Source organism: Lagenorhynchus albirostris, chromosome 4 (genome assembly GCF_949774975.1).
Source record: "Lagenorhynchus albirostris chromosome 4, mLagAlb1.1, whole genome shotgun sequence".
NCBI classification, from domain to species: domain Eukaryota; kingdom Metazoa; phylum Chordata; class Mammalia; order Artiodactyla; family Delphinidae; genus Lagenorhynchus; species Lagenorhynchus albirostris.
Window position 1 is genome coordinate 34,229,177 of NC_083098.1, and position 72,089 is coordinate 34,301,265.

At 34.9% G+C, this 72,089-nt stretch overlaps 1 protein-coding gene across 1 annotated transcript; it reads left to right on the forward strand.

Annotated features, from left to right (window-relative positions):
* The first annotated feature begins 24,570 nt into the window (after positions 1-24,570).
* On the forward strand, positions 24,571-55,917 carry RBM46 (RNA binding motif protein 46). Its single transcript, XM_060147155.1, has 4 exons — positions 24,571-24,721; positions 25,551-26,018; positions 26,530-27,312; positions 55,718-55,917. Exons 1-4 carry the CDS (start codon positions 24,571-24,573, stop codon positions 55,915-55,917), a joined length of 1,602 nt encoding a protein of 533 aa, XP_060003138.1.
* The last annotated feature ends 16,172 nt before the right edge of the window (positions 55,918-72,089 follow it).

Genomic DNA, 72,089 nt, shown 5'->3' on the forward strand with positions numbered 1-72,089 from the left:
GTGATTTCAGGGATGCCTTAGAGATTGTACATATAAGCGGATCAATGCAAATTAGAACAGATATAATAATTGCCTAGAAAGATCTGATGCTTTAATTTAAAATGCAAACTATTTCCTTAATTTCATTTTCTGATATTTCTTTGTTAGTGTATAGAAATGCAACATATTTCTGTGTATTAATCTTGTATCCTGCAACTTTAGCGAATTCATTAATGACCTCTAGTAGTTTTCTGATAGTGTCTGTAGGATTTTCTATGTATACTATCATGTCATCTGCAAACAGTGACAGTTTTACTTCTTCCTTCTCAATTTGGGCACTATTTATTTCTTTTTCTTCTCTGATTGCTGTAGCTAGGACTTCCAAAACTATGTTGAATGAAAGTGGCAAGAGTGGGCATCCTTGTCTTGTTCCTGATCTTAGAGGAAATGCTTTCAACTTTTCACCATTGAGAGTGATGTTAGCTGTGGGTTTGCCATATATGGGCTTTATTTTGCTGAGGTATGTCCCCTCTCTGCCCACTTTCTAGAGAGTTTTTTTTTTTAATCATAAATTGATGTCAAGTTTTATCAGAACTTTTTCTGCATCTATTGAGATAATCATATGATTTTTATTCTTCAATTTGTTAATGTGGTGTATCACATTGATTGATTTGCAGATACTGAAAAATGCTTGCATCTCTTGGTTAAATCCCACTTGATTGTGGTGTGTGATCTTTTTAATGTATTGCTGAATTTGGTTTGTGAGTATTTTGTTGAGGATTTTTTTAATCTATGTTCATCAATGATATTGGGCTGCAATTTTTCTTTATTGTGATATCTGGTTTTGGTATCAGGGTGATGGTGGCCTCATAGAATGAGTTTGGAATGAGTTTGGAGTCTGCAATTTTTTGGAATAGTTACAGAATGTTAGGTGTTAACTTTTCTCTAAATGTTTGGTAGAATTCACCTGTGAAGCCATCTGGTCCTGGACTTTTATTTTGGGGAGTTTTTTTTTTTTTTTTACTGATTCAATTTTGTTACTGGTAATTGGTCTGTTCATATTTTCTATTTCTTCCTGGTTCAGTCTTGGGAAATTGTACCTTTCTAAGAATTTGTTCATTTCTTCTAGGTTGTCCATTTTATTGACATATACTTACTTGTAGTAGTCTCTTATGATCCTTTCTATTTCAGTGGTGTATGTTGTAACTTCCTTTTTCATTTCTGATTTTATTGATTTGGGCCCTCTCCCTGTTTTTTTGATGAGTCTGGCTAAAGGTTTATCAATTTTATTTATCTTTTCAAAGAACCAGCTTCTAGTTTCATTGATCTTTTCTATGATTTTTTTAGTCTCTATTTTATTTCTTCTCTGATCTTTATGATTTCTTTCCTTCTACTAACTTTGGGTTTTGTTTGTTCTTCTTTTTCTAGTCACTTTTGTAAAGCTAGGTTGTTTATTTGAGATTTTTCTTGTTTCCTGATGAGCTTGAATCACTATAAACTTCCCTCTTATAACTGCTTTTGCTGCATCCCATAGGTTTTGGATTGTTGCGTTTTCATTTTCATTTGTCTCTAGGTATTTTTTGATTTCTCATTTGATTTCTTCAGTGATCCATTGGTTGTTTAGTAGCATATTGTTTAGCCTCCATGTGTTGGTGTTTTTTGCAGTTTTTGTCTTTTTGGTTTGTAGCCTTATAGCACTGTGGTTGGAAAAGACACTTGATATGATTTCAATTTTCTTTAACTTACTGAGGCTTGCTTTGTGGCCCAGCATGTGATCTATCCTGCAGAATATTCCATGAGCACCTGAAAAGAATGTGTATTCTGCTGCTTTTGGAAGGAATGCTCTTTAGCTATCAATTAAGTCCATATGGTTTAATGTGGTTTTTTTTGAATTTTATTTTATACAGCAGGTTCTTATTAGTTACCTATTTTATATATATTAGTGTATATATGTCAATTTCAATCTCCCAATTCACCCCACCACCAACCTCCCCCCACCCACTTTCCCCCCTTGGTGTCCATATGTTTGTTCTCTACATCTGTGTCTCTATTCCTGCCTTGCAAACTGATTCATTTATACCACTTGTCTAGGTTCCACATATATGTGTTGATATATGTTATTTGTTTTTCTCTTTCTGACTTATTTCACTCTGTATGATACTCTCAAGGTCCATCCACATATCTACAAATGACCCAATTTTGTTCCCTTTTAAGGCTGAGTAATATTCCATTGTATATATGTGCCACATCTTCTTATCCATTTGTCTGTCAGTGGGCATTTACGTTGCTTCCATGACCTGGTGATTGTAAATAGTGTTGCAATGAACATTGGGGTGCATGTGTCTTTTTGAATTATGGCTTTCTCTGGGTATATGCCCAGTAGTGGGATTGCTGGGTCATGTGGTAATTCTATTTTTAGTTTTTTAAGGAACCTCCATACTGTTCTCCATAGTGGCTTCATCAATTTACATTCCCACTAACAGTGCAAGAGTATTCCCTTTTGTCCACACCCTCACCAGCATTTGTTGTTTGTAGATTTTCTGATGATGCCCATTCTAACTGGTGTGAGGTGATACCTCATTGTAGTTTTGGTTTGCATTTCTCTAATAATTAATGATGTTGAGCAGCTTTTCATATGTTGGTTGGCCATCTGTATGTCTTCTTTGAAGAAATGTCTATACAAGTTTTCTGCCCATATTTTGATTGTTTTTCTTTTAATATTGAGCTGCATGAGCTGTTTATATATTTTGGAGATTAATCCTTTGTCTGTTGATTCGTTTACAAATATTTTCTCCCATTCTGAGGGTTGTCTTTTCATCTTGTTTATATTTCCCTTTGCTGTGCAAAATCTTTGAAGTTTCATTAGGTCCCATTTGTTTATTTTTGTTTTATTTCATTACTCCAGGAGGTGGGTCAAAAAAAATCTTGCTGTGATTTATATCAAAGAGTGCTCTTCCTATGTTTTCCTATAAGAGTTTTATAGTGTCCGGTTTTACATTTAGCTCTTTAATCCATTTTGAGTTTATTTTTGTGTATGGTGTTAGGGAGTGTCCTAATTCCATTCTTTTACATGTAGCTGTCTAGTTTTCCCAGCATCACTTACTGAAGAGACTGTCTTTACTCCATTGTATATCCTTGCCCCCTTTGTCATAGATTAGTTGACCATAGTTGCATGGGTTTATCTCTGGGTTTTCTATCCAGTTCCATTGATCTATATTTCTGGTTTTTGCCAGTACCATATTGTCTTGATTACTGTAGCTTTGTAGTATAGTCTGAAGTCAGGGACTGTGATTCCTTGAGCTCCATTTTTTTCCCTCAAGATTGCTTTGGCTATTTGGGGTCTTTTTTGTTTCCATACAAATTTTAAGATTTTTTGTTCTAGTTCTGTAAAGATGCCATTGGTAATTTGATAGGGATTGCATTGAATCTGTAGATTGCTTTGGGTAATATAGTCATTTTTACAATATTGATTCTTCCAATCTAAGAACATGGTATATCTCTCCACCTGTTGGTATCATCTTTAATTTCTTTCATCAGTGTCTTATAGTTTTCTGCATACAGATCTTTCTCTCCCTAGGTAGGTTTATTCCTAGGTATTTTATTCTTATTGCTGCAGTGGTGAATGGGATTGTTTCCTTAATTTCTCTTTCTGATCTTTCATTGTTAGTGTATAGGAATGCAAGAGATCTCTGTGCATTAATTTTGTATCCTGCAACTTTACCAAATTCATTGATTAGCACTAGTAGTTTTCCAGTGGCATCTTTAGGATTCTCTATGTATAGTATCATGTCATCTGCAAACATGACAGTTTTACTTCTTCTTTTCCAATTTGAATTCTTTTTATTTCTTTCTCTTCTCTAATTGCCGTGGCTAGGACTTCCAAAATTATGTTGAATCACAGTGGCGAGAGTGGACATCCTTGTCTTGTTCCTGATCTTAGAGGAAATGCTTTCAGTGTTTCACCACTGAGAATGATGCTTGCTATGGGTTTGTTGTATATGGTCTTTATAATGTTGAGGTAGGTTCCCTCTATGCCCACTTTCTGGAGATTTTTTTATCATAAATGGGTGTTGAATTTAGTCAAAATCTTTTTCTGCATCTATTGAAATGATTATATGGTTTTTATTCTTCAATTTGTTAATGTGGTGTATCATATTGATTGATTTGCGTATATTGAAGAATCCTTGCATCCCTGGGAAAAATCCTATTTAATCATGGTGTATGATCCTTTTAATGTGCTGTTAGATTCTGTTTGCTAGTATTTTGTTGAGGATTTTTGCATCTATATTCATCAGTGATATTGGTCTGTAATTTTCTTTTTCTGTAGTATCTTTGTCTGGTTTTGGTATCAGGGTGATGTTGGCCTTGTTAATGAGTTTGGGAGTGTCCCTTCCCCTGCAATTTTTTTGGGAGAGTTTGAGAAGGATGGGTGTTAGCTCTGCTCTAAATGTTTGATAGAATTCACCTGTGAAGCCATCTGGTCCTGGACTTTTGTTTGTTGGAAGATTTTTAATCACAGTTTCAATTTCATTACTTGTGATCGGTCTGTTCATATTTTCTATTTCTTCGTGGTTCAGTCTTGGAAGATTTCACCTTTCTAAGAATTTGTCCATTTCCTCCAGGTTGTCCATTTTATTGGCATAGAGTTTTTTGTAGTAGTCTCTTAGGATGCTTTGTATTTCTGCTGTGTCAGTTGTTACTTCTCCTTTTTCATTTCTAATTCTGTTGATTTGTGTCTTCTCCCTTTTATTCTTGATGAGTCTGGCTAATGGTTTATCAATTTTGTTTATCTTCTCAAAGAACCAGCTTTTAGTTTTATTGATCTTTGCTACTGTTTTCTTTGTTTCTATTTCATTTATTTCTGCTCTGATCTCTATGATTTCTTTCCTTCTGCTAACTTTGAGTTTTGTTTGTTCTTCTTTCTCTAGTTCTTTTAGGTGTAAGGTTATATTGTTTATTTGAGATATTTCTTGTTTCTTGAGGTAGGCTTGTATTGCTATAAACTTCCCTCTTAGAACTGCTTTTGCTACATCCCATAGGTTTTGGATCATCATGTTTTCATTGTAATTTGTCTTTAGGTGTTTTTTGATTTCCTCTTTGATTTCTTCAGTGATCTCTTGGTTATTCAGTAACATATTGTTTAGCCTCCATGTGTTCATGTTTTTTATGTCTTCTTCTCTGTAATTTATTTCTGATCTCATAGTGTTGTGGTCAAAAAGGATGCTTGATATGATTTCAGTTTTCTTAAATTTACCAAGGTTTGTTTTGTGACCCAAGATGTGATCTATACCAGAGACTGTTTTGTGTGCACTTGAGAAGAAAGTGTAATCTGCGGTTTTTGGATGGAATGTCCTATAAATATCAATTAAATCTATCTGGTCTATTGTCATTTAAAACTTGTGTTTCCTTACTAATTTTCTGTCTGGATGATCTGTCCATTGATGTAATGAGGTGTTAAAGCCCCTACTATTTTTGTGTTACTGTCAATTTCTCCTTTTATGTCTGTTCAAAGTTGCCTTATATATTGAGGTGCTCCTGTGTTGGGTGCATATATATTTACAACTGTTATATCTTCTTGTATTGATCCCTTGATTATTATGTAGTGTCCTGCTTTGTCTCTTATAACAGTTTTTATTTTAAAGTCTTTTTTGTCTGATATAAGTATTGCCACTCCAGCTTTCTTTTGATTTCCATTTGTTTGGAATGGGAATCCCCTCACTTTCAGTCTGTATGGAAACAATTTGCCATCGTATCAAAAAGAATAAGATACATAGGAATAAACCTACCTGAGGAGGCAAAAGACCTGTAATTCAAAAACTACAAGATGCTAATGAAAGAAATTGAGGATGACACAAACAGATGTAAAGAAATACCATGTTCTTGGATTGGAAGAATCAATATTGTTAAAATGACTATACTATCCAAGGCAATCTACATATTCAGTGCAATCCCTATCCAATTACCAATGGCATTTTTCACAGAACTAGAACAAAAAATTTTTAAATTCATATGGAAACACAAAAAACCCGAATAGCCAAAATAATCTTGGGAAAGAAAAACATTGCTGGCGGTATCACACTCCCTGATTTCAGACTATACTACAATGCTATAGTAATCAAAACAGTATGGGTCTGGCACAAAAGCAGACATGTACATCAATGGAATAGGGTAGAAAGCCCGGAAATAAACTTGCACACTTATGGCAATTAATCTACAATAAAGGAGGTAAGAATATACAATGGAGAAAAGGCAGTCTCTTCAGTAAGTGGTGCTGGGAAAACTGGACAGCTACATGTAAAAGAATGAAATTAGAACACTTTCTAACACCATACACAAAAATAAACTCAAAATGGATTAAAGACCTAAATGGAAGGCCAGACACTATAAAACTGTTAGAAGAAAACATAAACAGAACACTCTTTGACATAAATCACAGCAAGATCTTTTTTGACCCATGTCCTAGAGTAGTGAGAATAAAAACAAAAATAAACAAATGGGACCTAATGAAACTTAAAAGCTTTTGCACAGCAAAGGAAACCGTAAACAGGACAAAAAGACAACCCTCAGAATGGGAGAAAATATTTGCAAATGAAGCAATTGACAAAGGATTAATCTGCAAAATTTACAAGCAGCTCATGAAGCTCAATATTAAAGAAACAAACAACCCAATCAAAAAATGCGCAGAATATCTAAATAGACATTTCTCCAAAGAAGACATACAGATGGCTAATAAACATAGGAAAAGCTGCCCAACATCACTAATTACTAGAGAAATGCAAATCAAACCACAGTGGGGTATTACCTCACCAGTCAGAATGGTCATCATCAAAAAATCCACAAGCAATAAATGCTGGAGAGGGTGTGGAGAAAAGGGAACCTTCTTGCACTGTTGGTGGGAATATAAATTGATATAACCACTATGGAGAACAATATGGAGGTTCCTTAAGAAACTAAAAATAGAAGTACCATGGGACCCAGCAATCCCACTACTGGGCATATAGCCAGAGAAAATCATAATTCAGAAAGACACATGCACTGCAATATTCATTGCAGCACTATTTACAGCAGCCAGCACATGGAAACAACCTAAATGTCCATCAACAGAGGAATGGATAAAGAAGATGTGGTACATATATACAATGGAATATTAGTCAGACATAAAAAGGAACAAAATTGGGTCATTTGTAGAGACATGATCGATCTAGAGACTGTCATACAGAGTGAAGTTACTCTGAAAGAGAAAAACAAATATCATATTTTAACGCATATATGTGGAATCTGAAAAAATTGGTATAGATGATCTTATTTACAAAGCAGAAATAGAGGTCCAGATGCAGAGTACAAAGGTATGGATATCAAGGGTGAAGGAGGGGTAGGATGAATTGGGAGACTGGGATTGACATATATACACTACTGATACTATGTATAAAATAGATTAACTAATGAGAACCTACTGTATAGCACAGGGTACTCTACTCAATGCTCTGTGGTGACCTAAATGGGAAGGAAATGCAAGAAAGAGAGGTACATATATATATAGCTGATTTACTTTGCTGTACTGTAGAAACTAATACAACATTGTAAAGCAACTATACTCTAATAAAAATTAAAAATAAAATAAAATTACCAGAAAGCTAAAAAAATAAAATAAAAAATAAAAAGAAGAAATAATAAAGAAACCCCCCCAAACCCCAAATAAACAAACAAACAAAAAATGCAGACTGCATTGTGGATTATAATGGCATTCTATTTTCCCCTTAGAATTCCATGGGCCCTGTATTCCCTGCATACGAGAAAATGCAAAATGTTCTTGGCACAAAGAAAGAGTCTCCTTCTGCTTCCTCTGATGTGACAAGTGACAGAGTTGGATAGTCAGAGCTATAGTCATCTGGGGAGGGCACCACCTATGGGGTGCAATAAAAGTCATACCTGAGGTACTGCTTTGCTTCAGGAATCCTTCATGGCCAGGTGTACTAATGTCTCTGAGCCAAGCTGGCCTCAGCCAAAGTAATTTTCTTCATTGAATATATTTATCATGGCACTTTTAAAAAGTGCCATCATAAATATATAGAAGTTAAAGTCAAATTTAAAAGTTTCTGTGAGAGCTAGTACATAAGATTGGAAGTCAGAGGTGAGGAGTTGGGGATCCAGTATTGCCTCTGACTGGCTCTGTGACATGGGGCTGGCACTCCAGCCCCCCAGATGACTCTTAAGGTGTCAGTCAGCTCTGGTTCCATTGTACCTTGTTATCCAAGGAAGCATGCAACTACACCAGTGAGATAACACAGGAAAGAGTTCATCATGCTCTCTCCCCAACCAAGTGTTTATGTTTCTAATCTTCACTATCAGAAAATTATTTTTTACATGTGTCAGTTTTCTCATGTTATGAGTTAGGTCAGAGGGGGAAAATATTTTTTTTCTGCATTACCTAACACTATTTCTAATATTGTAGTTGATTAAAAAATTAATTGGATGACTGGATTTTTTTAATTGAAAATGGGAAACCAAGGGCCAGATGATCAGCATAGCTCTACCATTATTGACAGATGATGTTACTGAAAGATGAGTTACTAGCATTCCATATTCTGAGGTTTACTGCAGTTTTTTTCTGTACTAGGAAGGCTACATCAAATTAATTTGGTGATTCTAGCATAATGGTTCTCCATTCTTTTTTTAAATTATTTTAATTTTTAAAATTGAGGTATAATTGATATAACACTATGTTAATTTCAAGTGTACAACATAATGATTCAATATTTGTATATAATGCAAAATGATCACCACAATAAGTCTAGTTAACATCTACCAATATATATAGTTACACCTTTTTCCTTGTGATGAGCACTTTTAAGATCTACTCTTAGCAACTTTCAAATATGCAGTACAGTATTATTGACTATAGTCATCATGCTGTACATTACATATTACATCCACATGACTTATTTATTCTATATCTGGAAGTTTGTACCTTTTGATCTCCTTCACCCATTTGCCCTCTCCTCACTTCCTGCCTCTGAGAACCACTAATCTGTTCTCTGTACGTGCAAGCTTCTTTTTTTCTTTTCTTTTCTTTTTTCTTTTCTTCTTTCTTCCATTTCCCCTTTCTTCCTTCCTTCCTTCCACATAGTTACTAGCATTGCATATTCTGAGGTTTATTGCAGTTTTTAAAAGTGAGATCATACAATATTTGTCTTTCTCTGTGTGACTTATTCACTTAGGATAATGCCTTCAGGTTCCAACCATGTTGTCACAAATGGCAAGATTTTATTCTTTCTTATGGTTGAGTAATATTCCATTATATATATATATATGTATATATATATATATATGCCACATATTCTTTATCCATTCACCCATTGATGAACAATTAGGTTGTTTATGTGTCTCCAGGCCTTAGCTATGGGTTTACTCCCTGTGTAGACCATTAACCTATGTACAAAGATCCCAAAGATTTGCTGCCTTGGAAAGCTAGGTTGCTAATCATGGGAGGTACACTGAATGGATGTAAAGATGGCTTGGTGTAACCTATCACCAAAACTGGAAAAAGCGCTATTCTACTTTATAATCATCTTGGTACTAGCATTCACATCCCAGAGTCATGAAAAATTCAAATTAATCTGTCAGGCAGAAAGCTGTTGCTCTCAGGGTGAGAAAGTAAAGGGCAGTGAATTGAATTAAACATATTTAATGTAAGTATGGAAAAAGCTCCTATACTTCTGAAAGGGTTTTGAGATATCATTTAGATTTGAGAGTCACCAAATTAAAGGAGGTTCTCTAGCTCCCAAGCTATATTCATTAGTTCTATAAACATGCAAGTAGTTGCCATGTTTTTGGTGGATCTGTGCCATCACGGCCAGATATGGATGAAGGAAGCTCCATCACATGGAAAACAAAGCAGACTGCTACACAAGTCTGTTCACTTTTTACTCCTTTTATTAGGACCAAGCTGGATTTTAAACATTTATAAGGACTTCTCATTGCTTTTATTTCCCTTTTGGGGTTTTGTATTTTATAGAAGGTATGTGAAGATAACTTAATCCAAAAAGCTTGCATTTAATATGGGGAAAAACACATTTACATGGTATCCAGATCCTTTATCCAACTATATTTTGCATACTCCTCCAGTTTTTTATCGGTAACTTTTTCTTTCCATGTTCCACAGTATTATTTATCTTTCTGGCATTTACAGAGCTCCCCTTCTATTTTCTCCCTCACCAATAAGTATCTTTCAACTTTTGGCTTCTTTTCAGTCAAAATCACCTCTACATAGCTTATCTTCTTTCTTCCATTCATTTGGATCACATTCCCCATAAACTTGCAAATAAACTTCTAATAAACCCTAATTTGGGATCTATTCCTGAAAAATAATTCAAGTTGGTATAAGTGTTTTAGATTCTCTTTTCTAGGAACCTTGAGAAATAAAGTTAAACGTCATTCCTTCAATTTTACATGTAAAGAATATAGTTTTAATAGCATTTGAGAACTATACCTATTTATAGGCTATGGATAATAAAAGATTTAGAAGGAATATGACCAAAACGACATATAATATAAGCAGCAGAGGGGTCTTCAAATAACACTGTCTTATCTAAAGCAAGTTCTTTGGTCTGACTCTAATGCCTATTGAGAAACTTTTCTTTATTTGGTTTCCTTTACACTTGGAGTAGAAGAAAAAGGAAAAAAGAAAACTGGAAATGTAAAACAATCCTTCAGTCTGCTTCCAAGAACATCTTGTGCAGCTCACAAGATAACATCTCCACCTAGAGTCATTTTAAGGATCCTACAGCAACTCCTTAAAAATTGATTAAACTTTTCAGACTAATATGTCTAACACAATTTTAGTTAGTTTAACCTTAAACATGTGTTATTTAGAATTAATTAATTGGAATTGGGGAGGCATCAGCATGAAAATTAAGAATGTAAGGAGTCTTTCTTCAGAGAAATAAAAAGAGCAGCCACAAATAGTAATAAATATGATAGAACAATTATCCTTGTAGTTCCTGAAGTGGAGAAATGACATGTTTTTTTTTTTTAAAAAAAGCTAAGTAGGTGTATCCCATCAGTCTAGGTTTTCTGGTTGCTGTACTTTGAATGCATGCAGCCTATATAAATGAGATTGGTATTCATTGACTGAAAGGCAGAGAGTTTAGGGAAGAGTATTTGTTGAGCTTTTAGTATGCACTGGGTATTATGCCACTTGTTTCTGAACACACTTTGAGACAGTATAACATAGTGGCTTTGTCTGCAGGTTTCAGAGACAAACTGGGGCTACTTATTTGCTATATGACCTTGAGTAAACTACTTAAGCTCTGTGTGTCCCAGTTTCCTCAACTGAAACGTGGGGCTACAGGGGGCTAGCATGTTTGCCAAAATTACTGGGAAAAATAAATGAACTAATATGTGAAAATCCCTTAAAGTTGTTTCTGGCACATAGTAAGTGCTCACTATTAACATCATCATTTAAACCTCATAAACCCCATTTTAAACTAGGGCTCAGAGAAGTTATTTCTCCAGGGTGTCATAATCACAAAATGGTAACATAGGGATTTGAGCCCAGATCTGTATGACTCCAAAGTTCTTGCTCATTCCTAACTGTTGGAGTATGTTAATATATATATATATATATATATATATATATATATATATATATATACACACGCACACACGACTTGTTAACTAGGGAAATTTAAGACATTCATTAGTGCCTCGAATATATGGAGACAACAAATTGAAATCACAAATTAGTGTAGAAGAAAGCAACACGAGGTTGGGAATTAGGGGGGGCCTGTGTTTACTGTGTTAACTCAGTGGATTATTCTGGGCATCAAGTTCCTCCTTTGTTAAAGGAGAAGCTACATGATCTAGGTTCTTTCCAGTTCTAATACTCCATGAAACTATGGAATTGGTTCCTAAAGTCATCTTTTTCTTTCGTTGTCTGCCACATAAACCCAAGCTCTATTTTTAAAGGAGGCAAATTCAGGGTTATGCGTGCAGAATGTGACACAACCGTATCCATGAAAGCTGCTTTTACACGAGTACAACCTGGTTCTTCAGGTCCGCCACGGCCAAATCACTCTCCCAACTGATTATAGCTGTACAGTCCGACCTATTACTACTAAGTCTCCGATTCAGCCCAACCTCTTGCGCACTTAAACCACTCAATCTTTACAAGTCTACTCTATTGCAAATCCTTCTTTTAGGCTTATATCTCCCCACCCCCACCCCCAAGTCCTTATTTAAAGAGGTTCATAGTATATATGACTGTCTTGGGTCAGACTAGCAGTTTAAGACTTGAAAACGCTGAGAAAAAGCACCTTTACAATGCATCCACATTCCCCCCCCCCCCAAGTAACAGAAGTACGGAAGTTCAAATTACAGCCCTTGTTTTTAAACGCCTCAACAAAACACGCAGGACCCTTTTTTGGTATCAGTCTCTGCCCAACTGCGCCGACAACTGGCTCTTCTCGCTCCAATTGGCTAAAGCGTCTGTCACTCCAAAAGTTTTTTTCTCCCCTTCCAAGAGCCACCTTCGGATTTAAACCTTGGTCCCGCCCACTCCCCCGCCCCCCTCCCCAGGGCTGGTCACTGATTGGTCGAGGCGTCATTCCGCGTGGGCTGCCAAGGCCACCCAGCGCTGCGCCAGCTGGGAGACCAGGCTAGGCGCGAGGGCGCCGCGAGCTCCTCCACGTGGGCTCCCCTCCCCCCTGCGGCGACCACCGCTCCGAGCGACTGGCCCCGAAACGGTGGCGGCGGTTTGTGGTCGTTGGTCCCAGGGATTTAGAACGAACATTTGAAGACCCGAGGGGTGAGGAAGGGATGGGGGCCGCAGGGACACTGGAGACCCTGCCTCCTGGCTGCAGAAAGCCCTGTCCGACTCCCTGCCCCGGCAGTTGAGCAGCGGGGACCCAAGCCCGGCGGGAGGCGGTGTTTGCGGGTTACTCAAGCCCGGCGGGAGGCGGTGTTTGCGGGTTGCCCCAGCCCCGTCGAGCAGCGGAAGGGCAGGTGCCCTCGGCGTGGCTTCCCGCCCCAGGGGCATCTTTTGAGCAGACTGGGCCCGCCGTCGCTGCTTGCGCCGCGTGGCCTCGCAGGCAGTCCGCCCCCAGTCCCGCGGTCCTGTTGGGGCCCCTCTGCGGCTCTTTCCGTCCGCGGCGCCCTGCCCTCTCTCCGCCTTATTTCCGCTCTCCCCCGCTGCCTTCCGGCCGCTTCCCATCCGCTTCCCTCCATGTTCTTCTCCTAACGCTCTTCTGTCGATCGCCGCAGGTCCAGGCCGCCCGCCTGACCTCCCGGCCGTGCAGCCGTTGTCGCACCCGCGCGTCCCCTCTGGAGGCTTTGGGACGACGCCCTGGGCGTCCCACTGCTGGGTGAGATTTGGCAATTACGTCGTTCTTTTCATCGAGTTGTAACGGGGATGAGCCTCGAACTTTCTTCTCAGCCTTGGACTCTCTTCTGTTCCTCCCCAAGGGCTCTCTCGTGTGTCGGATGTTGACAGTGGCGGGCTGCGGGTGTAGAGGGTGATAGTGACCCCTCTCCCCCGCGACAAGCGGCGTGCAGCCGTGGACTACTACACGCGTGGATACCCGCACAGTATCATCTTTGTTTCCTAACGCCACATGGTTTTAATTACTAATTAAATAAAAATATTTTGGGGGGGTACCGGAAAGACCGCTGAACCTGGAGTCAGGAGACATGAGGTTACATCCTTGCATTGGTTTGAATTCTGAGATACTTGTGAAGCTGCTTGGTTTATTTGGGCACCGTTGCTTCATATGTGAATTTAGTTTAGCTAATGTTGACGTTTCTTTCAGCTGTCTCTTTACATTCTTGATGAATACTCTATAGCCTTTATCGTGTATGGTGATTCTAATATAGGCCAATATCATGGAACATCAGCAGGTGCTTTTAAAGACTTGCCTTCTTTTACACATCTGTACCACTTTGTGTTTGAGGATGATGCCATAGAACCAGGAAGCAGGGTATGTTGCATGTATAAGTAGACTAACATATAAATAACATTCGCGTGTTGATAGAATTTTGCTTAGTTAAATAATTAGAAGGTATTTTCCTTTCACGAATCACTGCAGTGTATAGTTGAGGAGTTTGACAAACTTCCATTTAGAGCTTTTCAGAATTAAAGTTCATCATGGGCTCTCATGATATATTCCTTTCCAGAGTACACATTAAAAATATTCTATTTTAAGAATAGCTTGATTGCAATTATGTGCCATTATAGACATAAAGATTAGTATTAGTGCTGCAGTTATTAAATATTAGCAGTGCCGTAATTAGCACTGCTTCAACTGCTAATTTTCACTTAAGAAGATGGAGTGTTCAACTTGAACATAATTACCTAAGATTATAATACATATCAACACTTGAAATATAAAGTGAAATGTAAAGTGTATCTTTTATTGAAAAATAAGATGTAGCATTACTAGATATATAATGAGGCAAAAATTATTAGTAAGAAGAATATGCCCAATTTGTGGACAGAAATTAAGCCTTATATTTTTAAGGGTGTCATTTTTGTTCTTAGGAAACTTAGACATGCTAGTTTAAGGAGGGTTTGGTGTAAAATCTGTCCAGATTTGCATATTAATGCTGGTTGTTGTTTCTCATTTTATTACCTGAGAGTTGGTGAAGCAAGAAAATGAGGGAAGAAAATATGATCTCTGTGTTCAAATTGTAACAGATTTTAGGTGACAGATTATAGAAAACCTTATGTAAGCAATAGTAATGCATAATTTTGTAGTAGTGTACAAGAATTTTGGTCCTATTGTGGATAGCTTTATCCGAAGTTCAAAGAGCATATTACACTTTTGTATTCAAAGCACTATTTTAAAAATTTATTTTTAGTTACAATTATTTTTTAAAGTAGTTCAATTTTTAAGTTTTTTCTGAATTTAAACCTGCCCTCCACAGTACTCCTAGAGGTTGTGAGACACCTAGTACTAAAACTTTTTATACTTTATTTATTTAACTTCTAGGAATAAAAATGTGCTCTCATTCTTTCATAAAAGTCATGGAATTGAACTGATCCATTTATACCCTTTTAATATTAGACTTACACATCCATACATTTTTGACTAATCCTTCTCATTTTTCCAACCATGTTCCTGTAGTGCAGTCTGTCACTAAAATGAGTTGTTGCTAAAAAACCTCCATTGACCTGCTAACCATGTACCACACTCAGTAACAACTGAACAAATGAGAAACTTAATGCCATATAATTTAAAGGATGCCTTAAAGATCTAATGTGCTTTCTATAAATGTATTTTGATATTTTTAAAATTAATACTTTTTCACTATTGCATTCAGTTTTTAAAAATCCAAATAAAATTTATAAAATGTTCATTTTCACAACTTCATAAATTTCTACAGTAATTCAGAAGATGAAGTTTCCATTTAAGTAGTTTGAACACAACTGACAAGTTCCTTTAGATGAATGATTAATTTTCATTTATATTTTGCTAAAATTGTGCTTGTTATTTTTTCATTAATATATTTTCTATTTTGAAAGGGAGTAGGAATTTGAAATTTTATATTTTTGTTAACTTATTAAGATGTTTAATATTAATGAAGATATAGTTAGCATTTCAAGCTAAAGGCTTGATTCAAATTGCTGCTTGAATATCTATCCTGTGATTGGCTATACTATCTCGGATTTCTGCTTTATAGCTTAGTGGATTTTTTGTTTTTCTTCTACTTTTGAAACTGAGATGGAGAGGAATCTTTGAAAGTCCAAAGTTTAGGAAAAAATATTTATCTGTGAAAGCTAGAGTTTATAGAGTACAACAACTTTTAATCTACCCTTCCTACTTTTTTTTTTTTTTTTTTTGCATAAACCATGTATGCCATTCTCATGCTCAGGACCCTCCTTCCTTTACTCAGATTCCTTGGGTCAGCAGGGTAGGAAGAAAGTTTGTAAAACACTTAGGGCTGTGAATACACAGCTGAAAGTGGCAGAGGACTAACTGAGCCTTGGAGGCTTCAGTTGGTATGTCAGCTTTGTCATAATGTATTGGACTGCTATGCTTCCTTGGAATTTTGGTAATTCTCAGATTGATTCTGGAACATTTTGGAATGAATATAAAGATATTGTATGCCTGTTTTAGATTTGATTTATAATTCTCTAGTTGAGGTTCCTGAATTCTGGCTCTTTTAGAAGTGTATTTTGGTTAAATTAAGTATGGTCTTCATGTTAGATATTTTTAAACTTTCTTAACTGTGACTTAGATATGTGTATATGTTACTTGTGTTTTGGAGACTTTAAGAACATACTCCTTTTTAAAGAGAGGGTAGGATTGGTGACTTTCCAGTGTATCTTATACTTCTGTAATTTCAAGTTTTTATATTTTGATTGAGATTTCTTGAAGTGTACTGAATATAGCATACGTTTCTAGTATTTCTTTAGTGAAAAGAGTCTTTAATGTGGAGTCTGGCCTATTGGGGGCTTTAGATAATGTCTTCAAAAATATAACTTCAGTGACATGGATAAACCCAAAATATATGTCTATAAAGTAATTGGAGAGGTGGGGTGAGTTGAAGAAATCAGCCATTTAGAGCAGGCTATGCATTACAGTAAAAAAAAAAAAAAAAAAAAAAGGTCCAAGACTTCTTTGGATAAAATGGAAGCAGAAGCTGTATTTATCTATTATGTTTATAGGCAGTAAATTTCATGTGTAAGGTAGCATATTAAACTAGAGTCTTTTTTTCCTCATCCTTTTTCCTGCAGCCTGTTTTAAAAATAGAAATGTCACACTTTGCTTTTCTCTACATTGTATCAATGTGATGTCTTTAGTGTATTGGGCCAGTATGATGTCCTGTGGGATGTTTATTCCATTAAGGTTCCTCTAGACTAAATGATAGAAGAGAGCCAGAGTTTATAAATCTCTGAGGGCTTGAGCCTCAGGTCTTTTCAGTTACTAGTTTTGTGACCTTAAGCAAATTTCCTTAACTTACTTACTCTTGATTTTCCAATGTATAAAATTGGAGGTGGTTTAGGGTCCACTTGCAATTATAATATTTTCTTACTGTAAAGTCTTCAGTGATGGTATAATGGCAAAACCTAGAATAAAAACCATCTTAAACAGAGAAAGGTAGTTATATCATTTAAAATGCTTTTGATTTTAAAGGAATGATAGTAGAAAAAAATTGTGTTTAAAGACAGAAGGTTGGTTAACTAATCTTTCTCTCATTAATGATTTTGATTGTCAAAGAGTAGCATCTCTTTTATAAGAATCTATTAATAATACATTGATTTATTTATTGGGATTTGATGTCACATTAATAAAATATATTCCTGAAGTATAGTATAAGGTACACAGTTAGCTGAATATACAGACTTAAGACTTTTCCCTTGATAAGACTTCTCTCCTACTTCTGCCATTTAGTAAATATATGAGGCCAGTAAATTAAAAGAATCTGGAAATTATATAAAGAGAAAGGAGACGTTACTAGCCATGATGAAATGAACATGGAAGGAGGAATTAAGGAAAAGCTGAACAGCTTTTTACCTTTTATGGAGATGGGCCTTTACAATGTAGCTTTATTATTTAAAACAAAAGTTCTTTAGGATATCACATATACCTGTTCTTCAAGTGTAAATACATTTTTAAAATGAATTATCAGTACCCAAATAATATTGATGGGTGGATATTCTGTTTTATTACAAGGATGACAGAATGTTGACTATTTAAGCCATTGTTGAATTCTGTTATATTCACTGGTTAGACTAGGGCAGATTTATATTGTTTTTTTTTATTATATTTGTAAAGATAGCTCTTAATTAAGCTTGCACATATGTAAAAGTTGTGTCTTGGAAGAGGGGGATAAGTTAGGTCATTTCATGTATGGAGCACCAGTTGGATTAGAGAGGAGGGTGGGAAGAACTGGTTGGTTAAACCTAAGAAGATGAAATTCAGTATGACTCTAAAATCTAGTTACTTGATATAGGCTAGGACAGATTTGGATTTTTTGGTTTTTGTTTGTTTTTTTGACAGTTTGCTTAATTTGAACTGTGAGTGTCATGCAGCTGTGTAAAACATGTAATCTTTCTCTGTACTGGTGGACTTTTCAGTCTTGGCCATCATGCTTTTAAAGGTAAAAGAGGATAGTGAGGGAACATGAAACTATACAAGAAGCAGTTAATACACCCATTTTCCAAATGGCTCTGTAGAAAGCTAATAGAGTTACTAAGGAAAATTAGGGTATCATATTGAAATGTTTGGAAAACACTGAGTTAAACAAAGCCGAAAGGTTTGTTTAAAACTTTTTGTGGTCTTAAATATACTGGTTTTCCTTGTGATGCTCTTAAGAGGAAGGTATAGTGATTCTCAGATGTTTTTAGGCATTGAACACAATTTTGAGGCCTGTTAATAGCTCCTGGAATAATCATTTTAGGGACATCAACTTAGAAGATGTTGGGTTAAAGAAACTGATAATGTTTAACCTGGAGAAGAGAAGAATCGTTTTTCAAATGCAGTTATATGAAAGAGATATGTTCAGTTTGGCCAGAAGAATAAAGTCAGAACCTATAGGTGAAAGTTACAAGGAAAGAGATTATGATCCATTAAAAGGAAGAACTTTCTTAAAGAGTTAGCCAAACTTACATTGCTCTAGTGGATAGTGAGTTTGTTGTAAGAATTCAGGAATAAGATGGATGCCTGCTCTGCAGCAATATTATAAAGAAGATGTAAACATCAGGTGGGTGGTTGAATTAGATGATTTTTAAGGTCTCTGATAAGTTTGAAATTATTTTATTAGGGGTTTTCCAAAAAGTTTTTGTTGATGGATTTTTTTTCTCTCTAAGTTTGTACAGTGTTGTGGTTTTTTTTTTTTAATTGTGTTGTAGTTTTTCAAAGAAGGCATGAGTAATTGTTTAGTTATTTTAACCTTTTTTTTTAAACTATTCTGGAAAAAGTCTGGATTCAGGTACTGGTATTGCAGTTTATAAGTTATATGATCTCCGGCAAATTATATCACTCTTTGGAGATCTCAGATTATTAAATAACTAAAACGAGGGTAATATAAAGTAGGGGTTTAGGAGTCCAGTATTTAGGCAGACGGGTCTCTGATTTGCATATCTACCCTACAAGTGCTATGACTTTTGTCTCTCTTAGTCTTAGTTTATTTATTTTTAAAATGGAAAAGAAAACTTACCTCGCAGGGTAAGTACTAAATGAGATAATGTGTATAAAGTGCCTGTCATCATGCAGAGTATATAATGTGGTAAATAAATGAATGCAGAAATAAGCATAAAATGGAATTTCAGAAATTAGTAAAGGTAAAAGTGTAAAGTGATTTGTCAAAGGTCTGTTGACTGAGAAGTAGAACCCAGGTCCATTACTTTTAGTTAAACCACAATGTCTCTCCCTGTCTCATTCATTGAGCATTAAACATATGCCAGGGAATGTACATTGTGGTAGAGATCTGGAAATAAAAGACTAGACCCTTCTAAAACTCTGTCGGGGGTTGGAGAGGAGGAGCGGTAGGGATTGACAGCCCAGCACTCTGAGATGGTAGCAGTACAAAGGAATACAGTACCTAATTTAGTGTTGAGAAGGGAGGGTCGACAAGGGTTTTTTGGGAAAATATTAAGAGTGGGAAAGGCAAAGAAAGTGAGGAAGGACTGTGGGAGCAGCCTATGCAAAGGCTGGTATATGAGAACATGGCATATTTGTGAAATTGCAACTAGATAAGTGTTGTTGTTGACATATAGTAAGAAATGAAGTTGGAGAGGGGTAGGTGGGCCAGGTTAGGAAAGGACCTTTATGACTTTTCTAAAAAAGAGTTTAGATTTTATCTTTACGGAAGAGTGGGAAATCCCTGAAAGGGCTTTCTGCTTTTAATAAAAGTAGCATACTCTTGATATTCACAGAAAAGTGACAAGTTAAGGTCCCTTAACTCCTCATTCCTACTTACCAATGATAACTACTGTTAAAGTTCCTTGTAAATTTTTCCAAAATTGTATGCCTTAATTTTTGTATTCACAAGCATCTGTGAGTGTATACATATATATTTTTAAACAAAACACACAGTTGATATATAGTAAAATGTATTGTTCTCCAACTTACTCTCATGTGATATTTCTTGAATATTTTTCCATATCAGCACACACAAATCTATGACATTCTTTAATAACTACATAACATTCCATTGTGTAATTATACCATAATTTTTAAATCATTCCTCTATTGGTAGACAACTAGATAGTTTTTAGATTTTTTATTTTGCATACAATGTTTCAGTGAACATGCTTGTGCGTATATCTTTATATACTTGTGCAACTATACCTGTAGGTTAATTTCTTAGTAATTGAATTACTGAGTATATGTACATTTTAGATTTTTTTTTTTTTTTTTGTGGTACGCGGGCCTCTCACTGTTGTGGCCTCTCCCGTTGCGGAGCACAGGCTCCAGACGCACAGGCTCAGCGGCTATGGCTCACGCTCTGCGGCATGTGGGATCTTCCCGGACCGGGGCTCGAACCAGTGTCCCCTGCATCGGCAGGCAGACTCTCAACCACTGCGCCACGAGGGAAGCCCTAGATTTTAATAAATATTAACAAATTTTCCTCAAAAAAACCATTCCAATTTAATGCACACCTGCCCAAAGTGTATGAAGTTATATTAAGGATTTTTTTGAATTTTCTGTTAGATTCTTCATCCAACAAATAATTACTGAGTACCTACTGTATACCAAGCACTGTGGTGGGTAACAGGGAAAGTGTTCAAGGCAGGTGGGATCTCTGCTCTTATGCAGCCCAGAGTTTAAACCACAGAAAGTCTGCAGGTATTTCGTTTGGTCTCTACAGTTTTTATTATTGTTTTTTTAATTGAATTAATTTCCAGTTTTTTTTAAAACCCTGCAACATTTTGTTTTCAAGGAACTATGAATCTCTTGTAGAGATAATGCTCTCTGAAATGCAGGTTTAAAACAAAGAAGGCACCTAACTGGATGATGATGATGATATTGCTCTTTCCTGGATTGTAAGTCCTTTTAAGGCAGGGTCTATGCGTGAACTCTCTTTGTACTAAATTTTGGAAGGAACGTTAAAAGCCACGTGGTCCAGCGATGCACCCTTTGTTTGAATTTCTCCAGCATGTCCAACCTGTATTTGAATACTTCAGTTTGGCGGGAAGATACCTTCTGTTCAGGACTTTCCAACTTTGTGCAGTTCTCTCTGCTTAGTAGAACAATACAATAGCCAGATGTTCCTTTTTTTTGTTTTTTTTTTTTGTTTTTTTTTGGCTGTACGCGGGCCTCTCACTGTTGTGGCCTTTCCCGTTGCGGAGCACAGGCTCCGGACGCGCAGGCTTAGCGGCCATGGCTCACGGGCCCAGCCGCTCTGTAGCATGTGGGATCTTCCCGGACCGGGGCACGAACCTGTATCCCCTGCATCGGCAGGTGGACTCTCAACCACTGCACCACCAGGGAAGCCCAGGTGTTCCTTTTAAAATGAAAGATCATATTACCCTTGTGCTCAAAATCTCCAGTGGCTCCTTATTTACTCAGAATAAACCGTGAAGTCCTTCGGCACCTGACTTACAAGGTCTGTGTGATGTGGCAGCTTGTTACCTTGCTGACTTCATCTCCCACTGTTCTCCTCTTGGTTTTACCATACTGGTCCCCTTGCTGTACCTTATATGTGCCATGCATACTTCTACTCTTGGGCCTCTGTCCTCGTTTTTCCATTTGTGTTGAATGTTCTTCTCAAATAACTGCAATGGCTAGGTTCCTCAGTGTTATAGGGAGGCCTATGCTGCTTATCTGTTTAAAATTACACCCTGTCTTCTGCAAACCTCTTCGCCACCCATGTGCCCTATCTCTGTTCTTTTTCCCCCTACTGTTATCTTTTAACATATATTATTTACATATTACTTGTATTATCATTTGTTTTCCTTACTGGAGTATAAGCTATACAAGGGAGGAATTTTGGTCTTTTACTTACTGATGTATCCCAGACATAAGGAATAGTGCCTGGCACACAGTTGGTCCTTAATAAACATTTCTTGAGTAAATGAATGAATTAGAGTTTGCAGTCCCTGGTCAGCAGTTTGTTTTTTTATTGTTCTATTAATTTATTATACAACAGTATTATTTTATTAGAAATTACTATTAATTATATATTCTATTATATTAATTAGATAGTAAATACATTTATAGTGCTTATATGCAAAATACTATTTTAAGCACTTTATGCTTAATCCTGACAATAACTCTATGAAGTAGAAACTGTTACTATCTATCTTTTAGAGACAAACTGAGGCCAAACTTGCCCAAAGTCATAGCTAGTAAAGGGGAGGAACCAGGGTTCACATTTAAGCAGTCGTTTAGGTACCTGAATTTGCTCTCAGTTATGACACCATGCTGCTCTTCTTATTTGAAGGAAATTAGCCTTTTATTATGTTGTGTTGCAGATCATTTTTCCCTGTTTGTAATTTTCCATCTTAGTTTTGTGGTATTTTTTGCCTTCAAGATAGTTAATACTTAGGTAGTAAAAATAATCTAGTAATATTTTTCTTTGAGGCTTTTTGTTTATTTTTTAGCAGGGCCTTCTTGACTATAAGATTTTAAAAATAAATTTACCCATTTTTTCCCTTAGTTCTGATTTGTAAGAGAAGCTTAAAGTAGTCATATACATATTTTATATCATCTTGACAGCACTGTGGAGATTTTGTTTGTAAGAGACAAGGCTAAAACCTGGAACAATGGTTAGGAACCTAGCATAGTTGGCCCTCCGTATCCGCAGTTCCACAGCTGCAGAGTCAACCAATCTTTGATCGAAAACATTTGAAAAAAGAAATTCCAGAAAGTTCCCCAAACTTGAATTTGCCAGGAATGCTGGCAACTATTTATATATCATTTGCATTGCATTTACAATTGTTCATATACCATTTACATTTTATTAGGTGTTCTAGTAATCTAGAGATGATTTAAAATATGTGGGAAGAGGTGCATAGGTTATAGGCAACTACTATGCTATTTTATGAGACTTGAGCGTACGTGGGTTTTGGTATCTGTGGGAATCCCCTATGGATACTGAGTAATGAGGAAGGACTATGCTAATTCAAGTAAGAAATAATTGAGAACAGGCTGTGGGGATAGACAGGAAAAGATTGATTTCAAGAAATATTTAGGTGGACACAAAGCACCAAGTTGATCTCCCTGTGCTACGCATCTGCTTCCCACTAGCTAGCTATTTTACATTTGGTAGTGTGTATATGCTTGTAATCTCTCTACGGCAGTTGCCTCTCGATGAGAACCAGTTCTTTCTGGTACATTTACCAAATGCATTTCATTTTTGAAAAGTAGAAATTAATTACGTGCTCCGTGAGCTGAAGGAAGGGAGGTCAATTTATTTCGAAATGGTAGAATTTACATGGAAAAATTCAGCCAAAAGAAGTAAGAAATAGGTATTGTAGGGTTACATTCAAGGTCTACAGTTGGTTCTACACGGTGTTCATTTCTTTATTTTTACAGCATTCTTTTTTTTCAGATTTAAAAAATTTTATGTTGCACATAATAGAGTTATTTCAAAGTTATTGAGAACTGTTAGATGTGGTGATAAAAAATAAAAATTCTTTCCTTCAAAAGAAAAGAAAAAAAAATATTTAGAAGGGAAAATATGCAGGTCTTTGTGACTGATAGCTGTGAGTCAAAGGAAGGACTTGAGGGTTTAGTCCCAAGCTTCTGGTTGTGACAGTTTGGAGAAGGAGTAATACATACTCCTTGTGGTGCCATTTATTGGTTGGATGGATGAATTGATGGAAGTCAGGTAAAACAGGAAGGAACACGTTTGGAAGATAAAATGACATTCAGTTCTGGATCTGTTGAATTCAGGATGCCAAATGAAAATCTCATTCTCAGTGCTCGTTAGGCAAACTCAGTAGGCAGTTTGATAAATGACTTTAATAGTAGTTTAATAAAGTAGTAGTTTATTAAGTTACTTTAATAGTAGTTTAATAAAGAACACTGGGCTGCTAAATTTAAGGCAATGAGGTAGATGGCAGGTAGAAGCTGTATGGGTGCATGAGCTACTCTCCTGCCGTGTTCAGAATTACATGATTGGATGCAATAGGATTGCTTGGAAAGAAATTTAAAGACTGTAAAAAGATTGGGTGTGATGTGTATGATATGGATGTGTTTGTAGCTGTATTCCTCATCACTCAGAAAAACTCAGATATTTTAAAACAAGGAAGGACTTTTGGAGGTCACCTAATTTTAGCTCTATCAATTTATAATTTCTGAATACTTTGTTACTACTTCTGCTTGCTTTATTCTCCTCTTCCTTTCAGTTACTTCTGTTTTCCCACTTTTGTTTTTGTTGTTGCCTTTCTCTTTTTCACTTTTGACTTCCTTTCTTTGTAGCTTAGGCCTTAAAAAGGTACTGCTTAATTGATCAGAGACATTAAAAGAGTTTTCCAGCTTCCACTGTAGGGAAGAACTTTGGGGGCAGGGCTACAGTGATAACCAAATGTAGCAGCCACAACTATCCTTGGTTTTTTGCTACTCAAAGAAATGCTTCATAGATTCCTCCTGGCGCTTCATGTCATAAACACTGCTTTTAAACTTTGCTTTAGGAACTGCAACCATGAATGAAGAAAATACAGATGGAACAAATGGATGCAGTAAAGTCCGAACTGGTACTCAGAATGAAGCAGCATTACTTGCTTTGATGGAAAAGACTGGATACAACATGGTTCAAGAAAATGGGCAAAGGAAGTTTGGTGGTCCACCTCCAGGTGTGAATTTGTTTATGTTCAAAAAATTGAATCTTTAATGTAGTCATTTACATCAGGTATATCTCCACAAGTATCCCAAACAATAGTTCTTTCCTTGTAACCGCTTTAAGACGTCAGCAATCATTTTTACTGTTGGGAGGGAAAAGAGGTAGATTATGTGGTTATGCATGTCTTTCCCTTACATTTTTTAACTCTCCTCTTGGTTTAAGAAGTAGTTGAGAAAGAAATCAGGATTAGGTCAGTCGGGACAGGGTACTCTAGCTATGAAAGGGGTGGTCATTTGGAGAGGAATTTGAGAGTAGTGAGTAGAGGAGTGCTGTTTATACTAGATGCAAACAGGTTATTGGATATAATGTTTTGCCTTTCTGCCAATAGCCAGTACAATTTCCTTGCTCAAACCCTCCAATTAACTTTCTGTCAGCCTTAAAAGAAAATCTTGACCTCTGACTGCATTGATGGCTACCATTTTACTCCTCCCTCAAGTATGCATTTCCTATACAGACCTGCATGCTCTGGTTGTTCTAATATAACTAATATAAAAAGCGCTTGCTTTTCTTTTTTCTGATATATCCTCAAGGCTCATTCCCTCATTTCATTCAGGCTTTATTTTTCTCCATAGCACTTATTACTCATTGTCTCCTTTCTCTATTGAATATAAGCTTCATGAGGGAAGGGGGCTTCTAGTTTGTTCACTGTTGTATCCCCAACACCTGTAATAGTGCATAGCATATAAAAGGCTCACAGTAAATTTGTGGCATGAATTACTGAATAGTGAATATAAATATCTTATTAGAATTTATTTGTCTGTTTATTTATTTTTGTCTTTCAGGTTGGGAAGGTCCACCTCCACCTAGAGGCTGTGAAGTTTTTGTAGGAAAAATACCTCGTGATATGTATGAAGATGAGTTAGTTCCTGTATTTGAAAGAGCTGGGAAGATATATGAATTTCGACTTATGATGGAATTTAGTGGTGAAAATCGAGGTTATGCTTTTGTGATGTATACTACAAAAGAAGAAGCCCAGTTAGCCATCAGAATTCTTAATAATTATGAGATTCGACCAGGGAAGTTTATTGGTGTGTGTGTAAGCTTGGATAATTGCAGATTATTTATTGGAGCTATTCCAAAGGAAAAGAAGAAGGAAGAAATCTTGGATGAAATGAAGAAAGTTACAGAAGGAGTTGTAGATGTCATTGTTTACCCAAGCGCAACTGATAAGACCAAAAATCGCGGTTTTGCATTTGTTGAATATGAATCTCACAGAGCTGCTGCTATGGCTAGGAGAAAACTAATTCCAGGTAAACTTATCCTTTTTCAAAGGTTATTTTTCTGTGTTAACCTTACTATACGTATGGACAGACGACAGTACCTCATAGATCAATTTATGAAAATATGTAGTGCCCTTAAAGAGGAATGGAGATTGTTTAAGGAAGTAAAATAAGTCAAGTGATTCCAAAAGACATGAAGCTGATCTTATGAGTCATTATTTATAATAATTTACTGATTTACTAAATGTATACATTTTAATTTAGCTGTTCATTGTTGTTTGATAAAAATACAAAGGACAGTACCTAATTCTTCTAATAAAGGTCCATCTTTGAAGTGTTTTTGTTCTTTTGACTCTTAAAATTAATTTCACCATAAGTTCTGGCTAGGTTTGCCTTAGTAAAAACTATTTTGTGAGTAGGAAACTAATGCTGACTAAATATATCGACATGTATTTGAGTTTCTGCTTCTTTGGAGAAACAGATTTACTTAATTTTGACTTTTATTTTAATTGTCTTCAAATTAATTTATTCTTTTTTACAGGAACCTTCCAACTATGGGGCCATACCATTCAGGTAGATTGGGCTGACCCAGAGAAAGAGGTTGATGAGGAAACCATGCAGAGAGTTAAAGTTCTCTATGTACGAAATTTAATGATCTCAACTGCAGAGGAAACAATTAAAGTAGAATTCAGTAAATTCAAACCTGGTGCAGTTGAACGAGTAAAGAAACTTAGAGATTATGCTTTTGTTCACTTTTTCAACCGAGAAGATGCAGTGGCTGCTATGTCTGTTATGAATGGAAAATGCATTGATGGAGCACGTATTGAGGTAACACTGGCAAAACCTGTAATTAAAGAAAACACTTGGAGACAGCATCTTAATGGTCAGATTAGCCCCAATTCGGAAAACCTGATTGTGTTTGCTAACAAAGAAGAGAGCTACCCCAAAATTCTAGGCAAGCCACCAACTCTTCCAGCTCGACTCAATGGCCAGCATAGCCCAGGCCTCCCTGAAATTGAAAGATGCACTTACCCACTTTTTCCTGGAACAAAGCTTACTCCAATTAGTATGTATTCTTTAAAATCCAGTCATTTCAATTCTGCAGTAATGCATTTGGATTATTACTGCAACAAAAATAATTGGGCACCACCAGAATATTATTTATATTCAACAACAAGTCAAGATGGGAAAGTACTCTTGATATATAAAATCGTTATTCCTGCTATTGCAAATGGATCCCAGAGTTACTTCATGCCAGACAAACTCTGTACTACTCTGGAAGATGCAAAGGAACTGGCAGCCCAGTTTACATTACTTCATTTGGGTAAGTTTAAAAGTACTTTAAACAATATTGTAGAATATGAAATTAGGAAGTATTATAGATTATTTATAAATTCATTTCTTTTGAACTCAACATTAGTGGTGAGTATTTAACATAAATTTTACCTCAATTTTGTGAATTCATGGTAAATTTTGTTGAGACCTTTCTTTTGTATAAACTTCCTATATTTAGCTATTTAAACATTACTTGGGGGGGATCATTTAGTTTTGATTTACTTTAGAGTTCATGATCCTGTTTCATCAATTTACTGTTTTTGTAATGACTAATCCTCATTTGAAATGATTTCTATATAAGTTACAAGATTTGTTACTTAAACCAATTTATAAGAGTGTTACTGCATCTTTGGTGAAGTCTACACAATAATCTTTTTTTGAGGGCAGGGATAGGGAGTTGGTAAAATCAGAGGCATTTCAGGTGGGTCATGTGTAGACACAACCTTATGCTCACCAATCTGGAAATCTGTCATTATTACTCATGAAAGACAAAAAGCATCATTAAGAGATGTTTATGACCATTCTCTTTAATTTCATGCTTTAAAAAAAGTAAGTTTCTCTAAAGCATTTGAGGGATAATTAAGACAAGCTTTGGGCCATATGCTAACTAAATATTTGGCATTGTGAAGGAGGAGATGTAATATCACTCTGGTATTTTCCTACTGCCTGTTTGTTACTGTGTTAACCTCTACCCTCCCCCCTCCCCCTACACCAGTTTGTCTCATTTTTTAATGCAGCTGTAGATTTCAGTTGGTTATTACTTCATGCTTAAAGTAATATTTATTAGAAGAATATTGGCTTATTGAAAAGACCAATAGAAAGAAAAAGTCTCCTACTAAGGATTATAATTGTTCTTGATTATAATTTCAAAGCCATAGCTTAAATTGATATATAGTTGCAGAATCATACTACTGAAGCTTATATCTATTTAAAATTGATATTCTCAAATTTGGTAAGAAAAGGAAATTGAAAAGGAAAAACATTGTCAAAAGGGAGAGTAATTTTTATACACTGTATAGACTTGCTTATCCATCATAGCCACTCCCATGGTATTACGATGAATATTTTTAGGAGATTCTGATTAGGAGGTGGAGTCAGAATTTTAGACCTGAAGGGAGGGTTCCCTACAAGAAACTTTTCAGCAGTATCCTCAATTATTAGTTTGGAATTTGGGAACTTTACAATCATCTAAGTTAATAAAGTCTTAGGTATGATTTCTATTAAATTACAAAATAGAAATACTTCCATTTTTCTTTTAATAAAGACAACTGAGTTAAAGATAAAATTAGGTGGATAGCAAATGATTAACAGAGTTCTTAGAGCAAATTGGATTAAATTATTCTTTTGGAGTGGAATATTAGGCATTTAGTTGCTGAGCAAGATACTTGCGTCTGTTTTAACCTGGTAATGCTGAAACATTTTATTTCTATATCCATTCATTTCCCTTACAAAGTTAACTTAAATTTCAAGATTCTTAAAACTGTTTTTAGTTTGTCAGATTTTCTATTTAAACATGGTTTACCCATCTGCTTTTTTTTTTTTTTTTTTTTTTTTGTGGTACGCGGGCCTCTCACTGTTGTGGCCTCTCCCGCTGCGGAGCACAGGCTCCGGACGCGCAGGCTCAGCGGCCATGGCTCACGGGCCCAGCCGCTCCGCGGCATGTGGGATCCTCCCAGACCGGGGCACGAACCCGTGTCCCCTGCATGAGCAGGTGGACTCTCAACCACTGCGCCACCAGGGAAGCCCTTACCCATCTGCTTTTAATTCGGCTTTTAAGATGTTTTTTACTTGAGTCGTAGGGCCATAGTTAACTTCCTATTCACCTGTAGTTCCCAAAGAAAACCCCTGTTCAGTTATAGCATTTCCAACTTGATTATGTTCATTAGGGATACAGTTAGCTTCAAGAATTGAAATTCTTAGAGGGCGCAGACAGTTTGCTTTAGTCATTCTAGTTCAGATTTTATAAACTTTATATCAAAATTGATTATAACAAAAAATTGAACAATTTGTGTTTTATATATTTTTTCAGTTTTAGTTCATCATCAGAGGCAAAAGCTAAGATCCAAATATAAGCCAAAAATTTCAATTAAATACTAGGGCTTGTAAACACAAGGCTCGAGGCCTTGTCTACAGACAGTACCACAAAAATCCTTATTGTGATTGACTAGAAATATGAGTGAAGCTTGAGTTAAGAGGCAACTAAGCAGGAAAAGAGAGAATTCAAGGAAGTGGAAGAATCAGAGATCAGGGGTCTAGGAATCTTTGATAAGAAAGCAAATATCAGATCTTCAGAGGTCATTAAAGTAGGGGCAGGAGCTATAGACAGCCAGGAAGTTACATATTGCCACAGGGCAGGTTAAGAATAGATTGAATATTGTTGGCAGTGTTCGGGCTTACCTTTTCCTTTTGTTAATATTGGATCCTCTGGGCTTTAAAGAGCTGATGCCTTTTTATGTGCAGTTTCCTTTAGATAAAGGTTGTAGGGTTTTGCTGGATGGCTCAGGGTTGAGATCATTTGGTGGTAGTGATGTGTTTTTAGAGGGGAAGGGATACTCTGTTACTGATATATCCTGCATGTTTCAAGCGTTGGATTGTTTGAAGATCTTGAGAGGTTGCTACTGGTTCCTAGAGTCCCTTAAATGCACTTCCATTAGATCATCCTTTGCCTCTGTTTTCTTGAAGAATTTGAATCTAATTTTCTAGATAGTGAGCTTAACTGCTATTTTAAGATGTTTTCTTTGGGTATAGTATTTTTTTTTAATTTGCTTTGACACTCTTCTATTACCCTTTCAGTTTTGATGCTATTTCGAGCATTACTATCAAATCTTACCTTAATGATCTTTTGCTATTATATGTGATATAAACAGTCATTTACATTTTTATTTCATAGGTCTTTAAGAATGTGCTTTTACTATCCACATTGTTTTGGCATTACCACACCCATTTTTCAAGTCTGAAAAATAAAAGAGAAAAAAATTAGACTTTATTTAGTTAAATGACAATCATTGGTGTTGAGGAAAATAGAAGTTTTTTCCTAGGGAGAGCAGGCATCTATATAAGTACTAAAGCCAGAGTACTTCTGGTGACCATTTAGTGCTCTTACTAGAATCCCAAATGTTCTCATTGCATAGTACCTTAAAATAAATTTTTAAAATATTTTGGGTTTTTTTTTTGGTTCCATTTATAGCGAGCTTTATTTTAAGCAAAATATTTTAAGAAAAGCTGAAAACTGGGGCTAATGCCAAAATTACCGCCACACACACACCTTTCTTTACTTCAAAGATAGAGACTGTCTCCATCTCCAAAATGTCAGAGAATAACCTCCCTAACCTCACTGGGAACTCAGCACCCAACCAGCAGGGTAAGAAATTATCTATCACCTGGTTATATTAGGAAGCTGTAATAAATAGGATACTTACTGGGTTTAATGGGTAGAGTACAGACTTGGGGGCTAGGTGATAGGTTCTATACTAAATATTTGATGTATGGAAACATCTTAGGTCATTCAGTATCACATCTTTTTCAGTAAGCCTTTTCTATCTCATAATTTTGTATCTGTTTAATAATGGATCAGACTATCAGTGTGAATAATCCTGCTTTTGCTAAAACTTTGCCTCTGTTTTGAATCTGGGCCTTCTAATATTGCCACTGCTTTCCCCTGGAGGATTCTTCACCATCTAGGAGATCAAAATCAAGGAGATAAAGGAAAGTCTTAGTTTTGAAGAAGAAAGTCTTGGAAAATATTTAGTGGAAGGAGTGAGGTAGCCTCAGTGTGTGTTCATAATTTATTTTATTAAATAATTTATTAACAAATAACTGTAGGCAAGGCATTTCTTGTCTCATTTCTGTGTTTGTGTAATCCTGATGCAAGTGGTAGTTTTTTACTTGAATGACCAGCTAAAACTTTTAAAACAGAGGTGAAGAACCTCTGTCACAAACGAGCTTGTGCCATTGATTTAATTTCATCTGACTTTTGTACTGTTGTTTTGCCCATGACTGATAAAATTTAATTAAAGAACAAATGTGTTTTGAATGCCTCTCATGTGTTAATTGTACTTTCCTAAGTAATCTGGAGCTAAAGATAAATAAAACATTGTTTTGGCTCTTAAGGAGTCACAGTCTGCTGAAGAAGGCAGAGACACAAACGCTAAGCACAGGTTATTTGGGGAGTACAGAGGAAGGGGACGCCTCCCACCTGATCTTGGTTGTAAATCTTGAGGAGAGTTTATGGGCAGAAAGGGGCACAGTATGAGCAAACACCTATTAGAAAAACAGCGTGATGGTGACTTAATGGCAAACATTTCTGTATAGCATTTGCTTTGGTGATTTCAGTGAGATTTTAAGAATTAGAAATTGAGAAGATGTGGACTTTTAGTTGACTGAAATTTTATCAGTCCTGCTTTTTGAGACTTTGAAGAATTTTTTTTTTTTAGTGTTGACTGTGCTTGCTTCTCTAAGTAATTTTTTTCTTAGATGAATCCATTCTGATTTGTGTGGACCATTTTATATGTGAATATTCATCTTTTATATCTTCTGTACTTTCTTCAGTATTTATTTTGTGTCTGACTTGCATATTGCTTCTCATATTTTGACTTTGTAATAACAAACATCATCAGAAACTAATTTTTTTCTCATCATTGAGTGCTAAAATATTTAATATATATATATATATTCTAAGCATGATAGCCATTGTGTTTGCTATCTCTTTAATATCATTTAAAGATTAGGGGATTAGGTTTTGATTTCTGTTATCACTTGTAAGTTGGTTGAAAGTTATTGAAATAGAAGACACAGCAGGATGAAGGTATACTATTCTGAGAAGCTTTAATCTGAAAAATAACTGGTGCTTTTTTCTTATGAGCTATCATTATTTACAGATTGATGGGCAGAAATGAAAAAATAAAATTTTGATTTAAAAAATTTGCCAATAAATTGCTTTGAAACAAAGAGAAACCTTCTGTAGTTTTTTTAAATTTAAGAAATAATTTTAGAAGACACTTAAGCTAAGTATAATATAATGGTTATATTATAGTGAAATTTTATTATAAATAATTAGAAGAAAAATAATAATACTTTTAGAAAGTTATTCTTTTCTTTCCAGTTTTAATTATAGATCTAACTTTTATACTATTTCACACTTACATTTTAAAGAACAAAAATAATTTGCTGAATTTGCTTTAAAATTCACCTAGTTATGTAGGATGAGCACCAGCATTTTATACACTGATTTGTTTTCATATGACCAAGTGGTGAGATGAAAATTCCATTAACTCAACTATGTTTCTTTGACCCTCTGAGAGGGCCCAGTGTTCATGAAAATGTGTTTCTATTCCTCTTGAAACTTAGTTTTTTTTCCTGAAAGATCATCATCTGGTATTACTCATAATTCTTATCTTACTAACACTTGTATTAACAGACCATAATTGTTACGGAGTTGCTGCTGTGAGAGGAGAAGCTTAACAGAGTAATGAGTAGTCAAGTAAAAGTAAAAGAAGCTGTAGTCTCAGCTGCCAACAAATTGTGACCTTGAAATGGGCAATGAATCATTTACTCTGTGGACCTCAGTGCCTTCATCTCTAGAGTATCAGGGTTTTAATTGGTGACCTCTAAGGACATTTTTATCCCCCAAATTATGGTTTTGTTTAAAATATGACAAAAATTCTATGAAGTACCAAAAATAATACTTGAGTTTTTTTTGTGTGTGTACTTAGATATTTGAATTAAAAATAGTTTAAAATCAAGAGCTACTTTTGTAGGAATTAACTCTTCTCAGTTTAATATTCCTTTCTTTATATATAATAATTCAAAGCTTATATTTGTCCACTTCATAGCAGAACAACTAGATAAAAAAAATAAGTTACCTGTTTCATTTTCATGATGACAGGTAATTACTTTTTATTTCTTTCCCTGAATTTGTCAATTAATTATAATCAAAACCAAGATTTTATAAAACAACCTAATTACTTAACAGTTTGGAAATTAGTTTTCTTTTTGTAACAGAAAATCTAGGAAAATAATGATATATATTAAAACATATCATGTGACCAGTATTTGTTCCATAGTTATGTTATTAACTGATGAATGTGATCATGTGATTTCATTTACTTTATACATTTATTTAGTCATGCTTGATCCTCTGTCCTACAGTTTCTTAGTATCTTTGGTTAATACATTCCTAAAATATTTGTTCTAATACACTAGCTTTAATAGTAGCTACAGCTGTTTAATTTATAAATGTAATGTATGACATTTTTATTTAATATTTAAAAAAATCATGGTTTGTAAATTTTCGCCTGTTGTATCAAAGGCCACACAATAAATTTTGCATGTGCATTCTTAGATATCAGCAGCAATTCATAATTTTGCCACATGATGTCCCCTAAAATATTTTTCAGTGTGGCTTTAAAAGGAATTTCAATGTTGTATTGATTTTTCTCTCCTCTAAGGCTTACTTATTTTGGAGGGGTTTAGAATAGTGAAAATCTATGTAGAGGTTGCACTATCATGCCTTTATTTCTGTTTCCTGTTTAATATTTAGTAGACAGTAATTGCTTGTGCTATAGAATGAATGGACTAGTGAATGGAGATGGAAAATGTTTTGGAAAAACGGTTTTACTGTGATGAATTTATTCAAGTGATCATCTGTGCTTTTAACCATTTTAAGATTATTCAGTGTGAGTTGCTTCCAGGCCTTTTGGTTAAGATTAAATTAGTCTTAAGTATTGTTAATCTTAAGTATGGTTAAGTATCTACTTTTATTAGTTAATTTCAGATATATTATCTATCCTAGAGCAATTCATCCTCTATCCTAGAAGGATACATCCTCTATCTAAGATCTGATAGTGCGTTACCTCTAAGAGGAATGCACGTCCCTCTGGAGATTCAAAACAAAAGCAAACAAAATTAAAAAAAAAACTCTAATTAGAATCTCTAAATTGCCAAAATGTTAATAACAACTTGGATTTTCTTGCCCTTAAATTTGTAATATTTGGTTAAAGATCTATTAGTTACATGTGGGCCATTCCTTACAGCAAGTGACATTTGAGCTGTAAAAATGGCCTGTGTATTGATTTTTATATATATATAATAATTGACATTTTAAGAAAATGATCTATTTGGCTAGCTGTATACCTTCCTGCATTGCTTTTACTAAATATAATCTACATACCACCCTGATAATGATTTCTACCATAAATGTATTTATAACTTTATGTTAAAAAGCATATAGGAATGCAGTCATTAGAAAACACGTCTGTTGTAATTGTATTGCCTGATAATTTGATGAGTATATTCTGAACTCCCTCCTTTCTTACATGTTTAAACAGTATAGCTTGATTTTTATACACAGATTAATCAAGAATAAACGTGAATAAATAAACATTGTAAACTAGGATGTACAACTCCAGCTTCTTTTATACAGTAGTTATGGTGACCTTCACTTTTTCTTTTGCATATTTGATTTCCTTTCATTATATTTTCTAAGGATGTTATTTCTAGAGATACTTCACGCTTTTTTTTGTAATCCTGTTTTATAGGTGGACTGTTGTAAGACTACAAGCCCATGAAATTAATTTTTTTCTTGTTACCTTTGTTTCAACATACATGTTCCAGTCTGCTTGTTTACTGGCCAGATTAGGGGGTAAACAGATTACAGCAGATGTGCCATATGTGTCTATGGCTTTTTTTTCTTCTGCTGCTATGTCAATTTTTGGTCCAAAGGTGACCAAATATGTAGTTATAGATTTGTGAAAGTGCAATTTCCCCCCACTATCCAAGTTAGAGCATTCCTGTGAAACATTTTGTAGGCTGAAATGGCAATAAAGCGAAGAAGCAGTTACCTTAGGACACATCTTGCTAACAGATGGACAAAATAAATCAAGGTAAAGCACAAACGCTCACAGACACAGTTCAAAGCTATGATGGCTTGATGCTGAGGCACTGATGTAGTTCTGGGGGAAGGATCTTGGCCATGCCAGTCTGGATGTTCAGGCTGCATGCTGCCTTTATAACGAAATTGCTACAAAACAAACCCTGAACGCTATTTTTGCTTTTTGCCTTTTTTCATAGAAGGGAAAATCCTCTTTGGATTTCTTTTGGTTAGCAAAAACAGATACTAATGTATGGTGTAAAGTGAACTTTTGAAAAGTGGGGGATACCTGTATTGGATAATTTGGGGCACAGAATTTAAAAGGTTCCAAGTGAGCCATTATGATTCTTTGAAAAACAGGTTTAAAATTGTATTCTGCACTATAAAGTTATAATTTTTACCAAAAGCAAAATAATTCAAACAGAGAAATGTTTACTCATTTAAATGTCTCACTTGTGTGTATTAGGTGTCTACATATATTTCTTGGAGAGATCACAAATCAAGTTTCCTTGAGGGATTCCTAGGTGTAAAATTTAGATATGTCAAGTGTAGGAATAATGAAGATATCAAATCGTTGGAAAGTTCTTTTCTCTTAAGAACTAGAGGGAAAGAGGAGATACTGAGCAAAAATAGGATTACTTACCCTGTGAAAGCACTCTTTTGGCTTCTGAGGGGGATTTACAAATATGATGAGATAGCTGTGTTTGTTTTTCCCTCTTTATTTAAGTCTATGATTTACTGACTTAAGATTTTTAAGTGCTTGTATTGAAATGCATCTAGGATATCTGTGACTCTCTAGGATATCTGCTCTTTTTTACAATCATCTATTTCTCATTTATGCACCAGTGTCCTTCTTAAACCTCACTTTTCCTGATTTTTAAAAATATTTGCACTTTATTTACTTGCTTATTTATTTTTATTTATTGTGGTTTATGCCACAAGCAGGGAGTGGCATGTTACTGAACATGACTTGGGAAGGAGGATGAACAGCCTTTTTCCATCAGTCGTCTTAGGCTTTGGCAAGTAGACTGATATCAGCCAGTCTTTGATTTAAATTGGTAAATAAGGCAAATTTCATTGCCTTGAGATTTTATCTGAATTTTTAGGCAGTAATGATTATTTTCAGTTCTTTTAGTCTGATGTTCTATTTTTAAAGTTTTTATATGAGAAGAAAATTTTCTGTAGTCAACTAGCAAATATTTATGTTTACATATGAGGTATGAATAAATTGAAACTAAATAATTCAAATGTTGCCTCATTTATTTAATTATATTTATCCTGGGATGCTCTTTAAAGATGTAGTTCATTAATTCAGGGAATTTACATACATTCTAAAGCCCTATTATAAAATCCAGGTTAGGAGAAAGATTGAAAGATGTTCAACTTCCTCTCAGCTCAGTTTCTTTTTGGGGAGAGATAGCATTGTCTCATATCGATGGGGCAGGCTGACCTAAGCAGAATATTAATCTTACCTGTCTCTTTTTTTTTTTACATGTGATGGGCTATCCACTGTAGTCCCTGCTTCACTCCCTGAAAGATATGAGGTGGCTTATTAAAAATAAATAAAATACGAAAAGATTCAAATCTTACGTTGAAGGAATTGAGGCAACGGGAAATTATGAGTAGGAAAATAAAGCCAAGCAAAACTAAACAATATATTGTTTAGGGATGAAGGAATATATGACAAAACTATAAAGGAAAGCAAGAGAATGGTTAACACTTAAAAATTAGGATCATGATTACTTTAAGGACTAAAAGGAGAAGTTGGAAAGGATATAAGAGGGACTTCTAAGGTATTGATAATCTTCTGTTTCTACACCTGAGTGGTGAGTGCATGTTTTTATTTTTAAAATTATGTTGACTGTACATCTATATTTTATACATTCCTCTGTTTGTATAACATACTTTTATAATTAAAAAAATAAGGTGACAAAGAATGAAAGTCAGCCAACCAACCAATAGTAAAAACCTGAATTATTTTGTCAAAACCACAATGAGTCATTCTACTCTAGAGATTGTCAGATTAACATACATACCCTGGAAACAATATGGGTTTGAATTGTGCTGGTCTACTTATATGTGGAGTTTTTTCAGTAGTACGAGATCCAAGGTTGGTTGAATCTGCAGATGTGGCGGGCTGACTATAAGTTATATGCGAATTTTCAACTGCTCAGAGGCTCAGCACCCAACCTCTGCATTGTTCAAGGGTCAACTGTAACTCAAGGCAAAATTGGAAAGTTATGTAGTATTCAGACCAAATAATTTTATTCTGCTCAGCCTATATCTGGAATGTTTTGTTTGCTTTTGGGCACCAGCATTTAATTAAACATTGGCAACTAAGGAAGACTTAGAAACTCTGTAATAAGAAGTTGGGACAGTGAACAACTGAAGTATGTAGATCTGTTTAGTCTGTAAATATTAATGCAGTATTTACGGGGGAATATGATTGCTGTCTTCAACAGCTTGAAGAGCTGTCACATAGAAGAGAGACTTCAATATGAAGCTCCGGGGGTTGGAATTAAGTCTAATAGAGGAAATTTTCAAGGAGGTAGATTATGATTGAATATAATGCAGAACCATGTAAGCTTTTAAACTACTAAAAGCTCTGTACAAAAGGAAAAAAAACTTTACTTTTTTAACATTTATTTTAAAATTTTAATTTTGTAATTGAAGTATAGTTGACTTACAATATTAGTTTCAGGTGTACAGCATAGTAATTTGATATTTTTATAGATTATACTCCATGCTAAACTGTTATAAAATGCTACTATATTCCCTGTACTATACATTACACTTTTTTAAACTTATTTGTTTTATACTTAGTAGTTTGCGCCTCTTAAACCTGTTTACATTGTTAAGTAAATGTATGGAGGCAAAGCAAGATTCTTTACTAGACTATTTTAACTCAGAATTATCTACTTTAACACCACGTGGAGTGTATTAGCCTTGCTATTTTGATGCCCTCTGAAAAATTTGCCCTTTTTCACACTTTGATTTAAGAAAGTTTATTTTTAGAATCCTTATTCTTATCATATGTTTTTGTTATTATTGTTTTGTTTTTATTCAGTTTTTGTCATTATTCAGTCCTGTAGGCTTAATTATTTTCATTTGCAGTTTATTAGCTGGCTGATGGTTAATCCTTGTTAATATATATGTTCATGCAACAAATATATATTGAACACTGTGCTTTATATGAAGTCCTGAGGATCACTGTAGTGAATCAGACACAGTTGCTGCCTTCATAGAGTTTATGTTGTATTGAAGGAGACAGTTATTCAGTTACAGTTCTGATAAACACTCTAAAGAAGTATGGGGTGTTATGAGAAAATATAATTGCATGACCTGACCTAATCTGAGATGAGAGGGTCAGGAAATAGTACATTGCATTTTAGAAAGAATTACAGCAAAAGGAAGTTCAGTACTTTAAATTTAGTATAGCATACAGGCCACATTGAATAAAAGAGCATGGCATTCAGAGCCAGATTTCCTGGATTCACATCCCAGCTTCATTACCTACTTGGAAAAGTTACTTTAACCTGTCAGTACTTCAGTTTCCTCATCTGAATGTTAACAGTATTTATCTCATAGGGTAATTATATATATTAAATGAGTTAAAATAGTAAAGGGCCTACAGCAGTACCTTTTATATTGAAATATGCTATATAAGTATCGAAGAATAATACTTAGAAAACAAATCCAAGACAACAGATTTTTCCAATTATTTATAATAATGAATTTTATTAGTAATAATAATAGTTAAGATTCTTTGAGCACTTACTGTATGTTAGGTACTGTGCTTAATGCCTTTACATGATACTACATTATTCTGTCAATTCTTTGAGGTACTATAGATATTATTTTAATGTCTTCACTTTCTTTTTTCTAACAAATGAAGAAACCAAGGCTTCAGTAGATTGAATAATTTGCCCAGGATCCCCCAGTTGGCTAAGAGGCTGTGCTCTTAACTGCTGTTCTTTGTTAACTTCATATGATCCCAGTGAAAAACTTTCCTTGTCTAATGTTAAACTTTTGATAACAGGCTGTGAACTCGTGGAATACTATTGGCAAGTTATTCTTCTAAAACTTAAAATATAGTGTAATGGGCTTTTGTTTCATACTTTATCTCCTTTTCAGAGACAATTTTATCTCCACTAAGCCGTCCAACAAACCCATATACCAGACCACTCCATGTAGTGTGGACCTAGGACATCTGTCTGAATCCTGGAAGAATCATTCTGAGCTACAAAGATCTTGTGAACATAGCTTGTTTACATTGTAGCTTTGAGATTTTTAAGTTTACTCTAGGATAAGCATTGCCAGCTGATGGTATATGTGTCAAGGTGGCAGAAGATATGTGTTTTTTTCCTCCATTAGATGCTAGGCAGAATTTCAAATAGGCAAAGTTTGTCTACGTCTATTTCATGGTCTCTTGTTGCTTGGTATTCTCATTTTGCTTTGTGATTATACTCCAAACGTCTCATTTTGTAATTCAGCAACATAATTTATCACTCCAGTTAGGTCTGATTATTCTTTTTCATCATTATTTCCTTGCTTAGGAACCTACAGTGGCTTGCCATTGTAATGTAATAAAGTCCTCTGAACTCCACATTCTCCTGTTCAGGATGCTCTGTTGTTTGGCCCCATCTTACCTAACCATAGATAATACCTCTTGCTTTGATTATCTGAACTTGCCATGCTCATTGGTGTTTCCAAGCTTTTCCTAATGCTGCTTACTCTGCTTGGAATATTATTCTACTTTTATCTGCCTTATCTGTTATACAAAGCTTTTCTTGGACATTGTAACTGAGAATGATTTGTTCTTTATAATATTACTCAACAGTTTAGTAATTTTTATATTACTGTTTATTTACTATTATAAAGTTTTGATCCATTAGGATTATAAAGCCAGGGGACTTTGTACATATATTTTTTTAAATTGTTGTTTTTATGTCCTTCATTTATTATAGGTCAGTACTATCTCCTCCTTTAATACTCAGCATGTGGTGCTTTTCAAATAATTGAAAGTGATCTACATTCTGTAAGATTAAAAGATAAAATTCCGAGGAAAGATAAAGTTTGGCTGTGCTTTGAGCCAAAAGAAGAAAGGATTAAAAAAGAAATATCTGAGATATAGAGTTGGTAGGTGCAGACACACAATCAGATTATGAATGGTGTTTAACAGGATGATATATATGTATATTTCACTGAAGTAGAAATGAACAGTAAATAATTTTTAGAAGGCTGATAAAGTGTTTTAAAATAGTGAAACCTTTGAAATATAGACTGAGTCGTGGGTTATTTTATATTGAATATATAGATATGTATTGTGTGTGTCTGTATGTATATATATGAATGAAATTTGGATATTGGAAGAACAGGAGAGTATGGTTGTAGTAGTTGCTTTTAAATTATCTGAGAAAAACTTCATGTTTTTATCTCTGTCAACAAAATGTAGTGTAGAATATAATGGATTGTATTACGTACAATATTATTATTTTAATGAACATTATGATAGCTTCGTAAGTTCATTATGTAATCTACAGTTCTATTTAGTGCCATTTGTTAGGACTTCACAAGTGGAAAATAATTGGCAATAGCTTATTGTGTATTATTTCTAAACTTAGTTTATATTAGCATTGCATTTCTTCATTCTTCTACACAGGTATAGACCTAGGCGATGGAGTTGTTTCAGTTTAGTTTCCTAAAGGCAGGAAAAGCCCTGAAAATTCAGGATGCTGATATAGCAGTCTTATTTGGAATTTACTGGAATCCTGTGCATTTAGTCATTTTCTATTTTCAGAAGAAGAAATAGCAGTATGACACATCCAAGAGTCTGAAAAACAGCTTTTCATCTTCATACCATTTACTATAAAATGTATATGGAAATCTTCTTCAAACTGAAACCAGTAAAATCTTCAAAGATACAGAATATACTTGTAACATTTAGTTTTAAGTGACTTTTAAAACTTTTCATCACATCTTTACAGAACAAGTCATAGTTCTACAGTGTCATATCTTCATGAGTATAATGAAAATTAGAATCCTAATTAGTGGAAATTATACATAGTTTATCATTCTTTTGGCTCTTATTCCTACATAGCAGAAGAGTAAAATAACATATCCAATGATTTCAGTTTTCAGAAAACAAGATCCTGTCTCTGACCTTTGAAGTTTAATGTATCCTATTCTTATTCTTGATATACCTTTTCAATATACCTTCTTTTCCTGGCCTCTTCCTGTATCTTGATTACTTTTCAATATACCTTTTCTTTTCCTGGCCTCTTCCTGTATCTTGATTACTGAATAATCTCATTCAAAATAATTTATCGGAATATATGTCTTTTTTTAAAGGAACAACACTAATAAATGGCAAATTAAACTGGACTAAAGCACCAGTAGTAACCTTGTGTTTGATATTAAACTGAGGTTCTGCTGATAGGTTTTCACCATCTCTTCTGTATATTTATTAACAGAAATGTAATTGTCCTATATCAGTAATTGAACCCAGCATTTTTTTCCTGTTGAACTTGATTTCATTCAACTTAAAGATTAACAGAAAACTAATTCTTAAAACCCCAGGTCCAGGTGGTAGTCTGTGAAGGCATTTTGGAAGGAAGACTTGTTCCATATTTAATAGTAATTCCATTTAGCATCTCTACTGAAAATCAATCACCATTATAGTTTTTTAAAGTTACTTTGAATCATTTTTCTTTTATATCTTATTCTGTATTGATAGTAACTTTATTAAGTGGTTTAATTTTTTATAATTATAAATGATCAACTTCTCATGTGTATGTTCTAATTCCTCTTTTTTATAATTTATTACATTACATACAAACAGAAAAGTGCACAATTCATAACTGAAAGCTTTGTGAATTGCCACAGAGGGACCACATCAGTGTAACCACTAGGTGAAGACATAAAATATCAATCAATACCCTAGAAGTCTCCTTTGTACCCCCACTCAGATATTACTCTCTCTGTTCCCAAGGAAACCAGTCTTCTGACTACTTCTGTTGTTGAAATTTGTACAAAATTTTGTAAACTTTTGTCTGGCTTATTTTGACATTATGTTTATGAGATTGACCCATGTTGTTGCATGTAGCAGTACTGTTCATTCACTCTCATCAATGTAAGGATTCAATCGAAATCATAGAATTTATTTGCTGTTTCTGTTGTTAGAAATTTGAGTGCTTTCAGTTTGGGCTGTTTGAGATAATGATGCTGTGAAGATTCTTGTACATGGTGTTCTTGCATGTGTTTCTGTTGAATACATAGGAGTGAAAGTGGTAGGTCATAGTTTTAAAACTTGAGTAGATAATGCCAAACAGTTTTCCAAAGTGATTATACCAATTTACACTTTATTAGCAGCACATAGGTTTCAGTTGTTCCATACATATCCCTGTCAATACCTTGGATATTATCAGTCTTTAAATATTGAATATTCTGGTTAGTATATATTGCTGTCTCGTTGAGATTATAACTTCTATATCACTATTTAGTAATATTAGTGAGCATCTTTTAATAGGGTTATAGGGCATTAAGATATCCTCTTGATGAAGTGTCTCTTGATTTAAGTCTCTTGTCCCTTTATTGTATTGGGTCATCTGTTTTTTTTCTTTATTACTTAAGATACAAGCCCTTTGTTGGAGATAATACTTTAACAGATACCTTCTTCCACTTGTGGCTTACCTTTTACTCTCTTCATGATACTCTTTGAAAATAACAGAACTTCTTAATTTTAGTGTGGTTCAATTTATCAGTCTTTAAAGTTAGTGCTGTTTGTACCCTGCTTAAGAAATCTTTGCTTACCTTGAAGTGATAAAATAGTCTCCTGTATTATCTTCTGGAAACTTTTTTTTTATCTTTCAAATTCAGTGAGGTTGTGAAGTATGTATTGTATGTATATGTGTGTGTACACACATACACATACTTATATACACATACATATATATATAAGTCTTACTATACATTCTGTATTCTCTTCCACTGATTGATTTTATTACAGTGTGTTAATTATGAAAATCTTAATATTTGGTAGAGAATATCTTCCCAACTTTTTTCTCCATAATTATCTTGACTCACCACAGCCCTTATATTTCCACATGAATTTTAGAATCAGATTATAAATTTTTACCAAAAAAAATCCTACTGGGAATTTGATTGGAATTGAATTGAACCTGTGGCTCAATTTGTGAAGAAATGACATTTTCATAGTATTGGGCCTTCTGATCCATGAAAATTATAGATCTATCCATTTATTTAGACTTTCTTTAATTTCTCTAAACATAAATATTTGTTTAAATATCTCCTACATTTTTTATTAGATTTATTCCTAGGTATTTAATGTTTTGCAATGCCGTTGTAAAAGGTGCCTTTTCTATTTCTGATTGTTCCTGTTTATATAAATACAATTTACTTTTTATGTATTGAATAAAACATTTGAGTATAATGGTTTGTTTTGGCTCTACATTATTTAAAATGTTTCTGTATACACAGTCATGTCAATTGCAAATAATGAGAAATTTTGTCTTCCTTTCTATCCTTATACTTCTCTTTTTTCTCTTGCCTTATTGCACTGGCTAGAACCACTTGTCCAGTCTTGAATACAAATAATGATAGAAGGCATCCTTGTATACTTTCAATATTTCTCCATTAAGGTATGATGTTTGCTGTGGTTTTTATTATAGAAGCTCTTTATCACAGTAAGAATAGTCCCTTCAAGTCCCTTCCTAGTTTGTTAAGAGGTTTTATCACAAATGGGTGATGAATTTTTTCTGTATCTATTTAGATAATTATATCATTTTGTCTATTATTCTTTTAATGTGGTGAATTGCATTGATTGATGTTTGAATGTGACATCAGTCTTGCATTTCTGAAATAAACCCAGTTTGGTCATGGTACATTATCCTTTTTATGTATTGATGAATTTGATTTTTGATACTTTCTTTAGGATTTTGTATCTATGTTCATTCATAAGGTTGGCCCATAATTTTCCTCATAAAAACATTAGGAAGTTTTTTCTCTTTTACCATTCTGTGGGAGAGTTTGTTTAAGATTGGTGTTGTTTATTTTTTGGATATGTGGAATATCATTTAAGAAGCCATCTTAGTTTAGAGTTTTCAGCCTTTCTTTTATTACACTGTATGCATTTCCAGGCTACAAATTGACCTCTTAAGTGTGGTTATAGGTGCATCACATATGTTTTGATGTACTTTATTTTTATCATCATCTTTTTGAAAATATTTTGATTTCTTTTCACGAGTATAAATTTCTAAACATATGACGATTTTTGTAGTTATATTGTTTTTATTTTACTATGATTGGAAAGTATATTATGTATCATTTCAGTCCTTTGTCTTTTGTTTTTTAATGACCAATTAAAGTAAATATTTCATGCCTGCTTAAAAAGAATGTGTTTCCAGTTGTTAATTGCTGTATATTAGTTTGCTAGGGTTGCTGTGACAAAGTACCACAATCTGGATGGCTTCAGCAACAGAAATTTATTCTCCCACAGTTCTGGAGGCTAGAAATCAGAAATCAAGGTGTAGTTGGGGCCATGTTCCCTCTGAAGCTGGTAGGGGAGAATTTCCTTGCCACTTTTAGCTTCCAGTATTCGCCAGTAGTCCTTTAGTTCATTGGCTTATAGATGCATTACTCCAATCTCTGCCTGTGTTGGATATGGTTATCTTCTCCCTCTGTGTCCCTGTGTCTTTACGTGGCATTCTCCTCTCTGTGTTTCTCTATTCCTATAAGGTTATCAATCATAGTAGATTAAGGGTCCACCCTACTCCAGATGACCTCATCTTAACTAATTACATTTGCAGTTACCCTATTTCCAAATAAGGTCACATTCTGAGGTACTAGGGGTTAGGACTTCAATATATCTTTTTTGGGCACACAGTTCAACTCATAATATAAATTAGGCCAAGTTTACTAATTATATGTAAATTTCTTTATCTTTCATGTTTTTTTGGCCTGCTTATTCTATTACTATGAGAGGGTCATGAAAATCACCTACTATGACTACAAATTTATCTTTTCCTCCTTTTGTTTCTGTCAGTTTTTGCTTTTTATATTTTGAGGTTGTGTATTAGGTGCATAGAAATCTAGAATTGTTATATTTTTCTGGTGAAGTGTACCTTTTATTATTATACTGTGTCATTCTGTCTCTATCATGCATCCCTGCCTTAAAGAATACGTTTTCTGATATTAACATAGCCTTACAAGCTTTCTTTTGATTAGGGTTGCATGTGCATTTTTTTCTATATTTTAACTTTTACTTTCCCTGAATCTTAGTCTTAAGATGAGCCCAATACATGGTTAGGTTTTGTTGTTGTTGTTGCTGAAGTTTGTTTTTGTTGAAAGTCTGTGTTTTGAGTTTGCTCAGCTTGAACTGAATATACTTATTGAAATGCTTAGAATTAAGTCTGTTGTCTTGCCATTTGCTTTCTATTCCTTGTTCTGTGTCCCTATTCTATTTCCCTTTTCTCCTTTCTTGCCTTCTTTTGATGGATTATTTATTTTCCCTTTTCTCTCTTCTTCTTTTAGCTGTATTAGTCATACAGTCTTTATTATCCTTTTAGTTATTACCCTGTAGTCTCCAACATGTATTCTTAACTCACTAAAATCTAATATTAATTAGTGCTTTTATTCCATTCCAGACAATGCAAGGACCTTAGTACACTCTTAACTTTTTAAATTTTCTCTTCCAGTTTTGTGTAGTGTCTTGATATTTCTGTATGTCTTTAACTTATATGTTTTAACTCCCCACATACCATACTATTATGATAGTGTTTAGTTAATATAGATTAGTATTCATTTACCATTTATATATCATTTCCTTTGCTCTTTATTTCCTCCTATGTGTCAACTATGATTATTTCTTTATTCTGCTCAAAGAACATTTCATTTGTGTTTTCTTTGGTATGAATATACCTATGACAGGTTACCTCAGTTTTGTTTGCCTGAATATGTCTTTAATTCACCTGCCTTTTGAAAGGGTATTTTTTACTAGATCAGCAGTTACTTTCCTTTAATTCTCTGAGCTTATTAATTCCACTCACTGTCTTCTGGCTTCTGTTGTTTCTGTTGAGAAGTCAGCTATAATTTGCTTATTACTCCTTTATTGTAAACCTCCCCACCCCCCAGTTACTTTTAATATTTTCTCTTGTGATTTTCACAAGTGTTACTGTGATAGACTTACGTGTAGCTTTCTTAGTTTTTATCTTAATTGGCACTTTCACCACTTCTAAAATCTGTGGATCAGTGTTTTTCACTTGTTTTAGAAAGTTCTGAGTGATTCTGTTTTCATGTATTGCTTTTGTCCCATTTTGTCTATCCTTTCTATTCTTCCAGTTATACATTTCTTCCAGTTATACATTTCTTAGACCATTTTACTGTATCCCATTTATCTACTATGTTCTTTCTGTTCTTTTCCATTCTTTTGTATGTTTAGTTTGCATATTTTCTTCAGACCTATCTTTTGGTTCATGAACTCTTTTTTTCATGTGTCTAACATGATAAAACCATTATTTGAATTTATTTCTCAGTTCTAAAATTTCATTTGACATTTTTTTATGATTTACACTTTCCCTCCAAAATTTTCAGGTTGTTTTTTATTTCCTTGAGTATATTAGTCATAATTATTTTAATATCTAGTTCTGAAAACTTTATCTACATTTCCTGTAGATCTGTTACTGTTGACTTTTGTTTCTTGTGCTTTTAGGTCACATTGTATCTCTTTATTTGATTGGTTCTTTTCGATTGAATTCCAGATATTGTATATGAAAAAAGCAAACGTGCTGTTAACTTTATTCAGAGAGGATTTATTTTTGCTTCAGAAAGGTGACCAAAGGACTGGCAATCCCAGATTGTCTTAATCCAGGCAGGGAATGAGAAGATTTGAATTTAGTCATCATTAAAGTTGGTCTACTTCTGGTTCAGTTTTATTCACGGTTCCAGACTTGCCTCATCAGTAGCTCCTCAGTTCCAGTTTTTGTCCTCTTGTCCTCAGAAATTTGTCTGTCTCTTGCCATCTTCCCTTGCCTTTCAGATTCTTTAGAATTGGCCAATCCTCCTAGGCAAAACACACCTCCAGAAGACGTGCGCGCCTCTTTGGGTTTCTTGTCTAAGATCACAGTCCCACAATTCTTCAGTCTTGGCCATTCTCAGTGCTTTCATCTAGGTAGTTTTGCTTTTAATAATTGTCTAGGTGTTATAGTTCTCACTGGGTGGGGGGTTGATTAAATTACCTATTTCATTATGTAAAACTCAGAAAATACTGTGACTGTTTTTTCTGCTGAGTTACCTTCAAGATGGGTATTTAAAAATCTATAGTTTTATGTGGATCATCAAACATTTTTCATTTGTTCATACTCTAATGCAGTTTCTTAGCATAGCTTTGGATATACATTCCTATGAAGAGAGATCCACCAAAATGGATGGATGTCCAGAGTTGTACTATATATGGCTAAACTAGGCTTCTAAAGTTTAGCTGTTAATAACCCAGATATTTTTTATGGTATTATTTTGGCCATTTATTTCTTTTTAAGATGGAAAGAAAGGATATTGATATTTTTCAAATTCACTTAGATTCTTTGGCTATCCGCTTATCAAAAATTGGGCAATCTCAGTTGTTTTTAAAATCCTTTTCTTATTTTATTGGTAGAGTAGTACTTCTTGGAGAAACCAACTAATAAGGACTTAATTTGTATAGAAAGATATGTTTTTTCTGTTAATGTATTAACTCATAATTTTCATTCCAAAATCAAAATACTGTTCTCTTTGTTCATCTTTGCAGAACTTCAGAAATAACTATCACTTTTTTCTTTTCCTCTAAATTTATTTTCATATTTACTGATCAAATACTTTTAACCTAAAGTTATCAAGGATTCCATGCACTTCCAAGATAAGGGGTAAAATCAATCTAAAGACTCAATTCTTTTCTGTCTTCACTGCTTACAGACAGGGAACACAGTCTCTTCAGCCTGGACTTATGTAGAAGAATTTGGAGAAAATAAACAGGTAAGAAAAAGTCTCTTAGGAATATTAAGTGATATATTTAGTTTCCAGAAAGCCAGTTATAAATTATTCTTCTTATGGTTTTAAGAAGAAATAGTTAAAATTGTTCAGTGAAACCTTGTGAAAATGTTTAATTATTATAGTTTTGTTAATTATAGATGCATTAAGCAAAGTTTTAAAGAGTTAAACTGACTTCTATATTTCAGGTCTTCTGAAAACTTTTAACATGCTAGTGTGTACATTGTGAACCACCAGGATGGCAAACAGTATTAAGGTGGATGTAGTTGGAATGAGTGTATTATAAAGTAGATTACCCAGAATTTCTCAAACTTATTTGAAAATGGAACTCTAGTTTTTTCAAACTTACTAAACCAAAATTATTATTGATACAATTTAGAATAAAAGTTATGTTTATTAGGATTCACTGTTTAGTTTTTCCAACATGGTACTGAGAAGGATAAGTTTTAGTAGGAAGCTAAAGGTAGTTTATAATAAGTTTGAGTAAAGATTATTACTATCCAAACTCCTTTTTACATGTAGAGGCAAAAAGAATGTTGTAGTTCCCTGGGTAGTAATCCGTATGTTCTTGAGTAGGTTAGAATCCTAGTTTGCTATAGCTTGGATCATAATTTTCCCTCTCATAGGCTGCTCTTTTATTCCTCTTTTTCCAAAATGGTATAGAAACTAGCATGGAAAGGAATTTGATGTTAATTCAATCTCTTAATACAAAGGTAGCAAACTGGAAGCTCTTGATATGATTTGTTTGGTCTCTTCAGTTTTTTGAAAGGAAAGCAGCTGGGTTTCATTTCAGTACAAATAGCTGGACAGCATTTGTTTTATATTTGTTCCTTTTTGAGTTCTTCTTTTGTTTGTTACATCTTGGACTCTGAAGGCATTTGAGTTTGTAATTGCTGTGTATAATGTATTTTAAGAATTTTTCTGATTTGTTTTTAATGTTTTCCCATTATATAGTATCCCTATTAAAAGTTCTTCCCAAACTGATTTGCCAAGTTGTTGAGTGAAATAACTGTTTCTGTGGTCAAGTTTGGGAAGAACCATGTACTATGTATACTCCCCTTGGAAATCATAATGCATGTTAGCATCCTGAATAATTGCAGTAGCAATTTGTTTAGCTGTTAAACCCATCTTTCCTAAAATTTTCCCAGTGTTTTTTGGCCTAAGGGATTCTTGTTTTGACAAGGTACTTGAATTGTGTGGGATGTAGTTTGAGAAACATTTAAACTAACCTAGAGAAACACTTGGGATTTCTTTATAACTTTTTTGAGGTATAATTGAAATACAATAAAATGCACATATTTAAAGTGTACACTTTGGTCAGTTTTGCTTTATGTATAAGTCTGTGAAATGACACCAAAATCAAGAAAATAAACATTTCTATCACCTCTACTATAATCCATTCCTCCTACGCTCTTTCCTAGGCAACCACTGAACTGATTGCTGTCACTATAGTGACATTAGTTTGCATTTTCTAGGATTTCAAACCCTTGTTTTTGAAGTTTAAATTATAATCTTTAGAGATAATTTAGAATGAAATGGCTGTAATTTCTTAAAAATAAAAGTACTGATATCTGACAAAGTATATGTTTATGATTGTTATACAATATCGAAGTTTCAGAGTAAGAATTTAAAATCCAAATCACTCTTTCAAAATTATATGGGAAAATACGTTGTAAATTAAAAAACTAATTTAGTTGAAAACAGAAATAGATGATTTTTCCCCCAAAATTGAATCTGAAAAATATAATCATCTAGTAAAATCAGAGAACTAATTAACTAGAACCTTATAAGGAAACAGTTATAGACAATAATTTTCTTATCCAGCCACCTGTTGCTAAGATTATCATACTCAAACCCTCCTATAAATCATCTTAAAACAGAAATAGTGGCCTGAGTTACCCTGTGGGCCTAGTCTTAGAAAAAATATTGGTCATTGCCCATCTACTTTTTGCCCTTTGCTGTCAGTCACCTGATAGGAAAAATTAAGTAGACAATAAAAATACTTTTTAAAAATTGAAGTAGGGAAAGTAAATGAAGTAAAAATGCCAGTAAATTTGATAATACTAGTGTATTCCAGCCAAAAGTATCACTTAAAAATTTATAGTTAATGATTTTTAAATATTTCATAGGTTATAAGTTGCTTAATAAGTACCAATACTGAAAATTCTTTCCTCTGCCTTATAGTTAGCTCTTGGTCTTCAGTACTGGGAGAAAGTACAAAATAATAAATGATAAATGTTAATAATATTCTAATACAGATGATTTTTGTAAATCTCTGTGTTTGAACCCAGCTGTATTTTATATTCTGGATATGTATAATAAATACTGTTACCAAAAACTTGTTTTGCAGATGAAATTCAGTGGTTCAGTAAAAGAAAGTTATTGAGTTATAGTTATGACTCTTGGAATGTTAGAAATTGAAATAATAAAATGGTAAAATGAAATTTTTTCCAAAATTTTTATAAAGATCTCATAGAAATCTAAAGAAATACTTAAAATATGTATTAAGGTGGGAAATGTATTTCATAGGTTAAAATATCAGGTGCTTCAAACCTTATACATTGCTGTTGGAAGTGTTAAAATGGTACAGCTGCCTTGGAAAATATTTGGCAATACCTCAGAAAGTTAAACATAGAGTTTACCATATGACCCAGCAATTCCATTCCTAGTTATTTACTCAAGAGAATTGAAGACATATGTCCACACAAAATCTTGTGCATATTATTCCTTAGCGGCATTATTCCTAATGGCCAAAAGGTGGAAGCAACCTGGATGTCCATTGACTAATGAATGGATAAACAAAATGCAGTATCTCCAGACAGTGGTTATAAAAAGGAATGAAGTTCTGATACATACTACACGGATGAACCTTGAAAATATTATGCTAAGAAGCCAGTTTAAAAAGACCACATAAATTATATGATTCCACTTATATGAAAAATCCAGAATAGGCAAATCTATAGAAACAGAAAAATTAGTGGTTGCTGGGTCTGGTGGAGAGGGAATGGGGGGCGACTGCTAGTAAATACAGAGTTTCTGTTGAGGGTGATGAAAATTTCTGGATAGTGGAGTTTGGTTGCACAACTTTGTGAATATACTAAAAACCACTGAATTGTACACTTTAAAAAGGTGCATCAAAAAGAGAGGGGGTGGGTGGTGAAGGTAGAACTCAGAGCTAACAAGGAAAAGAAAAAAAACAATTATGAAGAATTTACTTTCTAATGGAAAATTAGTTTAAAGAATATATGGTCAAACAAACTAAAAGAAAAAGATTAGTATGAGAAAATGGTTTCAACTGAACTCACTTTAAGGTCTCTATTAAGGGTTTCCCCCTCTTCATATGAAACAAAAGCAGCTAGAGGATCTGTGATGTTCGGTCAAGAGGTGTAAGAGAATTAGAAACAAAAAAGGGACACACAAGAAGAGAGTAAATCAGTATATATCTATTGCTTAGTTTTCACTGAGGAACATATTGGTGGTATTCATCTCTTGTGCTGGACAGAGAAAGGTAGGAGACCAAATTATAATCGCTGCAGAGGCGGGACTGGCAAGCAGGTGATGAATGTGCTGCCAGGCTCTGCTCTTGTGCCCATGTCAGATGTGGCGCTACAGTTACTACTCACTTTCTTGCTCATTCCAGACACAGCTTCAGAATCCCTTGGAATCCAGGGTCCTTTTAGCGATTACTGCTTGATTCGAATCGGCACTTAACGTTAAGCCTATTTACTAGTCTTAATATAGGTCAAAGTTATTCTGTAAAAATGTGTCCATTCAACATATAAATACGAAATTTTAGAGGATTTGATCAAAATGTTATCTCTAATAATTATATTAAAGCGTTAAAAGGGCCTTTTCTTCAAATGAAGTGTTACATAAAAGTTTAGCATATAAAGCAAGGGAATGCAGAGCTGTGTGAATTTAAGTGGGAAGTGTGGGTGTGGGCAGGCTCAAGCAGAAGCCAGGTAGCTTAGAGCACCCTCTACTTTATTTCTCTCCCCCTACGCACAACAACCTTTTGGAACGCTTTCTCTCAACCCAGTTTTGAGAAGATTGCCGGAGTAAAATGCTTGATCAAGTGGAAATAATACTTTCCTAGGAACTGGGAAGCCTAATTTTTAATTTGTTTTTTTCTCCATTTAACTGTGGGAATATGGAACAGTCACTTAATCAACCATCTTTTGTCTGTAATATTCTTCAGTGAAAGAGGTGGTTTGAATTAGAGACTTCCGAGGACTCAACCTATTGCTATTTAATATTTTGATTTAAAGAATCTAATTAGTCAAAAATTTTATTGATCTCAATGGTAAAAAGGCAAAACCAATAAGAATGATCAAAAGGCTTGAACAGATACTTCACTAAAGAAGATGTTCAAGTGGTCACTGAACACGTTATTAGTCATAAGGGAAATCCAAATTAAAGCAAAAATGAGATACCATTCATATCACTGGAAGAGCGATGATTAAAAACACTGGCAATAACAAATGTTGGTGAGGGTTTGGAGCAACTGGACCTCTCATATTTTATTGACGTGAGTGTAAAAATTTTATTGACGTGAGTGTAAAAATGATCACAATGGCAGTATCTATCTCTAACCTACCACCCAGCAATTCTACTCTTAGTTATTTACCCCAAAGAAATGAAAATATGTATCCACAAAAGGACTTGTATAAGAATGTGCATAACAGCTTTATCCGTAATAGTCAAAATTTAGAAACAACCCAGATCTTTATCAACAGGTGAGTGTGAGTGGATAAAGAAATTGTAGTATATTCATTCAATGGAATACTACTGAACAATAAAAAGGAAGCTACTGCTACATACAATATGAATGAATCTTAGAAATTATGTTGAGAGAAGACATAAAAAAATACTTTAAGAATACATTTTATATGAAGTCCAAGAACAGTCAAAACTAAGCTATAATGATAGAAATCATAAAGTGGTTGCCTCCAAAGAGCTCTTGACTGGAATGGATGACGGGAACTTCTAGATTGATGGACATGTTTTATAACTTGTTTTGGGTGTTGGTTACATAGCTTTATACAGTTTTCAGAACTCATTGGAATGAACACATAGGATGTATGCATTTTATTGTATGTAAATTGTACCCCAGTTTAAAAAGTGTTAATTAAGACAGTTGAATAATTCTCAGTGTAAAACTTAAATTCTGAAATTGGCTCTGTATCGTTCCCTTAAGAAGAGGGGGGAAGGGGAGTAATATCCCAGTCTGAGGCAGAAACAGTGGGATTGAAGAGCTAAGGATGTTCATTGGGAAGAAAAAGCAGGGGTGGGCAAGTAAGTATATGTTAGGAATTTTAATTCATTTGTTAATTTGTGAATCAGTGATGTTTTCTGATTTTTATTGTCTGTGATATATAAGTTGTATGTTAGGGGAAAACATGGTTCATCTAGGTTTATCTCACAGTTATTGTCTCAAGTTTGACATGTATTATATTTTCTAATCACCCAGATGTTTTCCCGAATATATTTAGATTCTTAACTTGTAAAAAAAATATTTTTGAAATGCTTATAAACATCTGAAGTTTTTCGTTTCCTAATCTTTGTAGTATTAGGGGGAAATTTTTTTCTTGATTTATCCTCTGTGAATAAAGTTATCAAAGTGAACTTTTAATTTTATACTTTAATTTAGTCTCCTTAAAAATGTGAGAATAAAACAGTCCATTAGGGTATTTGTAAATTGAAGGTTTACATCAGGGGAATATCAGAAATACAAATTTTCAGACCTGATAAGCACTCTGCTAGTAGCCAGTTGTCTGTCTATCTTCTTTGTGAAATCTTCTCCTGAAGATCTCTTTTTTATCCACATTTCATGAGTAGGCTGCATTAGATCTTGAATGAATATAAACCCAAAGTGAAAGTGATTTCTCTGAAAACTACATTTCCCCACATACAGAAGTGTAAATATTTAAAGATCTGTTCTTCTAAATCATGTTGTCTGTACCACACTGTTAAAATTTGAAAGAGCTAGTTATATATACATGCTTAATAAGGAATTTATTGTATTTGTGTGATAACGTTTAGAAGAAGAGTATCAGAACTTTTTTTTTTTAGCAATTATTTGAATTATCAGGAACACTAAGGTTTTTGTTTATACTCAATGCCATAACGCTTCAGGCAAAGTGGATCCTTGAAGAGAAGAAAAAAAGTTCTCTAATGCCTAGAGTTATCCTACTTTGGGATATTAGAAAAGCAAATGGTGTCAAAGTCATTCCTTATCCAGTTTCAAAATACTGAAAATATTTTGAACTGTATGCCTTGAATGTATTTATGTTTTCTTGGAACAAACTGCTTGTATTGATCTTATGGTACCATTAATAAAAATAAAAAGGTTATAAAATTATTCTAATTAGAGTTTTACAGTGCTAGAAATTAAACCTATATTTAACTGATTTTTTTTTTTTTCTTAACTAGGTCCTTTCTGATGTTGCTTGAGCTTATTCTCCTGCAGTTGATCTCATTCCTGTTGGCTTAATATTAAGTCCCATGACAATACTAAGTTAATATTCATTTTTAGGCCTCATTTATAGCACCAGGAAAATATAGAAAAAACTTTACCTGTGCATTAGATGACCTAATTTCTTCTGTTCTTAGAAACACCATACCTTTTATAAATAATCACTTCATAGTCATTTTCACACCCTTGGCTTACTCTACACCAAAGAACATAGTTGAGTTTTTGGAAAGTACAGGATTTGCAAATTTGGTCTTTAGTACTCACACACATCTATAAACATTATAACTAATGAAGCAGGAAATTATTCATACATAAGATGAATGTTTATTGTGGAATAGTAGTATTTCAAATGTTGGTTTCTAAAGAAATAATTTGGTTTAATTTTTGGATTTTTCTGTACTGTAAGTTGATAATGGTTTCTTGAAGTTTATTTTATAAAGATGATTCATTTTACTGTTTTATGGTACCAGTAGGATTCTAATGTTAAATTGGTTTGTGGGGTTATATAAATGTTTACATTAGTATTTAAATAATGAAATATTAGACAATTTTTGCAGTCCAGGGGTAAATGTGTCTGCTGGTTTGATACAAAAAAAAAAAAGAAGCAAATATGAATTCACTGTTTTATATCTTTTCTTCTTGGACAATCCCTTAGTGTCAGTACCAAATTTAAAAGGAGTTTCCTTGTGGATAGAGCAAGAGAAATCAGAGGTTCTCTTTTTCGGTGATCATAAAGACACAAAACAATTAATAGATATCCAAGAATGCATTCTAGTAAGATCTCTGAAGTATTGTGTCAGTGAAAGTTTATGTAATACTGACTGATGAAACTATCAGGATTTGCAGTGCAGTGAATGCTGAAACAGTCTTTACCAGCAATATAAGATTATCAGGATTTTGAATGTTAGAACATTATGTTAAACTGTGATTATAGTTTTAATGCTTTGTCTCTTTGAATTAAATTTGTAACCATAAAGATGTGAAGCATAATTGTTATGTATTTATTTACAGACTACAATTTCCGTCGCAGCTCAATAAATAGTCTTTCCCCTGTTAGTGCTACCCTCTCTTCTTGGCCTCCCAGCCTGCTTCCTTACACTTCAAGGCCTTATTCTTATCCAGGCTATCCCTTGTCACCAACAGTATCACTTGCTAATGGCAGCCATGTTGGACAGCGGCTATATATCTCCAATCAAGCCTCATTCTTCTGAAGAAAACATTATAAATAGGAGTATGAAAGTTTCCTTGTAAAACATGCAAATTAAAATACTGTTTTATTTTAGAATCGGGTTTGTACATTTGGTTTTAAAATGATAATTATATATTTATTTCAACATAGTAAATATCAGTCACAATTCAGAATAACCTACCATTGTAAAACTTTTAAAAATGCTAAGTTTAAAAAGTTACTTAGTGATTTCTCTTGATAAAGTTATAACAAACTGCTGTTCTTTTTAAACTTTTGGGATTTTAAATAACTTCTGATTCCTGAGTGGTCAGTAGAACCCAGAAGTTTTCATTGTAACTTTGCTAAATAGAGTTTCTCAAGTATTAAAGCACTTGCAGACAATGGTTACACTAGATTTGATTACCAAGGATCACTATCTGTATTAGCGATTAGAACAATTATATAAACAGAAGCATCTAACTATTATGTAGAAAGAAATGAAGGGCAAAAAGATTAACATGCAGATTTTATGCAGTACTAAAGGAAAAGCAATCTACCATTGTGGTCCTTGAAAATAACTATAAATATTTTAGTTAATTGTTTGTTGTAGAAATACATTATAATTTTGCTGTTAATGTATTTAAGGTTTTTATAGTTATGCTCCATTTGTGTTTTTGATATTCACTGTATAGTTCTTTGAGTAATAAGTGTTACGGTTTTTAATGTTGAAATCATGTGTTAATTTTTGTACTTGAATTCAAATTCTTTGACATTAAATATACAATGCTTCTAACATGCACGTGTTTCACTTTTGTTTATTGGTATGCACAAAAAAATTAGCTCTCACAACCACTTTGACCTTCTGAGAACAATTTCCCCTACTTGGTATACATAGGCTGTGTCTTCATTGGGACAAAAGCAAAGGATACTGCAGAAAGAAAATTAATAGTTTTGTGAAATGTAACAAAAGTCCTTTTCAGGGGCCAATAGAAATACTATTTTCATGAACCCAGTGACGTTTCCTCCATTTTTTTATGAATAATTAATGAATCCAGGTTATTTGTACTGTTTAATAGTTTAGCAGTATACATCTGTAATCAGTTTCTAATGATGGTTTGCATAATTTGTAGAGACAAAAATCTTTCCTCTTAGAATACCAGACATTAACTTTGTTGATCAACTCATTGTATGGGGTATAGGGTTTTCATTAATAGAATATGAAATAGTTGCATATATTTCTTCTACTAAAGTTTTTTCCAGCAGAAGTTATTGGAGAGTAAACTAGTTTCTTTTTTCATAGAGTAATCATGGTTGTAGGTTTTTCCCTTTCATCACTTTAAGTATATCTTGCCACTCCCTTGTGGCCTGTAGAGTTTCTGTTGAAAGGTCAGTTTATAACCTTGTGGGGATTCCCTTGTATGTTATTTGTTGCTTTTCTCTTGCTGCTTTTAATATTTTTTCTTTGTGTTTAATTTTTGTTAGTTTGATTAATACGTGTCTCTGCATGTTTCTCCTTGGGTTTATACTGTATGGGACTCTTTGAGCTTCCTGGACTTGATTGACTATTTTCTTTCCCATGTTAGGAGAAGTTTTCAACTATAATCTCTTCAAATATTTTCTCAGACACTTTCTTTTTTTCTTATCCTTCTGGGATGCCTATAATTCGAGTGTCAGTGTGCTTAATGTTGTCACAGAGGTCTCTGATATTGTCCTCCATTCTTCTCATTCTTTTTTCTTTATTCTGCTCTGAAGCAGTTATTTCCACCATTCTATCTTTCAGCTCTCTTATCCATTGTTCTGCCTCAGTTATTCTGCTATTGATTCCTTCTAGAGTATTTTTAATTTCAGTTATTGTGTTGTTCATTACTGTTTGTTTGCTCTTTAGTTCTTCTTGGTCCCTGTTAAACGTTTCTTGTATTTTCTCCATTCTATTTCTGAGATTTTGGATCATCTTTACTATCAATACTCTGAATTCTTTTTCAGGTGGTTTGCCTATTTCCTCTTCATTTATTTTGTCTTGTGTTTTTTTATCTTGCTCCTTTACCTGCAAGATATTTCTCTGTCTTCTCATTTTGTCTAATTTACAGTATTTGAGGTCTCCTTTCCCTAGGCATTGGGGTCATTGTTCCTCTTGCTTCTGTTCTCTGCCCTCGGTGGTGAGGTTTGTCCAGTGGATTGCATAGGCTTCCTGATGGGAGAGACTGGTGCCTGCGTTCTGTTGGGTGGAGCTGAGTCTCCACTCTGCACTCCACTCCATCAGTCTCCACTCTGATGAGCAGGGCCATTTCAGGTGGTGTGTTTTGGGGTGTCTGTGAGCTTAGTATGACTTTATGTAGTCTGTGTGCTGATGGGTTGTTTTGTGTTCCTGTCTTGTTTGTCATTTGGTGTGAGGCGTCCAGCACTGGGAGTGGCTGGCAGTTGGGTGGAGTCAGGTCTTGGATTCAGGAAGAGGCCTTTGTGAGAGCTCTCAGTGATTAACCTTCCCTTGGGCCGGGAATTCTCTAGTAGTCTAGCATCTTGGACTCGGTGCTCCCACCCCAGAGCCTCAGGCTCGATTTCCTGTCAAGGCACCAAGACCCCAAGAGTTGCTCATCCCAGCAGTAAAGGGGATTAAAAAAAAAAAAGTCTAACAAAACCCCAGAAAAATGGTAAAAAGTAAAATCAAACAAACAAAAACAGAAACAAGGAAACACGCACACACACAGAAGAAACAAAAACGGAACCAAATAAAACAAAAATCAAGAAAACAACCAGACAAAGAACCCCAGAACAAAATCAAACAAAAAGAAAACTGACAGAAACACAAAACCGAAAAACAAAATCAAAGCAGAGTGCCAACTGAAGAATGAAGCAAAGAAACAAAACAAACCAACAAAAATGATTTAAAAAGAGAAAGAAAAAGAGGGGAAAGAAGACATAACAGAAAAGCAATGTAGAAAATGAAATATAAAAAAATAAAATAGAAAATATATTAAAGAAAAAAGACAAAACCCCAGAGAAATGGTAAAAACAAAATCAAACAAACAGAAACAAGGAAACACACACACATGCAAAAGAAACAAAAACAGAACAAAATAAAACAAAAAGCAAGAGAACAACAAGACAAATTGAAGAACTCAAAAATGATATCAAATAATTAGGATCAAAACTAACAAATATACAAAACCTAAAAACAAAACCAAAGCAGTGTGCCAACTGAAGAATAAAGCAAGGAAACAGAACAAACCAATAAAAACGATTTAAAAGAATAATAGTAAAATAAAATAAAAAGGGAAAAAACACAGGACAACAGAAGAGCAATGTAGAAATGGAAATATATATTAAAAAAAGATATATTAAAGAAAAAGAAGAAAAAAATAAGGAAAAGAACACAACAGAAAAGCAAAGTAAAAATTGAAAGATATAAAAAAATAAAAATAAAAAATTTGTTATAAAACACGAAGATCCCAAAAGACTAAAAAAAGACTAAAACAACTACAAACAAACGAAAGAAAAAAAAAAAACAAGCCAGAACGAATGACAGAATGAATCAGAACATAATAAAATTAATAGTAATAATTATGTTTCCCTTGGGGTCTCAGTTGTAAGTGTCCTGGCACATGCTATGAGCCACAGCCCCCCTCCACCTCCCCAAGAGCCCCTCCTCTGCCTCTGGGCTGGTTTCTGGACCTGTTGTGGGCATTGTGGGGACCACTCAGACTCTGATCTGGCCCAATTCCTGCATGTGTTTGCCCCCAAAGTCCACAGCTGCCAGAGCTAGACTGTTTTCATTTGTGGGAACACAAATGAGTACATTGTCTACTCAGATATTCCATAGATGCAGGGTATTGTGAGGATTAAATCTGCAGCTTGTACAGCTTATGGAAAGATTTTTGATCTCCTTCCTTAGTCGCCCCATCCCTGGGGTTCTGCTTGGTTTTATCCCCACCTCTGCATGTGGTCCACCCACAGGGGTCTGGTCCTGAGTCTGCCTTGGAGCTCTTGGGTCTGCCTCAGTGAGGACTGGGTGCAGAGGTGGTATGACTGCTTGGATTGCAGCAACCTTGCTGGCACCAAATGCGCAGGGAATCTGGCGGCCAGGGGTGCAAGAGATAGGCCTTAGTGAGGGCCTTTTCTGGTGCCTGACATATGGTGCGTGAGGGCCGGACCTGGGAGGGCGTTTTTTTAAATTGCCCTGCAGCCAGCGTGTGAGCGCCAGCCCTGAGGGGGCTTTTTTTTATTGCTCGTCAGCCAACACACAAGAGCCTGCCCTGAGATGGCTTCTTGTATTGTCTGTCAGCAGGCACCGGCATGTGGAGAAAGAGAGGCTACAATAGTGGTTCCTCCCCCTGCATGTGACTCAGCAATAGTGCCCTGCTTCCACGGCTGTCTGGTCTTCCTCTGTAGGCATCCCCTGCTGCAGGTTTCCTCCCTCCCATCCCCTCAGTCCATCTTCCCACAGCCAACAGCAGTTCTTGCTCCGGGCCTGTTCTCCAATCTCCACACTCCAGCTCCCAGCCCCCTTGCACACCTGTGAACACACGTCCCAGTCTGGGGCATGTACAGCCGCAGTACGGACCGTCTGTGTATTTCTCACTCTGTCCCGTCTGCGATAGATCAGCCACTTAACCCTCTTCCGACAGCCTCAAATGCTTCCCTTCTGTCCCCAGAGAGGGTGTTTCCCCTTCAGAGAGGGGTTTTCCCCAAATTCGGGAATCTCTCCTCTGCTTCAGCTCCCCCACTCCAGGGTTCAGGTCCTGTCCTGCTTCCTCTCCTCCTTATCCCTTTTTTTTTTTTTTTGTCCTACCCAGTTATGCAGGGATGTTTATGGTCCTTTCTGGTGTCCAAGGTCTTCTGCTAGTTTTCAGCCAGTGTCCTGTGAGAATTGTTGCATCTATAGATGTACTCCTGATGCATCCGTGGAGAGAGATGACCTCCACGTCCTCCTACTCCTCCACCATCTTAACTCCTCTGACTTATTTATTTTATAGCTGGAATTTTGTATTCGTTTACCCCCTTTACCCATTTTGCCAACTCCCAGCCCCTTGGATTTGCACTCTGTACCTATGAGTTCAGATTTTTTGGTTTTTGCTCTTAGGTTGCACACATGAGATCATATGGTATTTGTCTTTCTCTGTTTAACTTACTTCACTTAGCATAATGCCCTCAATGTCCATCAATGTGGTCACAAATGGCAAATTTTCCTTTTTCATGGCTGAATAACTTTCCATCGTATATATATACCACATTTCTTGTCCATTCATCCATCATAGGACACTTAGGGTATTTTTCTGTCTTGGCTTTTTAAATAATGCTACAGTGAACATAGGGTGCAGATATCTTTTTCAGATAGTGATTTTATTTCCTTCAGATAAATACCCAGAAGTGGAATTGCTGGATCATATGGTAGTGCTATTTTTAATTTTTTGAGGAACCTCCATACTGTGTTGCATAGTGGCTGCATCAATCTACACTCCCACCAGCAATGCACAAGTGTTTCCTTTTCTCCACATCCTTACCAACATTTGTTATTTCTTGTCTTTTTGATAATAGCCATTTTAACAGGAATGAGGTGATACTTCATTGTGCTTTTCATTTGTGCTTCCCTGATGATTGGTTATATTAAGCATCGTTTCATGTGCTTGTTGAAAATATGTATGTGTTCCTTGGGAAAAATGGCTATTTTGCCCATTTTTAATTGGATTGTTTTTTTGCAGTTGAGTTATGTGAGTTCTTTATATATTTTGGATATTAACCACTTATCAGATATATGATTTGCAAATATTTTCTCCCATTTTGTAGGTTGCTTTTTCAGTTTGTTGATGATTTCCTTTGCTGTGCAGATGCTTTTTAGTTTGATGTAATCCCACTGTTTATTTTTGCTTTTGTTGCCTTTGCTTTTTAAACAGTCATCACCAAGACTGATATCAAGAAGCTTACTGCCTATAATTCCTTCTAGGGGTTTTAGAGTTTCAGGTCTTACATTCAAGTCTTTAATTCATTTTGATTTAATTTTTTTGTATGGTGTAAGATAGTGTCCAGTTTTATTATTTTGCATGTAGCTCTTCAGTTTTCCCAACAACACTTATTGAAGAGACTGTCCTTCCCGCATTGTATATTCTTGGCTCTTCTGTTGTAAATTGATTGTCCATATATTTGTGAGTTTATTTCCAGGCTCTCTATTCTGTTCCATTGGTCTACATGTCTATTTTATGCCAGTGCCATATTGTTTTGATCATTATAGTTTTGTAATATAGTTTGAAATCAGGAAACCTGATGCCTCCAGCTTTGTTCTTCCAGTAGAGTTATTTTTTGAGTTCTTGATGCAAACCTTTGTGGAGGACAAGGGATGTGTTAAGGGGTCTAGAAAACTGTAGAAAAGGAAGTGGGAGTAGAAAGCTTAATGTAAGCTAACAGTCCACCTCAACTGTGAAAATAGTGGGGAAAAAGTCCTGGTATATACAAGCAATCTCTTCTTGGAGAAGAAGGTCAAAAGGTACTGGGACATGCCCTTTGGATTCTGGACAGTGAAGGGGAAAAAATGCAAAAGGTGAAATTCAGGATTCTTCAAGACAAATGAGAACCACAAGAGAAAAGGGAGCATACAACCCCTATCACCCACAAAAAAAAAATCCATTTAAAAAATTGTACTTTACTACACTGAGAGCAGAGGACATTTTTGAACATGGAACCTTATGAACCATTCCAAATTGCCAAGCCTATCTGGTGAAATGAGTAGACAAAATCAGTCTACTTCTTTACAAAGCCACTATAAAAAGAAGACAGTAATGAGAACACATCTCAACTGATGAAAATTTCCTGAAAAAAAAAAGCACTAAATAGCAGAAAACAATGACACAATATACTAAACTGAAATATCCTCAAACAAGAATTTGGCAATGTGAGAAAAAAACAAAACCAAAAAGCACCTTAGGCACTCGTGAAATATCCTTCTGAGGCTTCTTGAGGAATCTACTAAAGAGTGATCTTTCAACAAAGATATGACTAGGGAAACTTTAGGAAAAGAAATGATGGTGAGCATTTCACTAATTGTAGATCTAAGACTAAAAGGTGGGGCTAAGGGTGGGAATATACATAAATGTTGTTATAACAAAGTAGAAATAATGCAGCTAAAAATGGGAGAAGGGAAAGATGAAGGTGGAATAAGCTCTTTGTTTTGTAATTGGTCGGTAGCACTAGGAGGATTCCTTTAATGACTGACAAACCAGATTGTAAAATGTCAAATAAGAAAACAGGGACTAAAAAGCTTTATAAAAGATATAAGTAAAAAGGTTACCACCAAGGGACTGGCCAAGATAGAAGCTCAACTCCCTGAGCTCAACTCCCCTCATAAGCACACCAAAATCACAACTATTTGCAGGACAACCATAGATGAAAAAGACAAGAGCCTAACAGAAAAGATCTTCTACAACTAAAGACATAAAGAAGGAACCACAATGAGACCAGTAGGCAGGGTGGACTCGTGATATAGTCAAGTCTCATAACCCTGGGTGGGTGACCCAAAAACTAGAGAACAATTATATTGTAGAGGCTCTCCCACAGGAGTGAGAATTCTGGATCCTACGTCAGGCTTCCCAGACTGGGGGTCCAGCACTGAGTAGATGAACCCTCAGACATTTGGCTTTGAAGGCCAGTGGGGCTTAATTTCAAGAGTTCCACAAGACTGGAGGAAATAGAGACTTCACTCTTAAAGGTGCACACAAAATCTCACATGCTCTGGGACGCAGGTCAAAAGCAATAATTTGATAGGAGGCTGGGCCAGACCTACCTGCTGGTCTTGGAGAGTCTCCAAGAGAGGTGGGGGTGACTGCAGCTCACTCCAAGGACACAGACATTGACAGCAGCCATTCACAGGAGTTCCTTCTGCTGTGTGGATGATGGTGCAGGTGGGTGTCATTGCAGAATCCTCCTTCTAGCTCATTAACTCCATCCAATAGCCTGTAGGCACCAGTGCTGGGACACCTCAGGCCAAGCAACTAACTGGGTGAGGACACAGCCCCACCCATCAGCATACAGGCTGTCTTAAGACCACATGAGCCCACAGCTGCCTCTGGATGTGGCCCTACCAGCCAGAGAGCCCAGGACCTAGCTCCACCCATCAGGGGGCAGACACCAGATACAAGGAAACCAAAAGCCCACAGCAGGTGAGACCCTGCCCTGGGGCCAACTGGGCCCCAACCCTGCCCACTAGCAGGCCAACACAAGATTCAGGACACCCTGGACTCTGTACCCAATGGTGTCAGGAATGGTCCACCAACCAACCAGTGATCTGACACCAGGTCTGGGATTCCTAGGCCCTGGAGCCAGACTCCATGATCCTGTTCTGCCTGCCAGTAGTCCAGCACTAATCCTGGGGTCCCCTGGGGTTCTGCAGTCTGCTGCCTTGTGACCCAGCCCCACCAAAAAGCACCTGACAGCTTCTACACAAAACAGGGTCTGGCAGTCAACCAGACCAGGGACCAGTCAAGCCTACAAGACTGCCCACATAGTCAGCCTGCCACAGCAGAAAAACCCACTTAGCCCTCATAAGGGAAACTCCTAAAGCATATAGCTTCGGTGACAAGAGGGGAGTGTGCTGCTGGGATGCATAGGATGTCTCCTACAGAAGACCACTTTTCTGGAGTTGGGAAACATAACTAACCTACCAGATACATAAAACTACAAACACCAACTTAGGCAAAATAAGGCAACAGAGGAATATGTTCCAGGTGAAAGAACAAGATAAAACCTTAGAAGAGGAACTAAGTGAAGTGGAAATAGGCAATCTACCTAAGTAGAGTTCAGGTTAGTGATCATAAAGATGATCAAAGGACTCATGAGAAGAGTGGATGCACAGAGCAAGAAGTTAGTTTTTAACAAAGAATTAGAAAATATAAAGAACAACCAAACAGAGATGAAGAATACAATTAGTGAAATGAAAAATACACAAGAAGGAATCAACAATAGACTAAATGATTATAGAGGAATGGATCAGCAAACTGGAAGACTGAGTAGTGGAAATCACTGATGCTGGACAGAAAAAAAAGGAAAAAGAATGAGAACAGTTTAAGAGACCTCTGGGACAACATCAAGCTCACTGATATTCACATTATAGGGGTCCCAGGAGCAGAGAGAGAGAAAGGGCCTGATCAAAAGAAAGAAAGGGCCTGATCAAAATCAAAAGAAAACTGGAGTAGCAATACTTATATCAGACAAAACAGACTTTAAAATAAAGACTGTTACAAGAGACAAAGAAGGACACTACATAATGATCAAGGGGTCAATCCAAGAAGATATAACAATTGCAAATATATATGCACCCAACATAGGAGCACCGAAATACATAAATAAAATATTAACAGATATAAGGGGAGAAACCAACAGTAACACAATAAGAGTAGGAGAATTTAACACCCCACTTAAATCAATGGACAGATCATCCAGAGAGAAAATTAATAAGGAAACACTGACCTTCAATGACACATTAGACTAGATGGACTTGATATTTGTAGAGCATTCCATCTGAAAGCAGCAGAATAAGCATTCTTTTCAAGTGCACATGGAACATTCTCTAGGTGAGATCACATACTGGGCCACAAAACAAGCCTCAGTCAATTTAAGAAGACTGAAATCATATCAAGCATCTTTCTTGACCACAACACCATGAGGCTAGAAATCAGCTATTAAAAAAAAACAACCTGCAAAAAACACAAACATGTGGAGGCTAAACAATATGCTACTAAACAACCAATGGCTCATTGAAGAAATCAAAGAGCAAATCAAAAAATACTTAGAGACAAATGAAACCAAAAACACTATGATCTAAAACCTATGGGATTTATTCTCTATCCCCTTAACCCCTAATATTTCTTCATAGCAGTTATCACCACCTGACATTTTATTTATTTGTTTGTTCAACTGCCTTTCTGTCCCCATGAAAATGTGAGCTTCATGATAGCATCATTTTTTTTCTATTTTGTTCCCTATTTATCTGAAGTATCTAAAATAGTTCCTGGCATATGTTCACTCTCAACATATCTTTTAGTGGATTTAATGATTAAATTCACAAAAGTAGGAAACACTGAAAGAAAAAACACAAAAGTGATCTAAGAAAACCCACACTTGCCTCTATTTCTAACACTTTAGTTCAGATGCTCCTTTGTTTTTCAGTCAATGAAAATATAAGACATACAGAAAGGTGCACAAATCAGACATGTATAGCTCAATGAATTATAACAAAATGAATATACCATGTTACCAGCACACAGGGCAAGAAATAGAACATCATCAGAGTCCCCAACATGGCCCTCCCAATCACTCACCCCCTTCTTCCTCCCCAAAGGTAACCAGGAAACTGACTTCTAACCCCATCAGTAGTTTTACCGGTTCTTGAGCTATGCATAAATGGAATAATTTCATTTGTATTCTTTGTGTCTTGCCCCTTTCACTTAATATTAGATTTGTGAGATTCATCCATGTTGTTATATGGAGCAACACTTCCTTCTTTTTTGTAGCTGTATGGGATTCCACTTTATGAATGGTCTACAACTTACTTTCTACTGTTGATGAACATCTGGGTGTTTTCAATTTGGAGCCATTACTACTGACACTGTTATGAACATTCCAGTATATACCTTTAGGTGAACATATGTATTTGGGAGGGTGGGCTATATATCTAGGAAAATAATTGCTGAGTCATAGAGTATGTATATGTTCAATTTTAATAAATACTACCACAAAGTTTTCAAAAACCAAAACCTATGGGATGCAGCAAAAGCAGTTCTAACAGGGAAATTTATAGCAATACAATCTTACCTCAGGAAACAAGAAAAATCTTTAATAAACAACATAACCTTACACCTAAAGCAACTAGAGAAAGAAGAACAAACAAAACACGAAGTTAGTAGAAGGTAAGAAATCATAAAGATCAGAGAAGAAGTAAAAGAGAGACTACAAAAAAAAAAGAGAGAAAAGTTCAATGAAACCGAAGGCTGGTTCTTTGAAAAGATAAACAGAATTAATAAACCTTTAGTCAGACTCATCAAAAGAAAAAAACAGGAGAGGGCCCAAATCAGAAATGAAAAAGAAGTTACAACCAACACCACAGAAATAGAAAAGCTCATAAGAGACCACTACAAACAATAAAATAGACTACCTAGAAAAAAAGGGCAAATTATTAGAAATGTACAATCTACCAAGACTGAACTGGAAAGAAATAGAAAATATGAACAGACCAATTACCAGTACTGAAATTGAATCTGTGATTAAACAACTTCCAACAAACAAAAGTCCAGGACCAGATGGCTTCACAGATGAATTCCACCAAACATTTAGAGAAGAGTTAATGCATATACTTCTCAAATTATTCCAAAAAAACTGCAGATAAAGGAATCCTTCTGAACTCATTCTATGAGGCCACCATCACCGTGATATCAAAAGCAGACAAAGATATCACAAAAAAGAACATTACAGGCCAATATCACTGATGAACATAGACACAAAAATCCTCAACAAAATACTAGCAAACGGAATTCAACAATACATTAAAAGGATCATACACAATGATCAAATGTGATTTATCTCAGGGATGCAAGCATTTTTCAATATCTGCAAATCAGCCAATTAACAAATCAAAGAATAAAAACTATATGATCATTTCAACAGATGCAGAAAAATCTGACAAAATTCAACATCCATTTATGATTTAAAAAAACCCTCCAGAAAATGGGCATAGAGGAAACATAACTCAGCATAATAAAGGCCGTATATGACAAACCCACGGCTAACATCACACTCAACGGTGTAAAACTAAAAGCCTTTACTCTAAGATCAGGAATAAGATAAGGATGCCCACTCTTTCCACTTTTATTCAGCATAGTATTGCTGATAGCCACAGCAATCAGACAAAATAAATAAATAGATAAATAAATAAATGGAATCCAAATTGGGAAGGAAGAAGAAAAACTGTCATTGTTTTCAGGTGACATAATACTATACATAGAAAATCCTAAAGGAGCCACCAGAAAACTACTAGAGCTTATCAATCAATTTAGTAAAGTTGCAGGGTACAAAATTAATATGCAGAAATCAGATGAATTTCTATACAACAACAACAAATTTTCAGAAAAAAAATTAAGGCAACAATCCCATTTATCATTGTATCAAAAAGAATAAAATATGTAGAAATAGACCTACCTAAGGAAGTAAAAATCTGTATTCAGAAAAATATAAGACACTGATGAAAGAAATTGAAGACCACACAAACAGATGGAAAAATAGATCATATTCTTGGACTGGAAGAATTAATATTGTTAAAATAACCATACTACCCAAGGCAATCTACAGATTCAATGCAATACCTGTCAAAATACCAATGGCATTTTTCACAGAACTAAAATAATTTTAAAATTTGTATAGAAAAACAAAAGACCCTGAATAGCCAAAACAATCTTGAGAAAGAAGAACAGAACTGGAGGAATCATGCTCCCTGACTTCAGACTATATTACAAAGCTACAGTAATCAAAACAGTATGGTACTGGCACAAAAACAACACCAACATCAATGGAACAGAATAGAGTGGCCAAAAATATACCCACACACTAAAGGTCAGTTAATCTATGGCAAAGGAGGGAAGAATATACAATGGAGAAAAGACAGTCTCTTCGGTAAGTGGTGCTGTGAAAACTGTACAACTACATGTCAAAGAATGCAATTAGAACATTCTCTAACATCATATACAAAAATAAATTCAAAATGGATTAAAGACCAAAATGTAAGACAGGATTTCATAAAACTCTTAGAAGAAAACTCAGGCAGCATATTCTTTGACATAAATCATAGCAATATTTTTTTGAATCTATCCCCTAAAGCAAAGGAAATAAAAGTAAAAATAAACAAATGAGACCTAACTAAGCTTAAAAGCTTTTGCATAGCAAAGGAAACCATTGACAAATCAAAAAGACAACCTACTGAATGGCAGAAAATATTTGCAAATGATATAACCAATAAGGAGTTAATATCCAAAATATAGAAACAGCTCATACAACTCGACATCAAATAAACAAACAATCCAATCAAAAAATGGGCAGAAGACTTGAATAGATGTTTCTCCAAAGAGAATACGCAGATGGCGAACAGGCACTGAAAATATGCGCAACATTGCTAATCATTAGGGAAATGCAAATAAAACCACAATGAAATATCACCTCACATCTGTCAGAATGACTATCATCAAAAAGAACACAAATGACAAATGTCAGCGAGGATGTGGCGAAAAGGGAATCCTTGTACACTGTTGGTTGAATGTAAGTTGATGCCACCATTGTTGAAAACAGTATGCAAGTTTCTCAAAAAACTAAAAATAGAACTACTATATGACCCAACCATTCTACTCCTGGGTATATATCAATAAAAACCCCACTAATTAGAAAAGATATATGCACCCCAATGTTCATAGCAGCATTATTTACAGTAGACAAGCTGTGGAAGCAACCTAAGTGTCCATCAACAGAAGAATGTGTAAAAAAAGATGTGTATATGGATATATATACCAATAAAATACACAGCTATAAAAAAATGAAATTTTGCCATTTGCAACAACATGGATGCAACTGGAGGGCATTATGCTAAGTGAAATAAGTCAGACTGGGAAAGACAAATAATGTATGATATCATTTATATGTGGAATCTAAAAAATACAACAAACTAGTGAATATAACAAAAAAGAGCAGATTCACAGATATAGAGATCAAACTAATGGGTACCAGTGGGGAGAGGCAAGAGGGGAGGTGCCAAACAGGGGTAGGGGATTAAGAGGTACAAACTAGTATGTATAAAATAAGCTACAAAGATATGTTGCACAACACAGGGAATATGGCCTATATTTTATAATATATATAAATGAAGTATAACCTTTAAAAATTGTGAATCACTATATTATATACCTGTAACATATAATATTGTACATCAGCTGTACTTCAATAAAAAAATGTGACTGCCAGAGCACAAATGCAAGCCTTCTACGATATTAAAAGAATCAAAAAAGAAGGAAAAGCTACCTGTAGAGAAAAAATATATATATAACTTAATATACATAGTAATTATATCATAAAATAATAAGGTAGTTGTGAATGGGTTTGCTTCAGATTGGCTCACAAAACAGGTTTCAACTCTATGATCTATATAAGAGATAGACATAAAACAAAGCAATTACAAAGGCAGAATACAAAGGGATGGCAAGTGTATACCAGGTAAATGGAAATAAAAGTACATATGTACAACTCTATTCATTGCAGCACAATTTGTAATCGCAAAATGTGGCAAACAACTTAAATAGTCATAATGAGAAATTGGTTGAATACATTGACACTTCCACACCATGGAGTACTATGCAATTATAAAGAAAGAAAAAATTCTATGAACTGATATGGAGTGATTTCCAGGATCTACTGTAGGTGAAATAAACAAATTATAAGAGTATACCATGTGCTACATTTTGAGGATGATGAAAGAAATGACCCCTATGTGAACCAGTGATTCATATCCACACCTGAATTCACTTTCTGTAAGCATTTCAGCCCCAGCTCCTGCTTAGCCAAGACATGGTGTTACATAAGGTTGGAGAGAATTATACCAAGGTCAAAGCCAAGCCAAGTAATCACCAGCTGTGTCAAGTCCTTAGACCAAAAAAGGCTGTTATAGATAAAACACAAATTTCAGTTGCTTCATTATTTCAGTAATATAGAGGTCTCATGACTAGCTGGAAAGAGGATCACCAGGGATAATAACCCAGAGAGAATTATTTATATTCAATTAAACAAACATTTATGGAACACATCCTGTGTGCTGAATTCTAGAAAGATGCACATGAATATTGTCCCTGACCTGAAGGCAATCACAATATTGTAGGGGAGATAAACATATAAAGAAATAAAATATGACATGGTGTGGCCAGATAATTTTAAGAAGCATCTGGATAGATGTTACTGGAACTGAATTCTAGGGTCATGTAGTAAAAACACAAGGATAGTCTGGTGTCCAGAATCTTAGGAAATTTTATGGGTCTTCTGTTGTCCAATATGTCATAGGTGTAGGTGATAATGTATTTCAGATCAACATAAAGTTTAAAAAATGTTTATATAGCTGAGTCTCTCCACATTTAAACATTTTTCACAATCACCTTTTATACCATGATACTGACATTCCAAACTAATAGAAGCCATTCTCAGGAAAGATTGGAGCAGTAGGCCTCAAGTCACCTTTCACCTCTAATTTGAGGATCTCATGTATTCAATATGTAGACCCTTTATATTCATTCATTCAGCAGCTATTTATTTTATGCCTACTTTTTCCTGTTGTAATTAGTGTTGGGTTTACAGTAATTACTTGTACATTGTCCCTCTTCTCTTGGAGCTGATATAATTAGGCAGTACTGATCAACCAAATATATGAAAGCCCCCTCTAGGTCAAAGCTTCCAGATTACTTGGTAACAGAGATATTACTAAGAACCACAAGTGTACACACCGATATTCAGTCCTCAATAAATGAAACAAACGTCGGGATGTCATGAAATCCTGGAAAGCACAGATGTTAAGGTAAAACACCTCAGCTCTGATTATGTAACCATGGACAATACAAAAGGGCTCTTCAGAATGTTCTTCAACAATGGGTAATGCTTAAAAGGCAACATTCATAGGCTCCTCAAGGAAAGGGTGGCTTGCCTTTTGCCACTTCTCCAGGATTCAGAAAGGGCTTGGCTCACAACAGGCAATAGATTGACAAAAAAATGACTTAAAGAAAACCAACGGTGAAAAAAATTAAAAAAACTATACTTGATGTAAGCAGACAGGGAGGCAGAGACTGCTGGATTTTTTTTAAGAACTCAAACATACTGAAAGGCTTGTAACAATGTCCATTTACTATTTTGAAAAAAATAATTACAAAATCTTATCTAAAGTTCTAAGGATGAGCATACTGTTTGGTCATGATCAGTTGTGAGATACATTGCAAGTCATTTGTTATTACTAATAAAGTAATGAAGTAAATAGTTCATTTCTTCAAAAAAAAGGCAACATTCAGACAACTTTGGAGAGAGGAATGCAAACCAAATTGTCATCCACTGAAGGCTCTTTGACTTTTGAACTGGTATCTTATGCCAATTTCTCTTCAGTTGCTGCTCTCTGGCCTTTTAAATTCTCCAATACAATCACTGAAATAGTACATAATGATTAATGAT

Excerpts from the sequence above, each read along its gene's own strand:
- RBM46 (XM_060147155.1), top strand. The coding sequence starts at position 24,571 with ATGAATGAAGAAAATACAGATGGAACAAATGGATGCAGTAAAGTCCGA. Across the intron at positions 26,019-26,529 it reads TAGGAGAAAACTAATTCCAG|GAACCTTCCAACTATGGGGC; the intron begins GTAAACTTATCC and ends TCTTTTTTACAG. Across the intron at positions 27,313-55,717 it reads GTTTACATTACTTCATTTGG|ACTACAATTTCCGTCGCAGC; the intron begins GTAAGTTTAAAA and ends ATTTATTTACAG.